This window comes from Emydura macquarii, unplaced genomic scaffold (genome assembly GCF_026122565.2).
Source record: "Emydura macquarii macquarii isolate MOO-44397 ecotype Brisbane River unplaced genomic scaffold, CSIRO-AGI_Emac_v2 contig_2897, whole genome shotgun sequence".
Taxonomy (NCBI): domain Eukaryota; kingdom Metazoa; phylum Chordata; order Testudines; family Chelidae; genus Emydura; species Emydura macquarii.
The window spans coordinates 6927799-6999887 of record NW_027133034.1 but is presented as its reverse complement, the minus strand read 5'-3'; the positions used below and the strand labels follow the sequence as shown (position 1 = coordinate 6999887).

The 72089-nt window shown below is 41.2% G+C and overlaps 2 protein-coding genes across 4 annotated transcripts in view; both read right to left on the bottom strand.

Moving 5' to 3' along the window:
• PSAT1 (phosphoserine aminotransferase 1) overlaps positions 1–15014 on the bottom strand; it is a 20153-nt gene extending 5139 nt beyond the window's left edge. The window contains exons 1-7 of the mRNA XM_067568738.1: positions 14863–15014; positions 11939–11999; positions 10102–10171; positions 8908–9113; positions 7427–7599; positions 5908–6077; positions 1431–1559 (exon numbers count right to left, since the gene is read on the bottom strand). Of these exons, the coding sequence (XP_067424839.1) occupies positions 1431–1559; positions 5908–6077; positions 7427–7599; positions 8908–9113; positions 10102–10171; positions 11939–11999; positions 14863–14922 (869 nt within the window). The 5' untranslated portion in view covers positions 14923–15014. The remainder of the gene's footprint in view (positions 1–1430; positions 1560–5907; positions 6078–7426; positions 7600–8907; positions 9114–10101; positions 10172–11938; positions 12000–14862) is intronic.
• A 14961-nt stretch (positions 15015–29975) lies between these two features.
• On the bottom strand, positions 29976–71681 carry CEP78 (centrosomal protein 78). Of its 3 annotated transcripts, XM_067568735.1 has the most exons (17): positions 71232–71374; positions 68748–68812; positions 67222–67499; positions 62611–62786; positions 62004–62076; positions 61263–61366; positions 54830–55004; positions 53521–53634; positions 53217–53281; positions 49706–49814; positions 47044–47176; positions 44103–44148; positions 42154–42300; positions 38277–38354; positions 35866–36032; positions 32948–33101; positions 29976–31071 (listed from the first exon to the last, which is right to left on the bottom strand). In XM_067568735.1, the coding sequence occupies exons 3-17, from the start codon at positions 67472–67474 to the stop codon at positions 30559–30561; spliced, it is 2307 nt and encodes a 768-aa protein (XP_067424836.1). In that variant the 5' UTR covers positions 67475–67499; positions 68748–68812; positions 71232–71374; the 3' UTR covers positions 29976–30558. The 3 variants fall into 3 exon arrangements, with proteins under 3 accessions (XP_067424836.1, XP_067424837.1, XP_067424838.1); XM_067568736.1 differs by lacking the exons at positions 68748–68812; positions 71232–71374 and adding an exon at positions 71487–71681; XM_067568737.1 differs by lacking the exon at positions 68748–68812 and having other exon boundaries at positions 71191–71375.
• Between the last annotated feature and the right edge of the window lie 408 nt (positions 71682–72089).

Here is a 72089-nt window from a genome sequence, read left to right as displayed (position 1 = left end):
CTGCATTAGCTCTGTTCAACCTAACACACTAAAAACAGAAGTGGAGCTTCAGCGATGCAACCATTGAGAGGGCTAGCCGTCCCAAATATGTACCCATCTGAGATCTCGAGACATACTCAGACCAGCCAGCCCCTTCCATGCCACAGCTACACTCTATCAAGCATGCTAGCTTGATCAGAACTAGTACAGGTATGTCTCTGTGTGCTGGAAATTATTCCCCCCTACTCGAAACATAGACATACCCTTTGTATGGCTGTGGCAGGCTGGCCTACATTTTATATTTGTCACAAAATGTTTCTCAGGGATTGATCCTGCTCTCACTGAAGTTAGTGGGGGAAAAAACTGCCTTTTACTTCAATGGAGCAGGTTCAAACCACAGTCATCATAGTGCCAAAGGGTAAGGGCTATGTTCCCTAATGAAATGGATAGGCTGAAAGTATCAGCCCTTACGAAGAGGCTATATCCTCTCCATATGAAGGCTGCAACCAATTTTCATTGAAAATCCAACTCTGACTTGCCCCATCATATCTGTAACTTGGAAAATTGGTTAAATATGAAAATTTCTAGTTTTATCCTGACTGCAAAGGAAAATATTTCTGCAGAATTTGAATATTATTCACCAACCAGTTTAAGTTACTTATTAAACAGTTACCCTGACCTAAAATATGAACTTTTGTTTAACATTTCTTTGTGTCCCTTCAGCTCATAAACAACTAGTAACCCTCCAAATCTGACATATTGTTAAATATCCTTGAAAAAAACACTTGCACTAGATATATTTGAAGAAAATAAGCAAATCATGAATTATTTTTACACTGGTTACTTTTAGGCCTGATCCTCCTCCCATTAATTTCAATGGGAGTTTCTAGACATTGATTTCAGAAAAAGTAGGATTCAGCACTATGTGAGAGTATGAGCATGCACTCACTGGTCCCTGGATGGTGATGGTGTGAGGAAGAGACTGGGGCCGGGAAAGCACATACTTCATCCGGTTAGAGTATTAGAGCCGAATTTGGCATATGTATTTTGAATCAGCCTAAGTACTTCAATGGACATCGGCTATCTACACTATAGGCTATAGCATAGCAGCTTCTGCTCATGCATCCCTTAAGTGTAGAGAGATGGGCCAGTATTTCCTAGGTACTAAATTTTATAAAGTTCTGAAGAGAGCTCTTAATATGTTTCCATAACTGAGCTGTACAGGCTAAGCTTTAAATAACTTTTCATCCCAATGCAACAGATTCAGATTCCTCCTTAGACACTGACCAGAGAAGAGAAGTTTAATGTAATGCTTGTGCTAAATAAAATCCTGGGCAGGAGAGGGGAGATAACATCTTAATGTTTTAGTTTCACTGTTTTTGAAATTATAATTGTGAACACAATGTATCAAATATTCAAAACCAAGACAACAAGAAGTCATCGTAACTTACACATAGAATCCATTGGATTTGTCAATAATGTCGTAAATCATTTGTGATTTGATGAAGCTCAATTTATCCATAGCTGCAGCCCCACCATTGTTCTTTATCCATTCCAGGACCAAGCTCATGATATAGATACTATGCAAAACAAAACAAAAAACATTATGAAGTCACATTATTGAGAAAGAAATGGAGAAAAAAGTTGGAGTCAGGTTTCATACTGACAATTTCTCAGCAATGAAGTGGAGCTAAATTATTGTTTTTAATAGCTTACATATTTAGAATCTGGACCACAATCGCAATTATGTCAACTTTAAAGTAGGTGAAATTTCTGGGCCTAACTGGAGTAACTGTCAACTTCATAAATGACAAGTTTACTGGATGTAACCTAGTCCCTAGTGGAGTTTTCTCCATAAAATAAATGCACCACCTATGAATAGATCCTGCAGTCTTTACCAGAGCACGACTCCCATAGACTTCTTTTGGGCATTTGGCCTATGTAAGGACTGCAGAACTGAGACTGTAACTGGCAGTTGTACTAGCTAAGTCTCAGGGAGATCCAGGGATGGAACAGCAGATGGTGTCATAGACTCTGTCCCACTACCGTGGCAAAGCTCTATGGATGATCTTGCATTGTGCCTGCCTGCATTATGCCAGCAATCTAGTCTTAGTTGATGAACATTAAACATAAGTCCATGACCCCACTGTCATCTAAAAAGTTGTTTTTCACATTAACAATTATTCTTGTGGTAACAATAAATATTTTATACTTATTACTAATTCCAATTCAAGTCCTAAACACGGAGCTGGAAGCCTGTTGATTTCACATGGCTACAGACCAACTATTTCAAAGCCAGTTACCCAGTGTTACGTAAAAATCTCCAAAGCCTTTTGCCTTTGTGTTTTAGATACAAAACTCTGCTTGTTCAAGTTCAGGCATTTCCCACGACTACACCACTTTACATAAAATGTTCACAAGTTTTCATGGCATATTTCCAAGAAGTTTGCTTTTATTAATCCCTCCGGACAGTTTCCAAGGGAGTGCTTAGAAAACAAATCTCTCTCATATGGAGCCAGAGGTTGTTTTAACATCCCTACCCTTAATTTCTCCTTGGATATTACATCTTTCAACACTTCAGAAACACATTGTGGAAGGAGTGAGACTATGGACTCCCTGTTATAAATTAACAGAGCACTTTATGGCTTTGAGGGCCCACTCCTGCAATCTTCATGACAGCAGAGTGTTGTTTACCCCTATGCAGAGTCTGTGCATCACTTAAACTCTATTTTGAAGATTTAAGTGGTGCATAGCCTTTGCATTGGTCCCCTGCATAGGGGTAAATTTTACAAATAGCCAATACTTACCCAAGTCTGTGGGACTACTTAGGCAAGTAAGGTTTGGAGATCTGGGCCCTAAGTGACACTTTTAAACCAGTCAGCAAAAGAAAATCCCCTACCCTTCTGCCATGCCAGTCGAAAGTATGGATTTGGAGAAGCTTTAAATATCAAATAAATCCTGGGAACTGAGAAATGAGATTTCTTCAGCAAATTTGCTATTCGTTTTAGCAGAGGAGCTTAGTGTCAGAAAGTCAGGACTCTTAGTGCCAAGAGGTTAAGACTATCAGCATCACATTCATTTAACTCAATGTTCTGCTAAGTGGCTCATGCAAATTCGGTTAATATTTCCTGCCTATTTGCCAGCTAACCCTGGAACAGAGTAGAGGGAGGTGGAAGGAAAGGAAAGAAGCTTTGCCATTTCAGAACAAAACAGGCTTTTTAAAACCAAGCCAAACAGATCTGTATCCTGCCAAAATTTAGGTCAGTATTAAACACTGGATTCTGGAGCATCCTCCAATATGGGTCACTGGCATAAAGTAAAAGCTGGCCAAGTACTGGGTGAGAAGAAGGAAGAGACTTTGGATCATAACTATTTTAAATTACTCCAATTGAGGCTATTGATAGATATGTAGTTATAACTGAAAAGGCATTTCCATTAGAAACAGTTATCATCAATAACTGAAATTTCTCTGTGTTCTTTTCAGCCTACAAATGAGTTTTTGTTTGCTTCTCAAATGTGGAATCGACACTGTTCATTTTCCAAGGCGTAGTGGGTTTTGTGCTTTTCAAATGGAAACACTTTTGCACTTGAAAAAAACATGAATGGTTTGGATTTAAAACGTGGCATGTCCAAATACATAGTATTCAATACGGAATGTGTACTTTGGCAAGCAGGAAAATAAGTGGTTACGAAATAAAGGTTTTATCAACCAGCAAAAACAGCCTACTGAGCATGCAAGGCATTTTGATACAAAGTTAAGTAACCAGGGAGTGCAAATATGCAGATATATAAACAAAGCCCTTTATATTGACACGGTCAACCCCCTCCACTGCTGACCAACCTGTCCGACTCCTAAGATGACTTCAGGAGAGACCCAGCATGAGGGTCTTTGGGCCCCAGTGCCACCAGTTTTAAATGTGCATGCACATTTAAAGGTACAGTGTACTTTGGGTTATACAACTCCAGACCCACAATGTCTGAAATGAGTCTCTAGATTTAGTGCTCCATTGATAAATATAAATACATTAATATAAAAAGTCCTACTTCATTGCAGTACTATGATTCACATTTAATATGTGCAAGATTCAGGAAATTCAAAGTTACAGTTCCCATATCACTGGAAACTTGACCCACTGCATGTATATACTAAGTTAAGGCATTAAGGGGGACTCCATAAACAAGGATTATCATGCCTATGATATATATATTTTCAATGTTCAATATGGCCCAATCATAGTTTATGCTGGAAACTTAACTCAGGAATTTCAACGTTATGTGGAAAATACCAGCCACAAATTGTATTAACGTAAGTTTTTCACTGAATGGGGGATTTTTATGATTTTAAATTAAAACAGAATCTCTGACCTTAAAAAGCACTGCTTTCCAAGCTTTCCAGCAAACCGAATTCTGGGATACAGGGGACACCTCTTTTTAAAAAAATGAGTTTTGCATTAGAATGATTGTTGGTTTTTTAAAAATCTTTATTGCGCAAACTGCACAGGAAATGCTCCCACTCCCACTGAAGTCAATCTAAGTTTTGCTATAGATGAGGCAGAGTTGGGTCTATAGTATTTAACCCCTAAATGTCTGTTGAATCTTCCACTATCAAAGCCTGTTTTCACTACTGTCAGCAGTTCAGTGTCACTAGGCAATAGCTGTGGAAGAGCAAACTGTAGTCTGTTGTGCTTCATCTATACACAAAATTGCCAGATACATTCTGATTGTATAATCTTGATTGCTGGTGATGATTATGAAGAAAAAAAACCCAAAGTTTTATTTTTGGATTCTGGGTTGATCTCCAAGTGGTAATCTGAGCAAATTGAATATGAAAGCTCTGATGGAGGATAAATACAAATCACCAAGATGCCAGTTTTCACATACTCAACTACAGCTTTTGAAGTGAGACTACTGCAGTAAATGATGCAGCGACAACAGAAAACATTTAGGAAAATGTCATTTAAAAGAATAAGTCTCAGCCATCAACATTTTCCAGCAATGAGAATACAGAGAGATTCAGGTGTGCAGGATGCACTTCGAAAGGAAGTTTCTAACTTGGATATTAGGCCCAAAGTTCCGTTTGCTGAAGGGATCCTCCACAAATAGCTAACCTTCTTCCTCCACCCATCATGCAGATAAGGAATCAGCCACCTCCGCAGCACCATTCCCTAAATGGGAGGAGGCAGTTTTGGGATGGAAGGAGGTGCAAGCTAGAGATGGGACATGCATTGTCCCCTCCACCCTACAGGGGGTTCATTGTTTTGAGGGCAGTGGCAGGAAAAGGGGGCTCTGGAGGTGCTGTGGAGACAGAAGATCTATGATGGCTCTGGTCTTCAGTATGTTGCAGGGGATCTGCATGCTCTAAGGTCTGACATGCTGGCTGCCTTGGCAGGTGGAGGGAAAGTGGAGTAAACCCTGAACTTTGAGGGAAGGATTTGTGAGAAACTCTATGCAAGTAACTTTGGGGGAGTTTCCTGTGTAGGTTTTTTTCCCTGTGTGGATGATTTGGACCTTATAGTTCTCATCTTCAGCAGTCAAACCTATCAATCTGCATAGACTGATTAATGAAAAATTAAGGACCAAATTCCCTCCTTAAATCAACTGAGGCAACACTATTGAATTCGCTGGACCTACTTCAGTTTGTGGTCAGCACTGAATTTGGCCCTAAAACTGTTACAGCATGGAATTATCTAAAAAAGTACATACTGTATTAATAACCTCTTTCAATTCCTTCCTTCAACTCTGATTGAAGTCACAGGATAGGAGTCTACAACGGTAGTTCCCTCATTCAAAATCATAATAATTTGATTTACTGAACATTATCTTCCAGTCTATTTGTGACCTGGTAGCAAATGTATGTTCAGTTTCTGAAACCTTTTCTGACAACAGCAGCAGATGCCCGCCTACTAGTTTACTGGAGGAAGAAATTACCTGTAGCATGGAGGAGTGTTATATAATGAGCCGTTTCCTGCTTGTACTTTGTAATCCAATACTATAGGGCATTCTTTGAGTGCAAATCCCAGCAAATCCTCACGCACTATTACCACAGTTACTCCAGCACAGCCAATGTTCTTCTGGGCACCAGCAAAAATGACACCAAACTTTAACAGAAAGAAAAGAAGGATTTTCTTATACGCATTACTACATAGTTATAAGAGCTGTCTCTTTATAAATGTCAAGACACATACACACACACAGTGTTATCTGAATGGCTAAGAAAACACACCCCAATTTTGGGGGGTGGGGTGGGAGGAGCGGATCAATTTTGATTTCAGGGAACACTTCCAAATTTCAGATAATCAACATTTACCTGTGTTTATCTGTACTGTCAAAATTAAATATCTTCTTTCATCTGAGGCAGTTCACCTCAAGAACATCTCACTATCAAAGGTCCGTCCAGTAGCCACGAATTATTCTCAGAGAAACCTGTCTCCATCTGTTTGTACCCTCAAGCAAATTAGTTTGAAAACAAACAGCGACATTTTCAACAAACCCAGTGGTCCAGAACTAGCACACTATAACCTCTAGCTACTCAAAGGGAAATAAAGGAAGGAGGCTCAGTGAAGTCCGCATAGGAGATAAACTGTTTGACCCTCCTTTCCCCGGCACAAATTACTATGGAAGGTCAGATGCCTAAGTTACACTACAATAGAAAAAGTACATGAATCAACAACACTTCATACTTCATGTCTTTCATGCAAGGATCTCAAAGCACTTTAAAAATACTGATAGCACCATATCCCTGTTTTCACAGACAGAGAAACTGATGCAGAGCGATTAAATAACTTGACTATGGTCATACAGCTTGCCCATGGCAGAGCCAGGGGTAGAATCCATAAGTCCTGACACCTAGTCCCCTGCTGTAACCACTTGAAGGAAAAGCTAATACTCAAGAGCCACTTCAGCATCATTTAAGACAACTATCTTAGATACTGTTAGTGTAAGGTCTTTGAGGTCATGACTGTCTCTATTTTAGTGTATTTTTTAGTATTTTACTGAGCATTCACTTGGTACTAAACAAACAACAGTAATTTGACGTGTCCAATTCTCAGTGAACAAGATAGCATACTATAGAAAACATTTTCAGAGTGCCTAAGTCCTTATACACCTAGGTGCTGGAACTAGGGGTTCTGGGGGTGCTTCCGCACCCGTCTTGAACTGGTTTTTATCATATACTGGGTTTACAGTTTGGTTCAATGGCTCTCAGCATACACCTCCCTCCCCCCACACACACTATAAAAATTGTTCCAGCACTACTGCTTATACAGGTACCTAAATAAAGGAGCCCTGGTTCACAGACCAACAACTCCCCGTGGCAGATCATTCCCACTGCTGTACAGCAGTGGGAATGGAGAATGTTCAGAACAATCCAGCCACTTATTTAGGTGTCTAATCCAAGTTGGAAGATGTTGGACTACACTTTGTAGAGTCAGCATATTTGATAGCATACCTTGGAAACATCTACTGGCCTGGACAAGAAGTTTGATGACATATCACAAACCAAGACTGCTCCTCTGACATCAGGTACAAAGTCAAACTCCACACCATGAACAGTCTCATTAGCACAGTAATAGACATAAGAGGCATCCAGGTTAAGATTCCAGCTGCTTGTGTCAGGAATTTCTGAGACAGATAAGAAGAAGAGAAACAAAGGTTACTGAAGACAGCTAGAATCAGCACTCTGATTTTACTGGTCTGTAGCTTTACTTTGATATTGAACTTTAAATTGCTGTTGAAAGTGGTTTTATTACACTAGGTAACAATGGTTTTTTACTAGCAACAAATCAAATTCACCTGTAGGCTACGTACAAAAGAAAGCCTACCTCCCTAAGAATAAAAGTATTTACCCATTTGTAAAGACTCTAGTCTATACCCCCTGAAGTAAATGGTAAAACTCCAATTAACTTTAATGGGTCTAAAGGCACCTCATAACTCTATGGGCAAATATTAGGAAATAACAATAGGATGATGTTAAAGCCACTAAAATATATCTTTTACAGCAGTTGTTTTCAACCTGTCGTCCGCAGATCCCTGAAGGTCTGCAGACTATGTCTAAGAATTCCAAAGGGGTCTGTACCTCCTTCTGAAATTTTTTAGGAGTCCGCAAATGAAAAGAGGTTGAAATATACTCTTCTACAGTGTAAAAGGCATTTACACAAGACTTGAACAGCATGTAGATCTAGCCAATTGATATGTCCATAGCTGCTAAAGTGAGGGGTAGAAGGAGTTTAGAGCACATACGTCAGTTCATCATTTTATTCAAAAAGTCTTCTTGTACAGTCACAGTGCACTTCCCTTTCCTCAAGTGTCTTTTCCCAACCAGGTTACCTCTATTCTAGGGGCCAGCTTCTTTCCCAATTTAGTAGGCTGGCCCTCAAGGCCCACCTGCTTCTGGAAACCTGCTCCCTTTCCCAATGGTTTCAGAACATGGGGCATGGCTAGGTAAGGCTAGGATTCCAGAAGGTTAGGCTTGTATCAGCCTCCTTATACCAACTTCCTAAATCTAGAATCCCCAGCACCTGCAGTGAACAATGCCCTTATGAATGGGTTACACCTTTTTTAATGCTTTAGATTATTCATCAAATCACACAAATTAAAGTTGCAAAAGACCTGTCTGATCATCCAGTCCATCTCCTTGTCAAGACAGGATTGTTCCCTGCCATCCAAGTTCTAGTCTAGTTTTACAAGTCCTGAGTGATGGGGCCTCCGTCACTTTCTCAAAAGGAGAACAGGCGAATGGCTCTCAGAGTTTGGAAGAATGTATGGAGGTTGTTGGCAATTCACAAAGGTTGCTTAACCGGTTAATATTCAATAATCATTTCTGGAATGATTCAAATGTGGGAGAATTGTTCTGCTAGAGCAATTTGAAAATCTTGTTAGATGTGACAACACACAAGATTTTCATACACAGCAGGCTAAACATCAACTTACTTGTGTAACTTCCAAGTTTAGGATGAACAATGTTCACTTTGGCATACTTTTCTGCCTCCTTAGCTGCCTTTGCTGACCAAGCTCCAGTAACCACATAATCTGCACATCTTCCTTCTTTTAGGCCAATCAGGTTAAGTGGAACAGCACTGAACTGACCAGAACCACCCCCTTGGAGGAAAAGGACTTTGTAATTTTCTGGTATATTTCTGTGTAGAAGAAGGAGATATAGTTTTCTATTTCAAACAAAGGTACATACAGCATTTAATACACTCTTTGTTGCTACACTCTTACTGCAAAATACTTGGGAAAGTTGTATCAGTTTTAGGTAGGGTCATTTCAAAGACGTTAAAGCAAAAAGTTGTTAGCTTGGTGCTGGTCTGATCTAGTCACGAGGAGCCATTTCATTGGTCAATACAAAACATTTTAAGATATTTCTGACACTAAATATCAGAAACAAGCAAGATTTTCTGTGAGACTAACAATAAACAAAGCCATTCACTAGTACTAATTCTATTGTAGCATGCAACAACAGAATTAGTGTTCATAAATGGCTTTGTTTATTGTTAGTCTCACAGAAAATCATGGTCTTTCATTTCTTTTAAGAAATCATTTCAACGTTAGAAATAATCTGTTTGGAAAAAAGAATGGACTCCTGAAGGCAAAGATCTATAGATTGGACTAATCAAAGCAGCTGTATGCTAAAAGTGTACTATTAATTAGCTTAAAAGTGGAGTTTAACTTTAAGAGCCCAAATTTTAAAACTTGCAGGTGCAATTGTATCTAATTTCCACGCACAATTTACTGAATGCAAATCAAGTATTTGCATGTAAAAATTGCCAACTATAAGTTCATCATTTGTTCACGCATTCACAGAAACTACATGTTCCAATTAACTGTGTAATTCCATGTGAATTTTATGTGCACAATTTTTTAAATCAAACCTTTATATGAAGAGATTTTATGTACTGATTAATATCAAAGATGTACATGAATTCCCATAAATTACATGAATTCCCATAAATTATACAAATTTATATATTTTTATATATATACACACACACACAAATTATACAAATGCATTTATTTCAATGTTTTATTATAATTATAGTATCTGAAAACAGGTGCTTTGACGTGAAGGGCCTCCACATTAATCACTGAGTTAGTTTAAAAAAAAAAAAAAAGCCCGAAACTTACAGCAATTCACGCAAAAGATTCTCAGCTGTGTTTATAATTTTTGAGAAATCAGATGTCCTATGGCTCATTTCTGTGAGGTGGAAAAAAAGAGAGATACTGTGAAAGAAAATCATAACACAAACTTGACTTTGCTACTTATCCAGATGTTGTATAAAGCCTTCTGTAAGCCAGCTGTCCCCGATGTAAACCACAGTACTTAATACTGTAATAATGCTTTGTACACATACAGTTCCCAATTCAGCAAAGCACTTAATCAGATTCCTAAGTCCACCCCTATTCAGCAAGCAGCCTCTCCAAAACCCACTGAATTCAAAGAGAGCCTTTCCATTGGATCAGGTGCCCAGGCATTTATGCATGTGTTTAAGTGCTTTGCTGAATCAGGGCATGGTGCCTTTCTGCTGAAAAACATGAACCACATTCAAAAGGCTGGTATGTATTATCCCCATTTTACAAAAATAAATTGAGACACAGAGACATTAAGGCCCAATTTTTCAAACATGTAAGTTTAGCCAAGTAAGTGGCCTGACTTTCAGATGTGACAAGCATCTGCAGCTCCACTTAATTTCCATTGCACATATAGGTGCTCTCCACCTCTGAAATTCAGGGCAATTTTTAAAATACCTAAATCTGGAGCTAACCATCTATGTTTGAAATCTAGCACCAGTGAGTTGCCCAATACCTTAAACCAGACAGTGGCAGAATTTGGATTAAAACCCAGGACTCTGGACTCCCAGGCCCATGCTCTAAAGACTAAATAATTTTCCCTCCCTTTTAATTCTGTTTTTGGTAACAATCCAAGTATATTTTCCCTTTTATCATTTTAACATCCTCAGTAAAGAGCAGCTCTATGCCTAAGTGTAGTTTTTAAGAGGCTTCTTTGTTCCATAATCCTGTTAGACTCATAGACTTTAAAGTCAGAAGGGACCATTATGATCATCTGCACAACACAGGCCACAGAACCTCACCCACCCACTCCGGTAAGGACCCCTAACCTATGACTGAGTTACTGAAGTCCTCAAATTATGGTTTAAAGACTTCAAGTACAGAGAATTCACCAGAGAATCCACCAGCCAGTGACCCATTGAAGAGCTAAGGACCATTAATATTAATTCTCATTATCAGACCTGCACTCTCCCGCATTTGTAGGTTTATGACTTATTACAAAATAAGCCCCGATCCTGCAGAGCAGGATACGTGTAGCTGCATGTGACTACTGAGGTCTTTAAAATAATGTGCATAGCATAAACATTTTTCTCTTTTTTTGCATGATTGGGCTCTGACAAGTTAAACAGACATGAACATGACACAGGAGACAGCAATCGGGACACCACATTTTCTTCTTAACTGGGATGTAAATGGGGCTGCATATAAATTTGGAAGGTTTCTACAATACAGGTAAATATAATATAGGTGCATTAAAAAGGCATTTCATCTCCACTATGAAAGTTAATAAACAAATATCTCTTGCAAAGATCCAGAAGCACTAGCTATGATTAGTTAGTTATGTTCTTTGCCTCTGAGTTTCGGTGTAGGATCAATAAAATATAAGCGTAAAAAACAATTAAAAATATATAAAATATCTCTGCCCATATGTCACTCCATAACCTTCTGGTGGATGATTAGTGAAGAGAGGAAAACAACATGTTAGCAGATCCTAAGGACTCAGAGAGAATCCTTCCAGAGATTAAAGGGGTAAGACATTTTAAAAGGAAACATGCCAATTTGATTGAAATGTATGGCTCAAAATTTCTTATACTTATTTCATAATCCAGCTAAACTTCAAAACTCTGTAAAACACACAGAATTAAAAAAAAAAAAAAGAAAAAAAAAGCCTTACCAAGAACACTAATACCAAGTCCTTTATAGTCCACCAATTCTTTCTGTGCATCTAGCAATACCTACAAAAAAAAAATCAATCTGTCACCATTGCGTGTGCCAGTGCTGAATAATTCATATACCAACAACTGCATATTGTGGCAGTGACTTTCCTCGGTCCATTATAAACTTACTAAAAGTTCAGATGCTACTGTAACTTCACCTTATCTACTAGCTAAGGGCTTGTCATATGACAGGGTAATCAAATCATGTGCCCACTGTGGGTATTCTTCATCTCAAATCACAGTGTGTCCAGACTATCATAGTTTTTGCATGGTTTTATCAGAACTTTCCAACTCCTTAGTGCTGACTTAACAACACCACCACAACACTTGGAGATCTACAGATAAAAGGTGCTAATATATGTTCCAAGTGCTTTATAAAAGCAAGTTGGTATTACTATCTACATTATACAGATGGGGAAACTGAGGTTCTGAGAGTTATGGCCAGAAGCAAACTTGTGAATTTTAGGTGGCTTACTTTGAGGCAAGTTAAAGGGGCCTGATTTTCAGAGCACAAATTCTCAACACTTTCTGAAAATCAGGTTTCTTTATTGTGTCTCTAGCTGGGCACCAAAAAAAAAAAAAAAATTAGGTACCTCCTCAAAAAAAAAAATCACTGGGCACTTTTGAAATTCTGAGCCTAAGTGACTTGATGCTCCAACATGTCCTCTCCTGTTGCTATTACACATCAGTGAGCTGTATGCAGGAACTAACCATTAAACCATTTTGCCTACAACTGAAGTAATTCTTAGCTCACAGCATGAAAATAACATTCTCTCTGTCTCCCCCAAAGGAAGTAACTGAGTTCTTCACTCCTGTAAAGAGCTCTTCTTGGCAAACACTGTATGCACACCATTTATGGATTTGCCAAGAAAATATACGCTCTGGAGAATTGTACAACTAAGCAAACTGCCTTCCCAATTAGAAATCTGCATGACCTGTTGACTGCACCCGTTGGTCATTACCTGGCTGCTCTGAAAAGACAGTGTCACTTTTGACATCTAAAGACTGTGAACTTTTGAATAGTGGATGGCACATGCACATTGGCTCAGAAGGAGAAAAATATCAAAAGACAAGCAAGACACAAAATCTGTTAAAACTGTTTTAATACAATTCTTGTGTGTTAGTAACAGTGTTTCAGAGGGATTTGTATTAAGGGGAGGGAGGAAAAGATTATTTTTCAAAAAGGATATATTTCTTCCTCTTGTCCTGGTAATAATCCCACTCTCTCAAGCCTTATAACAGATCTGCAAAAGTCAACAGCCCACTCCTGGTATTCCTTTGTTTCAATGGGAGTTTGGGGAGTACAAGGAAAGCAGGATTAGGCCCTACTAAAATTTAAGCGAAACAGTCCATTGCAAGACTATTGCAATTTCAAACCAGAAGGACAAAAACAAAGTAACAAGTTGTAGAGCCTGATCGTGGCCCCCTCCCTTGCAAAAACAATGTTTAATCAGGAGTAATCCCTTATATTTCACATGACTACTAATACTTAGCAGTTAAATGATTGTAGGATTAGACATTGCAGCAGGCCTAATGAAAGACTGCTTTGCTGAACTGGCTAATGCTTTACAATAGAAAAAACAAGCTTATTTGCAGTACAACCTCCAAATGTTTCCAGAAAAACCATTAGATGCCGCTCCATAAACAACTGACTTCAAGAAAGAACAGCAGCTACATAACAAAAATATATTAGAGCGAATGAAGACACAGAAGCCCTAAAATTGACAAATGCTGACAGTACATTACCAGTGTGGAAAACTGGAAGCTTTAAATTCAGCATGAGCCACTCCTCTCCACTGATGTAACTGGATAACTGACAGTTGCTGATGCAACTTTGGAAATGGTTGAGTCTATACTTGAGACATTATCATTTTTTTCTCATATAAAACTGATTCAAGATTGCTGCAGCTTGAGCTTTAATTTGCAAAATAGTGCAAATACTTATCTCCCATACTGAAGGTGGTGTATCGAACAATTAATTACAGAACTATCAGATTTTGCAGTTAGGAGAACTAAATTACTTTGACTTTATTTTTTCTTTTTTTCCAGCTAGGAGGGCAAGTTTCATTTCCACAAAGCACACTCACTGATGGATTAATAGTACAGATTTGTTTACAGTTTACTTTGTCACAGTCTGCAGATCTGCAGTGACAATAGCCAAAAGGGAACCTGCCCTTTTCTCAAAACTGCAACATGCCCCAAAAACTGACAACGAGAATTGCATAAAGTGCCATTGAATTGTTCCTGAAAGCAATGCACTGAGTCTCTTGCCTTGGAACTAAATAAATTAAAGATGACCCACACGCTTCAGGTGTAGCGGCCAAGGGGAGAGGACTAGTAGATACCCACTTGGGCTAACCGGAAAACAAGTCACCTGCAATGCAGGCATTGCTTTAAACGTAGGCACTGGAGCGAGCATCCTGAGAGGGGAGCTCCTGAGCCTGAGCTTCAGGAGAAAGATGCCTGGTTTCAAACAGGGGTCTGCCTCCCAACAGCCCCGGGAACACGCACTGATCCCGGGCAGGTCTGCGAGCCGGCAGGAGCAGCGGCACCCAGCACGCCCGCAGATGTAGCTGACTTCAGCAACACCTACCCTCCTCCCCACCGCGCCGGGGACCCCACCTGCCCCGTGCTGAGCGATCGACGGCGGTGCAGACGGACCGGGGCCTGCCAGGCGGAATCATTATCACCCCGGCTCCCGACGAGCCGGATTGACCCCCTCCCCGTGCTAAACGCCGTCTCCCTCCCCCCGGGGCAAGCCCGAGCTCTGCTCAAAGCATCGCGCTCCCTTCCCCGGGGGAACCCGCCTTCCTCCCGGTGACAATTCCCAGCGCCAACTCCCGTGGCCAGAGCACGCCGGATCCTGCCGCCCGGTACTCACCGAGCGCGGCAGCTTAGCGGGTCCTGCTCCGAAGTTCACCACGTGCCTCTTCGCCTCCATGGCCGAGAGATGCGCGGCTCCCTCCACCGCTAGCCCGAGCGAGTCCGAACACCTTCGCCCAGCGAGCGCTGCCTGCGTCCCACCAGCGGGCGAGAACCACACAGCGGCCTGGCTTCCTATTGGTCGCTGTCACATGGGTCTGTTTATACCCACTCTCTGATTGGCCGCTGGGCTGCGACTCGCGCAGTCATTGGCCGAGTGGCCACGAGCAGCCAGCGTGATCGTTCCACACACCGCCCCCCCCCCCCCCCCCACACACACACACACACACATGCCTGAATGCAGAGTGGAGCTTGCCAAGCTCAGCCACAGCGAGTTAGAGGAGGCGAGGAGAGTGGTTGGGAGGAGGCTTTGGGAGTCAGTGCTAGCCCTGGCCACGCTCCTCCGCCACTCCTAAGGCGAACGGAATGCATCCAAATGCGGGGCTATGGGAGATCAGATTCATGATTCTGACATGCAATTTCAGAATTATTCTGTATGTCTCCCATGCTGAACTGTATCCATGGGCTGCCAGCCACTTCTGGATCCAAATGTCCAATTACCGAGTTTTCCGGACATTTTAACAACAATAAAAATTTTGATTAAAACTTATCACCAATGTTTTTGTGTGAAAAATTTCAGTTTAGGTAAAAGACCATCTGTTTATTAAAAATACATTCATTCAACAATGTTGATCAACTCTACATATTAGTAAGTCCCAACCTGGAACTATCTAACCAGGGACCTGATGACAGGAATTGCCATACTGAATCAGATCTGCAGTAACCAGTCTCCCATCCCAATGCAAGTAAGGGAATCAAGCAGGGAGAATTCATGTTGTAGATGCAGATATTTGACATGGCCCATGCCTAGCATGAAGATCTAAAAATCAAAGCAAAGGGTGGTGCAAGCTCAGTCTTATATAGTCGGACCAAAGGAAGGAGATGCCACTGGGACTCTTAACTTGGGGCAGGAGGCCTCATCCTAGCTAGTGCAGTCAAAACTGTCAGCTCTTGTGAAAGTATAGGTGGATCTTCCTGTAGCCTCAACATCCAATACTCTAGCAAATTCCTTTGATTTTGTGGTTTGGCAGGGAATAGATGAAAGCCATAAAGAGGCTGACATCATAAATAGAAAAGTCACCCAAGAAAAACTAGTGGCCCGTTTTGTGTTGTAAGAGGATGTATTGTGTTGGGCAGATAAGGATTCACTGATAGGAGATGTCTGCCACCAGATGGGCCCACAGGGCTGAGTTGATGCTGACCCCTGCAAACAAATGGGTTTGTAATGCCCATACAAAGCACGCCGTGTAGGGATTCACCCACTCTGAGACATTACATTTATTTCAGTGCCCTAAAACATGATTTTTCTACTTGAGTTGTACCCAAAAATCTCTCTAATATAAACTTTCGCCAGGTTCAGTATGATCATATGATCCTGGAAGGGAAGATTTATATTGACTATTGCTGGAAAAGAATCAGCCCACCCAAGAAAACAGTGCATGCAGAGTGTATCTGACAGGACATGATAATGGGCAAACTAATGTCATTATTAAAGGACCACTGCTGTTGACTACGTAGCACCCTGGTCGCTATTGCATGAGATTGTTGGAAAAGACGTGGAAGTAGGGCCAACAAACCACTGAGTCTGATATGTAAGTAGTGGCAAAAAGTCAAAGTATTGATTTCAGGCTTTTGCCATATCAAACATGAAAACTACAGACAAACGAGTAAAACATTAACAACCAGCAAGAGTTTGAAATAGTCTATATCCAAATACAAAATGTATAATGAATTCACACACACATGCACTATATTTGTAGTTGTATACACTCTCTGCAAAAATGAAACCTTTATTAACGTAAAGGTTTCTAAACTGGATTTCTTAAACACTTTTTACTAAAAAATAATAGAAATCTCCAGTTTCCTTAATACCCAGTGTGACAGATATAGCAACTGCCTGAAATATCTTTAAGAGATCTTACTGAATTAAGCTTCAATAATGTTGGAGTCCATTGAACTATACATGCAAAGTCTGTGGGTTATTGTGGGATTGTATGTAACTCTGAGAAGTTTAAGGAGCTTCAAAGGACTATTTTAAACAGCGTACCTGACAAAAAGGAATCCACAAAGTTCAATGGGTTTCCTAGCAAATACATGGGGGGAGGGAAATGCAAATTCCCACAGCTGGATCTGACCTTTTGAAGCTATGCCCTGAGGGGAGTACCATTGTCAGATTGATTACCTATTCACGGTCTCTCAAGCTCCCAGACCCAAGCTGTATTAAAGGAAAAGCTAATCTATGTATATGGATTCTTGTTCTGAGCAAAAAGTGGTTATGAACTTGTAACCACAGAACCCCACCCCCTGTGTGGGGCTTGAAAAACTGACCACCAGATCCCTTGCTGGAGTTGGGGGGGATTTCTGATAAGCTTATTAGCATGCATTATTTTATTATTTTGAATATATTTTATCTGTAAGTCTTTCATTTTAAGAATAAAAGTGCTTGCTCAGAAAGGGCTATGTGGTAATTTATAACTGTTTGTAGCCCCTGGAGAGAAAGCAAAGTGGAGACATTGGGCACTTAGGCCATCTGGCTATTGGGGAACTTAAAGTGTAAGCCAGGAACTGTGCAACCTGGAAAAGACCCAGTCAGGAGGGAGAGTGACAGGAGTCTCCACCCAAGAGAGGTGATTACTGAAGAGCTAGGAGCCTATAGTGGATGCCCTTGCTGGACCACGAGCAGGAAATATAAGTGCAGTTTCCCTCAACTATGACACCCACGTTTGCCCTATTTCCCTACTTTACCACTCATCTTTATACTTATCATCTCCTTTTCGATTCCAACATACAACCCCCACAACACACACACTTACAGTTATACTCAGCCACACAACCTTGGCTCTGGCCTTAGCAAGATTCAAATTCTTTACTGACAATTGTACATTTAAAGAGCTTACACTGCATTATTAGTACACAAAGATCAGAGTAACACATGCCCATGTCAGAGCTGAGTATTATATACAGAATACGTGATCATGTGGAGGATCACGAGAATCTGGTTCTTGATGCCTTTGAGCAATGAACGCGTAGGTGGTGGTGTTCTAAAGTATCAGGGAGTAGGAGGGTTGGTCTAGCAGTCACAGCTGGACCTGTGTCACCAAGTCACAGATGGTCACAAGACGGAAGTCAGCACACAGGATTAGAGTAATCACTGGACCTGGAATCAATAGGCAAAAGCCAGGGTCAGAGTCAGGCCGGGGTCAGAGACCAGAGATAGTTACCAGGCTGAAATTAGATGATGCAGATATAGCGACTTAATTGCCTAGTGTAGACCAGGCCTAAGTAGGACTACATCTTAGATTTGGAAGCTGGCAGTGATGCAAAAAGCAGCCATCCACTAGCTAAATGGGGACGTGGTATAAAGAACACATGATACCAGTGCTATGGGATCTGTGAATTTCTGTGGGATCCGTGAACTAGCTATACAATACCTTTGGTACCTCACAATGAGATCTTATATTGCAGTTAAGTGAATCAAAAGCTTAGTTCCCCAGATCTAAATACCACTTTTAAATAGTAATTTTCTTCACCACTGCACAGCTTTTAATTTTAGAATCCAGAGTCTTGGTGAAGATGCACATGCCATTCACTGTGAAGCAATAGATCTTGTGCAATTAATTTTTTTGCTGCAGTTATACCAACATGAGAGCGCAAGAAAGAATCAAACCCTTAATTGAGCCATGAGATAAAGCAATAACTAAGAGACACCAGCACCTCTACGAGCCTATCACGTATGCAAACTTCCTAAGGTGATTGTTTAGTAGAATCTCCCATCATATGGAAAAAATGGCATTTCAAAGTACATAGCAAGTATTTTTATTTAATTTTAATTTTTGTAAAGAATTATAAAACTTATATGGATGACATACTATAACTGTGTAATTGTTTACCTGTGTAATAGCACATTTAGCAACAGGACTTAGGTCTTGTGAAATTTGAAAGAAGGTCTTGTGCTATTTTGCCCAATAGGAGAAAATGCTGTTGGGGTGCTTTAAAGTAAGTCTTTCTTGCTAACTGCAGGGTCACGTTTATGCATATATTTCTAAAAATCTGTTTCGTATTCTGCAAGATCATTGATCCTGCTGATGTTTCTTAATGTCTGAGGAAGAAAACAGGGTTACTTACCAGTAACTGTTGTTTTTCGAGATGTGTTGCTCATATCCATTCCAATATAGGTGAGTGCACGCCACCGTGCACGGGTTCCAGGAACTTAGGTGCCCCCCTGGAGTACCGTGCTCATGCCGCGGTATATGAGGCATCGCCGACCCTATGGCCCCTTCTTTCTGTCAACTCCGGCAGCGGGGAGCAGAGGGTAGGTATGGAATGGATATGAGCAACACATCTTGAAGAACAACAGTTACTGATAAGTAACCCTGTTTTCTACTTCGAGTGATTGCTCATATCCATTCCAGTACAGGTTATTAAAAAGCAATACCTTGGAGGTGGGTAGGAGTTACTGGTGAGTTGCCCTCATTAGCACGGCTCTGCCGAATCCCGCATCCTCTCTCACCTGCTGCACGATGGCGTAATGGGATGTAAAGGTGTGCACCGATGACCAGGTGGCAGCTTTGCAGATGTCCTGCAGGGGCACGCTCTCCAGGAAGGCCACAGATGAGGCCTGGGCTCTGGTTGAGTGCGCTGAAACAACCCTTGGAAGCGGTACATTTGCCTGCTCGTAGCAGTGCTTAATGCAGGCGGTGATCCACGTGGAGATGCGCTGGGTGGAGACAGGTGAGCCTTTCATCTGGTCCGCCACTGCAACGAAGAGCTGCGGCGACTTCCAGAATGGCTTTGTCCTGTCGATGTAGTAGGCCAGGGCCCATCTGACATCCAGGGAGGGCCATCTCCACTCCTCCTTCGACCCGTGCGGTTTGGGAAAAACACAGGGAGGAAGGTGTCTTGGTTATAGTGAAATTGGGAGACCACCTAAGGCAGGAAGGCTGGATGGGGGTCTCAACCGCACCTTATCTTTGTAAAACACCGTGTAGGAGGGCTCCGAGGTCAAAGCTCTAATCTCAGAAACCCTCCTAGCCGAGGTAATGGCCACCAGGAAGTCTACCTTCTGAAATAGGACAAGCAGAGGGCATGAAGCCATGGGCTCAAAGGGGGGCCCTGTTAGTCTGGACAGGAGTCTGGAGTCACGGACCTGCGGATAAAGCCTCTCCACCCCCTTGAGGAACCTGACTGACATGGGGTGGGAGAACAGGGATCTCCTCTATAGCGGCTGATGGAAAGTCGAAATGGCCGCCAGGTGGACTTTTAGAGAGGCCAGTGCCAACTCCTGGAGTTTTAGCTGGAGCAGGTACTCCAGGATCACCTGGATAGGCGAGAGGCTCAGCCGGATGCCCTGGGACTCGGTCCAGCAAATAAACCTTCTCCACTTGGCCCGGTACACGACCTGTGTGGAAGGTTTTCTGCTGCCCAGCAGAATTTGTTGGACCTGCACCGAGCAGGCTCTCTCCCCTCCGTCAGCCACAGAGCTTCCAGGCCGTCAGGTGCAGGGAATCCAGATCTGGGTGGAGCAGATGACCATGGTCCTGGGAGAGCAGGTCATGTCATCTCGGGAGTTCCACTGGTGGGGCGGTCGACAGGTTCAGCAGCATACTGTACCAGTGCTGTCTCGGCCAGGCTGGGGCAATGAGTATTATGTCTGCTCTGTCCCCCTTGATTTTCAAGAGGACCCTGGGCAGGAACAGAATTGGGGGGAATGCATACATGAGAGTCCCCTTCCACTCGATGAGGAACGTGTCGGAGATGGAGCCCGGCTCGCGACCCTGGAGCGAGCAAAACCTCGGGCACTTCCTGTTCCAGGATGACGCGAACAGGTCCAGTTGGGGAACACCCCACTTGCGGAAAATGGAAGTCACCACCTCTGGGTGCAGTGACCAGTCGTGGCAGGGTAGAAACGACCTGCTGAGGCGGTCCACCTCGTCATTCCTGACCCCTGGGACGTGAGAGGCAGATAAGTGAAAGTCATGCCTCACTGCAAAGTCCCACAGTCCCACATCCCTGCCTGTTGATGTAAAACATGGCTGCGGTATTGTCCGTCAGCACCTGCACCACCCTGCCCCTCAGGAATCTGAGGAACACCTTGCAAGCCAGCCTGACGACCCTGAGCTCCTTGACATTGATATGGAGGTTCTTCTCCTCCTCCTCCGACCACAGCCCCTGGGTGCCCAGGTCGGCGCTGATGTGGGCTCCCCACCCCACATCTGAGGTGTCGGAGATCAGGTGATCGATGGCGCCAGATCCCCGAAGGGGACACCCCTCAATACCGCCCTGGGAGTCCTCCACCAGTTCAGCGAGGCTAGTACCCACGGGGGAACTGTGACCACCCTGTTCAAGGGGTGTCTGCTCGGTGTGTACGCTGAGGCCAACCATGCTTGAAATGGCCTGAGTTTGAGGCGAGCCAGCCTCACCACATATGTGCAGGCCACCATGTGCCCCAACAGCTGTAGGCAGTGCCTGGCTGTTGTCGTGGGGCACCGGTGCAGCTGGGTGATAATCGCGGCCACAGCCTCGAAGCAGGGTTGCGGGAGGAAGGCTCTGGCCTGGGAAGTATCCAGGGTGGCCCCAATAAACTCTATGCGTTGCACCGGGGTTAGAGTTGACTTTTGCTCGTTTATGAGCAGCCCCAGTTTGTTGCATGTGGCACAGGTGAGGGAAACACTGTCCTGAACGTGGGACCTGGACCTGCTCCTGATTAGCCAGTCATCCAGGTACGGGAAAATCTGCACCCCTCTGCGGCTCAAGCGGGCCGCCACTACCGCCATGCATTTGGTGAATACCCTGGGGGCGGACGAGAGGCCAAAGGGCAGGGCCGTAAACTGGTAGTGGGACCCAGCTACCATAGACCGGAGGAAGCGCCTGTGGCTGGGAAGGATGGAAACCTGAAAATATGCATCCTTCAAATCGAGGGCAGAATACCAATCTCCTGGATCCAGAGCAGGGATAATGGAGGCTAGGGAGACCATGTGGAACCTGAGACGCTTGATAAACTTGTTTAGTCAGCGTAGGTCTAACATGGGCCTCAGGCCCCCTTTTGCTTTGGGGATGAGGAAGTATCTGGAATAAAATCCTCTCCCTATCTCATGAGGGGGGACCGCTTCCACCGCCCCCAGGTTGAGAAGGGTGTTCACCTCTGGTACAAGAAGTTGCTCATGAGAGGGGGTCCCTGAAGAGGGAAGGGATGGGGGGGTGTTGGAGGGAAGGCTGTAAATTGCAGGGCGTATCCTTGGAGAACTACTCCGAAGACCCACCGATCTGAAGTTATACCTTCCCACGCGGTGTAGGATGGTCTTAGCCTGTTTAAGAAGATACGGGACAAATCCGAGAGAGAGGTACGAGTGCCACCTTCAGTCACACCATTAAAACTGTTTTTTGTGGCTTGGCCCCTTGGGGGGCCCTTGTGGGGAGGTTGTGGACGAATTAGAACAATTGTATCGCCCAAACCCCCTGTTTCTTTCTCTGCCTGACCGGGCTGAAAGAGTCTAGGTGATGGCCTAGGCTGTTGCTGTTGACGCTGTGGCTGCAGCCGAGACTGACGCCTCGAGGCCTGGGGAGTGTAGAGGCCCGAGGAACGCAGCGTAGCTCATGAATCCTTAAGAGCATGCAGCTTCTCATCAGTCTTGTCTGAGAACAGGCCTGACCTGTCAAAGGGTAGGTCCTGTATGGACTGCTGCATCTCTTGAGACAACCCCAATGACTGCAGCCACGAACACCGCCTCATGGCAATTGCAGAGGCCATGGCCCTGCTAGCAGTGTCTGCAGCATCGCTGGCGGTTTGTAGCGCCGCCCCCGCCACCGTGATACCCTCTTCAAGGACCGTGGCAAAGTTCGCCACCTGGTCCTGGGGCAACCTCTCTGCGAACCGCCTCATGGAGTCCCAGAGGTTACAGTTATAGTGCCCCAGGAGGGCTTGGTGGTTCACTATGCGGAACTGCAATGCCCCAGTGGAGTACACCTTCCTCCCAAACAAAACTAGTTTTTTGTTTTCTTTGTTTTTGGGAGTGGTACCTTGGTACCCCTGCCTGTCCCTCTGGTTGGCCGCATCCACCACCAGGGTTCCCGGGGCCGGGTTGGTAAAGAGATATTCAAACTCCTCTGCCGGGACATAGTATTTCTTCTCAGCACTCTTAGATGTGGGGGTGACCGAGGCAGGGGTTTGCCACAGGGCCCTGGCAAGTTTGAGGACCCTGTCATGCACGGGCAGGGTCACCCGTGATGGTCCCTCTGACCCCAGCACACCAAAAAGGGGATCCTCCTCCTCCGAGAGCTCCCTGACCTCTAGGTTAAGGTTGGCGGCCACTCATTTCAGGAGCTCCCGGTGCGCCCTAAAGTCTGTCAGCGGCGCCCTGTGGTCCTGAGCAGCCACCTCTTCCGGGGAGGAGGATTGAGGGTGCTCACCCTCCTGATGGGGCCCTGTGGCCCCCACCGAGGAATGGCCCTTGCACTCCTTGTGTGGCGCCGGGGGCACCGACTGTGCTGTTGAAGGTGGGACTGACACTGTACCTTGCCCCACCTGAGCCCTCCATGGGCCCCAATATGGCCATTGCCAGGGCCCTTAAGGCCAACCCGGTGTGCCTCTTGGTGGCGTCGGGTGTCCTTGCCCTTCCTGGACCCTGAGCCACTGGAACGGTGCCGACGAGCCCATCTCCGGCTCTTACTGCTCTTAGCCGGGGACCGGCCCCTAGACGACCCCGAAGAGGTGGAGGAAGTTGGTGCCGTGCGAGCGATGCCGACAGGAGGACGCAGGTTCCAATGAGCTGGACGATGATGCCCGGCACCTTGGCACCGATGACTTGAGGTGCCGTTTGCCCTTTGGGGACCGGGAGCGGTGCCGTCTGTGGCTTCTTGGTGCCGAGCCCGACTCCAAAGACCGAGATCTGCGACGGACTGAAGTGGCTGGGTCTTTTGGTGCCGGGCTCCGTGTCGAAGATCAGGTCCGGTGCTGCGCTAGTGAAGAGCTCGGCGCCGGAGTGAGAGCTGTGTCCGCTGCGTGAGGCGGTCTTGGATCAGTGCCTCCTTGAGTGTGTTCCCTCCGGTGGCGGGGACCAACTTCGGTGCCACGGGGAGGATAAGCTTGACAAGTCCGACCCAGAACTGTGAGGGGAGCTTCCGCGCTCTACCCTCGGTGACTGTCTGGCAGGAGACTTCTCCCTTGGCAGGGGTCTTGATCAGCCTCCGGGGCGACCCAGTGCAGATTTACCCCAGGACACAAGCCCTCTCTCCCTTGGCTGAGGGGGGGACGGAGGCATGGGTATGGCCATCAAGGCCCGTGTCGCCTGGCAAGCCTCCGGCGTCGACGGCACTTGCAGGGGCACTCCCCCACCCCCAGGAGTCGGGGGAGGCTCCCTGCATGGAGGTGCAGGCTCTAGAGCAAGCTCAATGGGCCGTGGCTGGTGCACCTCCGAACTTGACCCCGCCCGCGCAGGCGGTACGGGGGAGTGCGAGCGCTCCGCACACTGGCGTCTTCTCTTCTTCAGCACCGGGGATGGTCAGCGTTGAGTGGACCCTGGTGCTGGTGGAGCGCTCTGCACCGAGGATACACTCAGTGCCGAGGTGGAACACGGTGGCTCGGAAGCCGGGCGGAAGGCCGCTTCCATCAGGATAGCCGTCAGCCGGATATCTCTTTCTTTCCGAGTCCGCAGCTTGAAGGCTTTACAAATGCGGCACATCTCCCTCCAATGCTGCTCTCCCAGGGACTTAAGGCAACGATCGTGAGGGCCACTAACACGGAAGGACTTGCCACGAGCGGTGCAAGGCTTAAAGCCTGGTGAGCCAGGCATGGCCTAGCCCTAAACCCCTAAGGGCTCCTGTTCAAACCTAACTACTTCTACTTAACTTAACAAATACTTAACTGACTATAAACAACAGAGCTGAACAGTGGAAAAGTATTTGCAAAGGCAAGAGACGTTCCAGCAACCGTCATGGGCAGAAAGAAGAAACTGAGGGGCCGTAGGGTCGGCGGTGCCTCACATACCTCAGCATGAGCGCGGTACTCCAGGGGGCGCGTAAGCCGACCCTACAGGGTCTGCTAAGGGGAAAAATGTTCCGGGAGCCAATGCACGGTGGCGTGCACTCACCTATATTGCAATGGATATGAGCAATCACTCGAAGTAGAAAATCAGGATATGGAGTAAAATGCTTTTATCACTTCAAGATTCGACTATTGTAATGCACTCGGATGGCTTGTCCACGCTTAAAACGCTGCAGCGGTGCAGCTACGCTGCTGAAGGGCTTCACTGAAGACACTACCTATGCCAATGGTCCCCAAACTGTGGGGAGTGCCTTCCAGGTGGGTGCAGAGGAATGTTTGAGGGGGTTGTGGCGGGGCCTGGGCCACATGGGAAGGGGAAGGAGCGCCACCCAGCCCCGCTCTATCCCCAGCCTCAGCCTTGGCTCCCAGCTCCCAGCCCTGCTCCTGGCCACAGCTCCCAGCTGCAGCCCCACCCTTGGCATTGCTCCCAGCCGATTGCAGCCCCAGCTCTAGCTGTAGCCCTGCTCCCAGCTGCAGCCCTGATCCTGGCCAGAGCTCCCAGACTCGACTGCGGCCCCGCTCCCGCTGCATTTCCACTCCCGGTTCCAAAAGGGCATGAACTGGTGGAGGTGGGGTTGCAGGCCAAAAACGTTTGTGGACCACTGACCTATGCTGATGGGAAGGCTTCTTCCATCAGTGTCGGTACTTCACCTCCCCAAAAGGCAGTAGCGAGGTTAGCAGGAGACTTTTTCCATCAACCTAGCGCAGTCGATACCGGGGGTAAAGTCAGGTTAACTGCATGGTTCAGGGGTGCGGAGTTTTCACATCTCAGAGTGACGCAGTTATAATGACCTAATTGCCTACTGTAGACCAGGCCTAAGTAAAACTAGATCTTAGATTTGGCTGCTGGCAGTGACGCAAAGAGCAGCCATCCACTAGCTAAATGGGGGTGTGGTATAAAGAGCATGATACGTGTGCTATGGGATCTGTGAACTTGTAGCTTGATTTCAAGGAGCTGTGTTTGATCTAACAAACCTTTTATGTTCTAGTACTAGCCTACCTAACACCACCTCTCCTCTTGATATACTGCTGCACTTGCAATGAGTGGAAGAGCGGATTCTAAATTCTCATGTATAGGAGAAGGGCTTGATACCAGGATCACACTAAAGACGTCAGGCGCCTGTTCCTGGTCCAAAATAGCCCACATTTGCTGACCTTTAGGACATGGTGAAGGACCCATTTGTTTCAAGTGGCCTTTGAGGAGAGTTTGGTCAGCATTTCAACTCTATCTCTATACTAGGTGGTATTGGTATTTAGACCTGTTTGGATGGAGCAAGCTGATTGATATCTGTAGTATGTTTGTTTTTGTATTTTGAATGATTGGCAGGGTGCGCAGACAGTTTATATAGGTGTTTTATTGCTCCAAATTGAAAGAAAATAATAAATATAACAGACACAGCTAACGCCAAGTCCTGTTATCTGATGCTCATTTTGTCCCCAGTACTCTCCCTGTATGCCAAAAGTTGGTGCATCTCTTAAAAGCAAGCATATAGCTTCTCTTTACCCAATTACCACATCTCTCATACCACTCTTTACCTCTTGCATGCTCTTCAATGACATGAGTTTTTCTTCTATAGATGAACAATTGCAGTCACTTTTGATTAGAGACATCAGTATGAAATTATTAGATAAGATACAGAAAATTAACTATTTGAAAATATTAAGTATTACTTTGGGTACTGAGCAATCTGATAAAACTATTATACAGCTTTGTCATCTACTGCTTGTTACCTGCTACAAAGCATGTTTAAGAACCTGCTTATCTGTCTCCCTCTAACCATAACCTTATGCGTGACCTTTTCTTAGGGAGTTGTGATAGTTTACAGAGGCCAGATATAGCCCAATTTAATCAATAAATCAAGGATCAGCCACTTTCTCCACACTATAGTCTTGTTGAAATTTCATTATTATTCATCCTTTGTTGACAGGCACTTGCCCGTCAACAAAAACACGTAAAGGTATTTGCTTGAGAGCCATTGTGATCTAGCAGATTAGATATTAACTTGTAGTACTAAACCTCATTCTATGACCCTTTTTTTTTCATAATCTTTGGTAGTTTTCCCATCAGTGAAATCAGGGTAAATGTATTGACCTTCTCCATAATTAAATGCTGTCTGTAAAAGTGCTATTTAAATGTGCAGTAATAAGCAAAGTTAGTGACAGAGGGGAACAGAATTTAGTACTTCCTTTCTCCCAGTCCTGTGCATAATTCACTAAACCATATGGTTTTTGGTGACTAACCGCATCCACTCCATCTCATCCAGAGTGAATTCTTTTTAAAATATGAACAGCTGGCTTACTCAATGCATCCACATAGTTTTGAAAAAAGTTCAATTTCCCACAAAAAAATGTCCGGTTTTTGAAAATAATTGCTTCTGTTTTATAAGCTCGTCTAGTTCTCTCTTAATTACAGCCGTTATCCTTTTTGTCAATAACTGAACAAAAATAGTAATTGAAAAATACAATTTCTGGACACTTCACTTTCTTTCGTTAGCAGGGGTCCTGGTTCCCTTGTATTCTCTCTTAAGCTAGACTTGTTACAGATAGTCCTTAATATCAAACAGAAACTGTTCATTATGTATATAAAAGTCCCCTGAAGGGTGGGAGGAAACAACCAGATGTTGAAGCTATTAAAATGAGTGGATTAGACCACAGGCCTCACATAGGGAAATTGAGAAAAATAGGGGTCCAATTCAATTAAGCACTTCAGCACGTGCTTAAAGTTAACTTTAAGCACGTGCTGAAGAGCCCTAATGAATCAGGGTTTATGTACAGAAAGGACATATGATGCTTGCATTGCATAAATATTGCTATCTTTTAGATATTTAAGGGGGAAAGAAGAGAAGGTTGGGCTCTTCTGGTCAGACACGAGATTGAGCTTTCCTCTCAGGATAAATTTGATCTGCCAATTAGGTAAAGTAGACCTGGCTCAGTCTGGTCTCTTTTGTGTGTAAAAACTTTGTAAAAAGTAATTCTCATTAAAAAATTTTCATTTTGCTAAAGTGGGGAAAAGCTCACTTTTGTTTTCCCCACTGACTAGATTGTCTTTAAGGGCTTCATTCTGTGTCAAAGTTAAAAGTGGTACTTTCTCTTTATTAAAAGAAGTCCCCCATTTTCCTCACACACGCACAAACACAATCACCAAGAGTTTTTCTGACATTTATGTTGAAGATTTTTCAAAACACACATTTCATAATTGAAGGGGGTGAGCACGGGGAAGAACATTTTCCATTTTTCAATGCAAAAAAAAAACAAAAACAAAAAAAAAACCCTTTTCATTCAAAAGATTTCAACCAGCTGTAAAGTAAACCATTTTGATTTTGGGGAAGATAGTCCACCAACAGAGCTAATCATGGCTCTGGGGTGGCAGGCTCAGCAGACCTGTTGGAGTTTGCTCCGCACTGAGACCTGGGAGGGAGACTAATTTCCCAAGTGACAATCTCCCCTTTTTGGCTGCTCCAGGGGCAGCACATGTTGTTCCTTTCTCTTGTTTAGACTGGAAACTAACAAACAATCTAGCTGTAAGGCAGGAGGGATGGAATAACTAGATGATCTCAGAGGGGTCTTTTCCAATATTTACACTTTTTCCACTTGGAACCACTTGGAACCTCTTAACAAAAGGGCAAGAATTTTTTATTCCTTACAAACTTGATTTTAAAAATATATTAACATAATGATGTTTCTATTTAAAGCATTCTTCTGGATTCATCTCCCACAAATCTATCAAGGATATTAAGGAGAAATGATTAAGGAGGAGAGTCCAGAGAGATAGAGAGGAAGATCAAGTACACTCTTTTCAGCCCATTCAGTATGTGCAGATGTTTATTTAAAGTTTAAATAAATAAAGTGTTCATTTCAATATTATGCAGTCAATTTAAGCCTAGAACAAAATCGAGAATTAATCATTTTGTTTTATATACTCAAAGGATACAGAGAAATAAGAAGTTTAAGGTTAATTGCTACCGACAGTTTAAAACTAAAAGCTTTTAAGGAAATCTTTGCTCCAACTACATTCATGTTTATATCTAACTAGATACCACCCACAAGATACATAATGGGCTTCCCCCGCTGAAAAGAAGGAACTTTCCTCACTTTCAGAGAAGTTATTTCTTATTTCTAGTAGTACCAGCTCATGATTTCTGATGTGAAAGGAAACAAAGTTTCATCCAGGCTCCCATTACCATTTGTGTGGGATAACATTTTCCGATAGAAGCAGTTCCCCATATCATAAGGTTAAACACATTTTGCTGGAAAACAGGTTCAATTTTGTTGTTTTTTGAAATTCAAGAAACTTCAGTCTCTGGGGCTGCCAGTCTTTCATTATCATTGAAATTTCATGTTTTTTCATTAAATGGACTGAAAGGATCTCCACACTGCCCAAACCAGAGTGCCTCAATATTGTTCTGGAGGGACTGCTAGGGCAAGGAGAAATTCTATCTTCCTAAGTATTTTTGTTACTCTCTGCAGCACCATAATATGATCTTTCAGGCTCTATGTCCATTCTGTCATTGGCATCACTGCTAAGATTACCAACAAGAGGAAAAATTAGATAGAATATGAATTTTTATGAGAAGGGCACCTGTCCACTAGGAATGGGACAACACAATTAATTCATTTAAAAAGGCTATTTAATGATGGTAATGACTTCATTAACTAGTCTTGAACCAGCAAGTTGGAAATGATTCCAATACTATCCCTTTCAGCCATCTATATGAAGTCAAATCAAATTGGTTTCACTATTTCAGAATAACCATCACCAACTCAGAAATAGAAATTTCAAGTGAGACATGCTAGTGATTGAATTCAAGCTGTTTTTGTTTTAAGTCAGTTATTGAATCACCACACCTAATATAGGCTGATAAAACAGAGATACACTCCCCTGTACAGAAACAACAAAAATGGTTGAAATTTTCAATTTGGCCAGTAAGAGTTATGGTTTACTTTCTATAGTAAAAAAAGATGAAAACAATCACTTAAATAAAAATACCATAATTTTAATACATGTTACTATCAAAGGAAAGATATACAAAACCACTATTGTGTCTCTAACAATGAAACAAGAACATATCTTAATAAACAATATTGAAAAACAAGGGGTTTGGATTCATTATTTTTCCAATAATAATGAGAGTCACACAAACAATGGAAAGAGAATATACCATATTGTTTTAGGCACCAATGGCTATGTATTACAACAAAACAATGGTTTCAAATATGGTCAATTGAAAATGCAAATCATAATCAGCACTCTGTCTCATTCATTTTATTTGCTCAAAACTGTATTATAAATCTATACTCATTTATACTGTGTAGCAAAATCAAATACCCCCTGAATCACACCAGAGCCTTTCTAAGCTCAGACAACACTGAAGTGTATCATTTAGTTTTGCTAAAAACTGCTTAATGAGAAAAGGTTATGGTTACGTGAAACAGAAACAGTAAAGAGTGTGGAAAGTTTTACAAAGTTTCCAAAGCATACATTTCTCTCAAGAATCCATGGACATTTTTTATCCTATACATGCGAAAAACAATCGGAACCTTCTTTTTAGACTAATTTCAAATGCTTTTCATGGAATGGATACTTTCTTGTATTTCAGAATCAAATCCCTCTGTGTCATTTCTAGAATGGTCTGCTGTTTGGGGTTTACTTTGATCCTCATGGGCTGCAACATTTGGAATTCCAGTTTCATTTGTTCTATAGATGTGTTTTTTTGAGGAACGGTTTTTGCTTTCTTCACTAGAAGTGGCACTCTTACCCTTACTTTTCAGATTTACATTGAAATCAGAGAATGAACGCTGACTAGTAGCTGATTGCTTTGAGGAATGTCCTTTTGTCTGTTCACTTAATTTGACACTCTTGTCAGAGGATGATGGCTTGCTGTTTTTGGATGTTTCCTCTTCCTTTCTTTGATTATCCATTTGAGCTTCAGTTTCTTCCCCTGAGCCTCGCTGCTGTTGAACAGTGAGCTGAAATTCTTGCATTTCTCTGGGAATTGCAAGGGTATTATTCACAAGAACCTGAGAATGGATGAGGCCAGGAAGAGAAACTTTGATGTCTCCACCACCATTCTGAAGTAAAAGATTCAAATTAAAATCCATTTCTTAATAAAGTCAGAAAGCCACTATTCAATTTACTGTACAATTACAGAGTTACCTTTGTAAAATACATACATAATGAAATTGGATAAAAGGACAATCCTTTACTTTTTCCAGAAAGTTCAGTTTAGTAAGGAGGGTGATACTGAGTGTGGCTGGGAAAACCAATGTAGAGGAAGTAGGTACATTGCATTAGTTTCACTTGTCCCATTTATTTTGGGCTTTTGTCTACACCTCAGAATTGAACCAGTTGCACCAACACAGTTAAAGCACAAATGATTGAATAAAAGCACATTAACCATGCTGAATTGTTTAAGAACCATTACAGGTTTGCCTTGTGTCCAAACTAGTGTTGTCCTAAGCTATTTAAATTGCAATGCCTTCTTAGTACATAACCCACAATCTGTTCTGTGTTTGTACAGTTCCTAGCATAATCACGTCCTGGTTTATGACTGGGGCTCCTAATTGCCATGGTGATACAAATAATAATAATCTATAGCTCCCAGTACCAGTGCATGATGGGATTTTTCAAAGCCACTGGTGTACTGTAGACAGCAGTGGGAAGACTAGATGAACCCTTCAGTTATTGTGCATTCACACTGTAGCACTAACATTCTTCAGGGTGAAAATTTTCAGATAAAAAGATAAAAAGAAAAAACAATCAGGCCTTCCTATTGGGTTAAGTTTCCAAAAGATTCAAACCAGCTTTAAAATCTGTTGGAGACAGTGTAGACAAGACTCCAGAGGCCAGAATCACAACTACATCAGTCACAAAAACAGTTCTGGCAACAATATCCTCATCTACAGTAACATTCCAAATAGTTTTAAAGTTCATACAGCTTAAATAGTATTAAAACAGATTTGATTTATTCAAGGAGTGTAAACCAGCCCTCATAATTCCACAATGTTCTGCAGTTGGTACCATGCTTGTAAACCATTTGAGTTCTTTTAACGTGGATGTGAAGTATGTTACAAGCATGCAAGAAGATTACAATGATATTGTAGCAAAGCACATTTTTCTGGCTTAGACAAGGCTTTGGACACCCACTACATTTTTAATTTAGCAGTTAAGATCCTCTGGAACACGCAATCCACAGATCTGTACATCTTTACATGGGTGTTCTTACTGAAGGGCTCTTGACTCTGGAATTCACTTTCCTTTAGTCCAACAGATTCAAAGTTTGTTAACTTTCAGAACATGCTGCAAAGTCTAATCTTATCAGTATTTATACTCGTCTGATGCTTAGGGAAGGCAATATTCTGTCCAGGACTAATGGCATGTTTAACATCTAATATAGCCCTCCCCCCCAAATCAGGGCTAGAAATGGGAACTTTATTACTCAAAGGGGAAATTACCTGCTTTTCCATGGAACACACATTTGTTTCTAACATCAGATTTTAAAGTTGTAACAGTTATATATAAAACTACTTTAGGTAGTAGTAGACATTTCTAAATTGTATTCATAGTAATTCTCTTCTCTTTCCAAAGTTTCTACAGTAGGAATCAAGCTACCTAAGGAAACCTGACTTTGAAGTATGAGAAGTACAAAAAATATACCATTTAAAAATGTTTTTCTGTAAAGAGTGACACATCCAGAACTGGTTTGGGATAACCTGCATTACTAATGGGTGATTGACATTTCAGTAATGTCATACATTTCTATTCATAAACATATTTCTCATACACACACATGCGCACACGCCCTTTCTACATAAGAATATAGGAGATTCTGTGCCTCTGAGAAATTTTCCTGGGTTCTTCAATATATGAATTTTACCTACAGTGGGGCAACAGCAAGGAAATAAAGTATATTGCCACAATTATTCTTCAGATTTTTCCCACACTTACTTTGCTATTCTGTGCATGTTCTTGTCTTTCTTCTTCAAATGATTTCTCCTTTTGTATAACAACAGATTTGCTGACAGTAGAATTCATTTGGGGACGGCCCAACAAACCAAAATCAGATTGGTCTATCCCAGCTATTGTAGCAAGTTGCCCAAGTCTGTTTAAAAAAAAAATATGTAAAATGTGATCTTTCTAGAATGAGCAGTAGCTACCTGTACCAGAAGAAAGAAGAGAGTTGTTGCAAAATAAATATTTGTTTGAAATTTCCCTTTTAATTTTAGGCTTTTCTAAAGCCTTGGGAATCCAATGATAATTAAAAACGATGGCTACTTTAAGCTACAAGGAGTTGTCTTCCTGCTTTTGTACTACAACAAAAAAGACAGGACTAGTAAAGGGAGGGAAAATTCTTCTGTCTATGGGTTACCTTTCCTGCCCATTACTACCAGAGAGGCAGATTGTGATACTCTTATTAACACTGAGTAACACCTTTCCCCATTAAATCCAGTGAAGTCAATGGGGCTATATATGCAGTCAGATAATACTCAATGTGAGTAAGAAAAATCAGTTAGGCCTACAGAGAAGAAAACCCCTATAGTTTTTGCCAAGCAGATCAATTCATAGGATTACAATATACATTCTGTGGTTCTAGAATACATAATAGTGACTTGAGAGGAAAAAATTCAAACGACCAACAAAAATCCCTTTTAACACTAAGCATACAAGGAACACAGGATAAAAATTAATTTTAAAACATTAAAAACATGAAACAGTCATTCTTAAAGAACTTTTCTTCTAAGGAAAAATTATTTCAAAGGTCCTTCAGACACAAGGAGTCTCATTCCCAAAGAGCTCTTAAGAATAATTCACTTGTCTCAGATTAATCCTACTCTTAAATGACATGAATGACACATATATCAAAAGGAACATGCAATACAAGCACACACACACAAAACAATAATGAGAGAAACTTATTCACAGCTATCCCTTCCAAAGTACATATCTGCTGATCCACCACTCCATCACTAATGGGAAGCAGCAAGCAGTAGGAAATTTCCTTCATCAATGGAGAGTACAAAAATTCCCAACTCAGACAGATCCTATGCCAAGTATCAAACAGTTTAATATATTTTATATATTTAAAATTACCAGTACGTTTACAGAAAGAGACCAAGAGAAGATTAGATTGTCCTTCAGACCAAGCCAAAAGCATCTGTCTTGTAGCACTTAGAAGAGAAATGCACTGGCAACCAAGAAAAGCTATATGGCAGATCTATTTGAGAGATATGGCATACTACACACATGGCAGCATTGTCCTAGTACTGTGTGCCTTTATCCCTGCATAGGAAATCCTTACTGGATAATTTGTAGCTTGATCATTGACTTTATCTTCTCATAGTCACCATACACATGCGGGAGAGATATCTTCTCATGGTAGACTTAGAAGCTTTGTACCCTCTATCATCAAGGGCAATCAGCTATTCAATGCACCCAGGGAAAGAAGCCAGGGGCGACACCTATGAGTCAGCAGGACATACCTATGGACGGGGGACTACAAGAGCTTTTCCACGCTCATGTGCTTATGCTTGGGACAAGCCACATGCCAAAGAATATAAAAGGCAGCAACACCATCTCCATCTTGTCTTCATTTCTGCTTCTTACCTCTGGATCCACTTCTCTACAACTGAAGCTTTGAACAAAGGACTGACAGACTCTCCAGGTACTGGATGTAATCCAGAGGAACAGTATAAGCCAGCAAACATACCAATACTGCTAAGAACCTGATATATGGAATTTAAAGTCATAGAATAAAAGAATAAAAACGCTGCATGTATAACTTTTGGATGGATAGTATCCCCAGCTTGGCAACTCATAGACTTTAAGGCCGTAAGTAACCATCATGATCATGTAGTCCAGTGTTTCTCAACCTTTTTGTTACCAGGGACTGGCTTCCTATACTGTGTCAGGGAGATCTCAGGGACCGGTGCCAGTCCATGGACCGGTTATTGAGAAACACTGATCTAGTCTGACCTCCTGCACATTGCAGGCCACAGAACCTCACCCACCCACTCCCGTAATAGACCCATAACCTCTGACTGAGTTACTGAAGTCCTTAAATCATGATTTAAAGACTTAAAGTTACAGAGAATCCACCATGTACACTAGTTTAAACCTGCAAGTGACACGTGCCCCATGCTGCAGAGAAAGGCGAAAAATCCCCAGCCAAAATGATTTCTCCAAGGAAAAGCAATTGGGGCAGAGGGGAAAAGAGGGGAGGAGGAGAAAGACTTCTTCCAGAAGCTTAAACAGAAGTGAAAGTTTTTGCAGGAACCATGTGTTTAGAATTTGGGAAATGTGGAAGAGAAGCAGTGAGCTAGAACTCAGAGACTGAGATTTGCACTTTCAGAGAAAAACAACTGGGGCTCAGACCCACAGAAAGGAAAACTTCCAGGCTCTGCTATTCCATTCCAGGGTTGTCATGGCAAAGACTTATCTGTGAGACAAGGAAGGAAGCCCATGGGGGAGAGGAACTGTAGAAGGTTCAACAAAACAAACTCAGACTGCTGCCTCTAATCAGAGTCTGAGACTGGAGTCCCATGTGCAGTGCCAGAATTCCTCTCTCAGCACCAGGATTGTTGAGAGCCATATTCCCAGAGCTGCTGGGAATTGGAGGTGAATCCAGTAAAGAATGCTTGGAAGGAAGGAGAAAAAGCTTCCTTCTCTTAAGAAAAAGAAAAAATGTGGAGGGAGTTGGAGATCCTGAAAGGAAAAAACATCGGAGAGGTAGAGGTTTATTTTCTATTTACTCCTTCTCATGAGTCTCCTAGACACCTGTAAAGGAGGCATGCGCTACCAGGAGGAGGACTGAGTAGGGGAAGAGGCAACAGAAAAAGGTAACATACTCAGATAGTACGATAACATACCCAGCATCTTTAAGAAGATCTAAAAAAGCATGAAACTTTTGGAAAGATGTCTCAATGCTGCCCAGAACACCTTCATCTTCCAGAATCATGTTGGTTACTGACTGTGCATGAAGAACCTCAGATAGAGAGAAGTTTAGATTCCTTAACCGGGCATTTTCAACTTCCAGCTACAAAAAAAGGGGTGAGGAAAAAAAACAAGTATTACTTAATGTTATCATTGAAGATGATATAAGCCTTGAAAAAGGATGTAAAGCATTTCAAACTGTGCTCTTTTAGGTGAGAAAAGTGTTTTGTTTAAACAGCCAAGACAGTATAGTCATTAGCAACAGAGACATCACTTGGCAAAGGTTCATACGCTTTTTATATTTAGTGATACATGTGTCTAAATCAGATCTCAGATTGGGCCAGTATACTGGCACCTTCCCCCAGCTGCCTTTTTGTGACCAAGAATGGTAGCTTTCATTTAAGACAAAAAAGCAAGTCTGAAGTGTAGCAATGTCCTCCTGAATTTGGAACAATAGCTTTGAAAAGGATGAACTTCCCCCATACTTCTCAGTGAGGTGTTAATTTTCAATGGGCATTTGAATTATCTGAATGTCCACACTGAGGGCTAGTCTACACTTAACACTTACAGTAGCAAAGCTGTATCAGTACAGCTGTGCCACTGGAAGAGTGCTTGTGTAGCTGTGTGATGTGGATGGGAGAGAGCTCCCTTGCCGACATCATGAAACTACCAAATGAGTGGTGGTCGCTATGTCAGCGGGAGAGCCCATTGATATTATTCCAACCCTACAGCAGGACAGCCAAGTTCAAGGAGTCCAGTGGAGCCTAGACTGTACACAACATTATATTTTGGACATCTGCATCCGCTACTGAGAGTGGTGCCTCATGGTTTGAGCTTGGAAGAATACTGCCACATTTCACCCACAAAATTTTAACCCAATCTAAACCCTACATAAGAACCCAAATCCACTCTCACAGTCTGTTTTGGAGTTTTGGCATCCTATTTACTGGTTACTCTCTAACCAGGAGAATCTTTCTAGTAACTCCACAGAGAAACAGTTAAATGATTCTAAATCACAAGCAATTAAAGATTAATCACTTAACAAAAAGTGAACAATCAAAGTGGCCTTGATGCTAGATGCTGAAAGCACATTTAAAACAGCAGTTGGCTAAAACTGGAGTTCAAGGCTCTGAAATAGCACAAGCAGTAAGGCCATGTCTACACTAGAGTGCTTACACCAGCACAGCTGTACTGATGCAACTGCGTCGCTGTGTTGCCACCCTATTAAGTAAATTAATTAGACCATTCCCAATGAGCAGCAGTAGTTATAGCAGCTCTCCCACCAACATAGTGCTGCCCATGCTGGAACTTATGTCAGTGTAACTTATGTCACTTGGGGTGTGTGTTTTTCACACTCCTTGTATCACATAAATTATACTGATGTAAATGCTAGTGTAGCCATAGCCTGAGAGAACAAGTGGCAACCACACATTACTAAATATAAGTTTCATCATTTCTATAAAGCTGGTAAATGACACATTACTTTAACCTCAGTTACTCACGCCTTTTCTTAGCTGAGACTACAGCAATGCAATATACCTGGGAATGAAGCCTACAGCATTTAGGAAACTAAATGCTGCAGTGTGTCTCTCACCAACATAAGTTACTATGAGGACACCAAACTTGTCCTCTTTTCCACATTGGCTTCCCACAGAATATCAAATCAAGTTCAAGGTCTTGGTCCTTATATTCAAGGTGCTCCATGGTCTTGGCCCAGGATTTCTAAAAGATCACCTAAAGCTCCAGAATGAAGACCAGGGTCAACAATTATGCTCCTCCGGCACAATGCCACTCTTTATAATAAGGATGAAACTCATGTGAATGGAAGACAGAACATCCTCAGAAGCCAATCCAAGTCTGTGGAATGAAATTCACCAGGAACTGAAGACCATCATAAATCTCATTACCTTCAATGCCAAGTGAAATATTCATTTATTTGACATTGCCTTCTCTAGCAAATAGCAGCATGTATATTAAAAAACAGAGCACTCTACCAAACAAAGTCCACTGCATGCACTTCTCTGCCCTATGTGGAGAGAGTGAGAGAACAAACATGTGACAGATGTTAATCATGTCACTTAATACACTACTGGAAGGTGATCAGATATACCATGCTCACTGCTCTATTAAGAGCCTGTATAGAGAAGAGCTGATAATTTTAAAGCAACTAAAACCCTAGAATTTTTTTAAAAATTATTTAATATAATTTGGCTTGACCATTACATAATATATTAATGAACACCTAATCATCATGGATAGTTACTCCAAACTAAGCATTTAGATAATATGAGGTTATGCAACCATAAAAGCAAAGGTAAATTGATATTTAATATTGAACAATCATTACCTCCATTATCCGTTCATCGGCCTTTACTCTTGCCCTTCTTTCTTCCTTTAATTTTACTAGACATTCTTCCAACTCTATCTGTCAGAAAGTAAAATATCTTTAAAGCAGATGCACCTATAATATTATATAAATACATTTATGTTCTAATTGGATGTACACTTTCAGTCCATAAAATTATAGATTTAATATAGTTGTCTGCAAGAACATACTTTGTTGGTTTATAACATGTAATTTTGTCCTTATAACTGTGTTTCTCCCACATGATTACATGCATTGATCCAAAATGTAGGTATTGTGCACAGTTTCTGAACTTTCTGGATAGTAATGTCTTTTGGGGCTACATGCATTACTGCTCAAGTTCACATAAGGGGACAGATACCCAACTGCATTCAATTCCTTCCTGTAATATCAAGAATCTATTGTAAGACTCCAAAATAGTGGGTAAGAAGAGAAGTTAATGCACACTGATTCAATCAATCAACTTCCCATGAGCCATAGCTAATCAGAGTGTCAGAGACAGGAGGCATATTGTTTTTAATACTCCCGTGGAACTTTAAAAAGAATGTCAGCTCTCTTAAGAGGTGGGAGAAATGGATCTAAGTAAGAGGTCTATTTCAAGTTATAGAACACTACTAGTTAAAATAAGGAGCTGATGCAATTACTCAGTAACAAGCTACAAACAACTCCAAGCTTGGGACTTCAGATAAGCTTCCCAAGAGTTTCTGAAAACTTTTGAAATCCTGTGAGGGAGGTGGGGGATTCAAGTAACAGGATCATTCACAGACTAAAAACATGAGAATGGGCTTTCTATAGCCTCATCTTCCTTTAGGTATTCAGAGCCAGAGGAGACGTTAGGTGAAGACAGCTGTTGAGCTGCAGAAGGCCTCACAGAAACTTTTCGTGAAGATATATCTAGCTGGATACAGACTTCTTCCTTCACAGGCTCTAACTGTACTTGTCCATGGAAGACTTTGTGCCAGCAGAGATGGCACATGGTCTTTGCTATCAGAAATCAAGAAAAAGGGAAACTTGGGGGGAAAAAAAAAAGTCAGAGATGCTTAGGAAAACAGCATTCTAATAATACCAAAATTTGATAAACTTTGCCAATGTGTAACACTACATTAAAGATACCCTAAGAAAATAAAAAAATACCCTCAGAAAAATCTCTAAAAGAGAACAGATATCAGTCATATCAGACATTACTGCATTCCTGCTAGTTGCCTACATGAGAAGAGACATCAAGATATATCTCATACGTAACCGACTTCTTAATGATCATTCTTACTTACCTCCCCATCAAAGATACATTATGTCTTATACATTTGCCCCATCATGCAAATATGCTGGCATACTGATTACTGCTGTGAACAGTCCCAAAGAAATCAACTTCAGTAAGATTTAGTGAACATGGTAAGCACTATTGCTGGTAAGCGTTTGCAGGATCAGGCTCTTAATTAGGAACTATCAAATAAATGTCTGCACCAAATATAGTGTAGAGAGGAAAAACAATTTCTGTTGAATCTCCTCCTAAGTATTATTAGAAGCCAAAATTTCAAATGAGGATGACTTAATTGCACCCATTTGTGGGTACTAAAACAGGTGCATGTGCAATGTTTGTTGTGCAGACTTAGTACCCACTTTTGAAATCTGTCCTTTAGATAGTTTACCCTCTTCTGCAGTCCTTATGCAGAAAATCCTTTTATTCAAGTTGATCAGGGGGAGTTACATTTCCAGATAAGTTCGGACTTGCACAGGTGAAGTAGTACAGAGAGGGCTACCACAAGAGCTTTGAAGAATTCCATGGATGCGATTAAGGAGGAAATAAAATCTGTCCTGAACTCCTTTGCAGTTATGGTCTCACATTAGATCGCCTACACTAGGCTGCAGTGCAACATAAATGAATATAGAAAATATCCGAATATAGAAAGGTTGGATTGCAAAATAAGAGAGGAACAATTAACTTTTAGGTAAATTACCATACAGATTAGCCTTTAAAAACTAAAAACAGGTTAACTCTTTTCAAATATTATATAAACACCTGCAGTGCTTATTTAAAGTTAGAGATTGCACTATCTGGAGAGTGAAGTCCACCATTTAAATCACTATTTACAATTTTATAATCCTTAGGGTTTTCTACCGTGCATAAGAGCCAATTCAAGCACATCTGATTCCCTCTAGTGGAGAGAAGGAGTATATCAGTTCCTATTTTTATTTAGTTTTGAGAAATACTGGAGTTTTCATTTAAAATACCAGAATCACTTTATCTTGTTTTAAAAATGAACCACATTGACTAAAATATTATTTTATTGAACGTAAGACAAAGAGACTGTAAGCTGCCATTATGTCAAGAAGTGTAAGACAAAAGGAAGCAATATATTTAAATGCCAAATTACGTCACCCTTCTTCACATTAAGTGGTATTCTGATCCTTGAACAGTTGCACTGAAATAAACCTCTCTGCATCAGGTACTACTTATTTAATGTGACTATAGATATCACAATCTGGCCCTCAGTTAACAGGAAAGGCAAGACATTGTGAAGACATTTTTCAGATAGGTTTCAAAATGTACTGAATTTGTTCACCATCCAAGAGAAGCATTGTTCTAAACATAACAAATAAATACCTACTCCCCTCACCCTCTTTTCCCTTCCCCTAGCTGGGATTTTCCAAGACAGACATGTAGTAAGTTCTCCCTTCACAAGAGAACATATATTGAAGTAAAGTCATTCTGCTGGGTCCTCCATACCCCAATCACTCTCTATGTTCCTTCTGAGCATGTATCTGCCACTTAACATATTTAGCTAATATTTATATTTTATTTCTTTTGATTATGTAAAAACAATCTATGCCCTTGGGAAAATCTTTAAGAACATAATCAATACAATCAGATACAATGAATGATAGCTCAAATGATCTGAAGCTAAAACCTCTGCAACAGTGTGGTTTAAAATAATGTTAATTTGGTAGCAAAATATATTTTGCAAATTAGCTTCTCAACTGCCAGCATTTCAGTGTCGTTATTCTGCCTTGGGGAGAGTGTTTTATAGTAATGCTACTATATTACTATAGCAGTGTTAAAATGATCTTGACAAACTGGAAAAAAAGGCTGATTAAATAGGACAAAATTCAATAAAGACAAATGCAAAGTACTAAAGTTCGGAAGGAATAATCAATTGCACAAACACAAAATGGGAAATGACTGTTTTCTGCAGTACTTCTTCCTAGGCAATCTGGGGGTTGTAATGAATCACAAACTAAATATAAGTCAACAACGTAATACCGTTGCAGAACAAACGAACGAATGAACGAACATTATTCTGGATGTAATTAGCAAGAGTGATGTAAGCAAAACACGAGAAGTAATTCTTCCACTCTACTTAGCACTGATAAGCCTCAACTGAAGTACTTTGTCCAGTTCTGGGCAACACACTTCCAGAAAGATATGGACAAATTGGATGAAATCTAGAGGACAGCAACAAAAATGATTAAGGGTCTAGAAAACATGACCCATGAGGAAACACTGAAAAAACTGGGTTTGTTCAGTCTGGAGAAGAGAAGACTGATGGAGGACATGATAACAGTCTTCAAGTACCTAAAAGATTGTTGTAAAGAGGAAGGAGATAAACTGTTCTCCTTAACCACTGAGGAAAGGAGTTGTGCTTAAAGTTAGAACCCTCTTGAACTGAGATTTAAGTACCTTGTTGAATCAAGGCAATATGCCATATGGTATAACAGAAGTACATAAATAATCATTAAATGGATAAATAGCCAGAGCTCCCTTTCACACCTAATTCTAAAAACCCATTTTTCTGCAAAAATAGAAGCTCTATGCACTCATCTTTTGAAAAATCTAAAGAACGTAATTACTTCTTCTTACCCGTAATCGTTGATATCGCTGTACATTAGTTTTATCTGAGGATTCTGTCAAATCAGGATCGTGCATAATGTCCTCTGAAGCCCCTTCTGTCTCTTCAGTTTCAGATGTAGAAGCACTTTCCAATGTCACTTTCACAGGAATGCCTGTCTGCTTACATGAAATGAGTGAATGTACGGGCATTATTAAAAAAATGCTTAACAAGGAAATGTTACATAATGTTAGTGAATGCTTCCAATTGGAAGCCATTTCATCCTCAAAGTTCTTTGTTCCAAATTAGTTATAACATGCTTATTTTGCATAGTTCTACACAACCTAGAAATAAGTCCATGTGGAAAGAGTATGATAAATCCTTTGCAAAGTAATTTCTATGCCAAAAATGGGGTAAAGTGTATGGCCTGTCAGAAACTTTTACTTTATTTGTAGCCTCTCTTTATACAAGGCTTGAAACACAATAATAGTCAACCAGTGAGAGTATTTTTTCAAGCACCATAAACTATGAAAATATTGTTTCATTATCATAACAATTATGGGCATAGAGGTAAATATTGTGCCTGGGTGGTAAATTTTTGTTATAATTATGCCAGAGAGCTTTATATATGTATGTAAGCACATCCCCACAAAACACACAGTGTAATAATTGTGAGTAACAATACATTTAGCCTCATTGCATCAGGAAGATCCAAGACAGCAGGTTTTTTAAGCTAATTTTTTTAAAACCAACTGAAGCCTGTCTATGTTAGAACACTGTACTGATTTAGTTAAAACAGTGTAATCCTCTCATGTGGACACTTATTTCAGTACTTGAGTGGCACAGTGTGGGTCACACTCCGCTCAAGCCTCTTTGCCCTGCTGTTTTGGGCATTGGCGAGCACCCTCTGTCTGTCTTCCTCTGCTTCTTCCGAGGTACAGGGAAACGGGAACGGTGCCGTGCCTGTGAGAAATCCATCAGTGCCAGTGACTCACGATGCTGCCAAGTGTCTCTGGCTACACAGAGTCCTTTTTCAGTGCTGTCTCTCTCACGGACACCGGTGCACTCCACACCAATTTACTGGGTGTCAGTTCCACCAGGTCCGATGTTGGTCGGAGAGCTGCCTCCATGAGGATGAATTTCAGTTTGGCTTCTCTCTTTTTTTGTCCTGGGGTGAAAATCCCTATAGATCTTGAACGATCCCTTTGATGGGTCTCCCCTAGGCACTTAAGGCAGGTGGTACGGTGACTGATTCTGGGCATGGGCTTTTTACAAGCCCCACATATTTTAAAGCCAGTGGATCAAGGAATGCCCCATCCCCAGGAAGGGGAAATCCTGACCCTGATAAGCAGGGTCCTATCTATCAATACTAATAAAAACTATACTATAAAAACCTGCAATTAATTTAGACTATTAACTATTTATAGGCACTATCTAGAGAAGAAAACCACTAGGGAAAAGCGCTTGCAAAGCAAGAGTGAATGAATGTTCCAGCAACCACTACAGGTGTTAAAAAGGAACTGAGGCGGTGGGGAGTCGGCAGCATCCTATATAGGGCACCATGAAGGCATGACTCCAGGGGGCTCCACAGATGACCCTACGGATACCTTCCAGCGACTGTACACGTGGTGCACGCACACCTACCTGGCATCAACATGAGCAAGCACTCGAAGAAGAATAGTACTGTAACCACTTATTCAGCAATAAAAATAACTGATAGAAGGAAGAAAATGAAATCTCATATTGCTTAAAAATAATTCTTCCCAAAGGTTAAAAAGTGTTACCATGACAGTTTCCATGCTCACAGGAAGTATTTAAGCCATTAAAAAAAACACTCTCCACTTCTGTTTTGCCACTTTGTGGTTTTATACTGGAAGCTCACTGGGTACAAAGGATTCTTATTTGTTCAGCATATTATCTATGGTACTGCATCATGTGCCTACCTAGTGATATGTAATTGATAGATAAATCATGATCATACCTGGATCTTCAGTGGTAACTCACTGGCACCATCTGCTGGAAAACCCCTAAAATGATATGGTTAAATCAGGTTGGGTTTTTCGAGAAAAAAAATATAATTTGTCAGCATTGCAATTTCAAGGTATAAATTTGATTTAAGGGTCCTGATCCTGCAAACACACATTTCAAAGATATTCAAAAGAAATAAAAGTTAAAACACTGTATAAAAATACTTGACAGGATCCCTTGAACAAACTGTCATTAAAATACCATTCTGTACAACAAAGTAACTCTACTTTCTAATCAAGATTTAGGCCAAGCTTTCAAAATTGGGTGTCTAAAGTTCGGCTACTAAGTCCACAGTTAGATACATAAATAAGCAGCCTGAGTTAGGCACCATGAAGTTTGTAAAAGATGTTGGGTTCTTGGCACTTTTGAAAACCAGGTCTTATTTTGATGATTAAAACTATGGATTTAGGAATGTAACTTTAGACACCCAGTTTTGTATATCTTGGCCTCTAATTTTATAAATTTTTAATTACATGTACAGTTTTTCTGCATGTTTCCTTGGCCAAACCTGCTCATGAAAGAAATATGTAAATATGGTGTTGTGGAGTTCCAAATTTGTGGCTCAGTGTTTGCGAGATCAAATTATTGCTTAAAAAGAGAAAAACTAAGTCAGACCTGCAAATGCACCTAGGCTCATAAGCTACATCTTTTCCTTCTTGTGCATCACCACCAGCAAAGAGGCTATGCAAACCAGATTTTTTCTTCAGTTACACCTGTGCATTCCTAGTGCCTTCAAATTATGCTATCAGTATTTTTAAGTATTTATAAAGCCCTCCTATTGCCCCTGGTATCTGAGCACCTTCAAAATAAAATAGAAATAGCAACAATTACTTTTTCATCTTTCACAGAAAAAGTAAGTCAAATAAATGAGTTTTGTATTTAGTTCTGAAAGAGATAAGGTCCATGGTCCATCTTATTCCTCACAGAAAGGAACGCCTCAGACTAGATCCAGCTCCTGTGAAAGTTTTGTTCCCTGCACTCAGAGGCCTCCACCTAATAAACAGCTCTAAACCAGTTTAATAATATGTTTGTACCAGTTGGAGTTTTTCCAAGGTTTGTGGCTTCACCCTTAGATACAAGATGCAATAGAAGTCATGAAAGCATAGATCACTGTGGCCAGGTATGTGCCCTCTGAAACACCTGTGTAAGTCTGTCAATAGGTTAGCACAGGTGTAACCAAAGCCCTTTGTAGTATGTTGCACAATAGGCTTAAACTAGGCAGCAAGGCATCCCTCACCTGATTTATGTAGCAAAGCCACATTGAATTATGCAGCATTATTCATAAGCATCCAATTAACTTTTCAAGTTAAGATTAAATTAACACACCAAAATGAATGATAGGGTAGTGGAAGTTCACATTTATTTTGCTATTATCGGATGACAAAACTGACTCCAGAGGTGGAATGGGGGAGGAGGACTAGACAGTTCCTCTAGGGCAGGGGTGGGGAACCTTTTTTCTGTCAAGGGCCTGATGGTGGCCCTGGCGGCTGGGGGTGGAATTCGGCAGCGGCGCGGTTTCACGGCGGCGGCGGCGTTTCGTGGGGGGTGTGGAGCAGTGCCCGCCGCCGAAGTCCCCCCGCCGCCGAAAAGGGGCAAACGGCGGCAGGGTTTCGGTGGCGGGTACTGCCCCCCCCCATGGAACCCCGCCGCCGCCGTGAAACCGCGCCGCTGCCGAATTCCCCGCCACCGCTAAGGCCAGACCAAATGATTTTGCGGGCCTTATACGGCTCGCCGCGGGCTGGACATTCCCCACCCATGCTCTAGGGCTTAGGAGCTATGCATGGCCATTACCTCCACCTGCAAGCCTCTTCTAACCTGACAAGAACTTTGGCCCCTTTCACTGTTTGAGTTCCCAATGCCATCGTTCCTCCAGCCACACACACACAGTCTCCCATTCTGAGGAGTTGCTCAGTTCCACTAAAACAGAGCAGCTTACAAACTTCTGCATACCTTACCCTGCCTGAATGATGAGGCTCAACAAAGATCCTCCACCACCAAGATCCAGTGATCAGTTTCTTGCATCTTTACTGCTGTCTCAATTGTGGAAGAATTACCCACTCTGTCTTTTTAAAAAGGTAGCAGAATCTGAGCAGACATGGGAAATTCAATTAACTCCACATTAGGTGAAAAACATAGAAAATAAAAAGAGAGACAGGTAAATAAGACAGGCAGGCAAAGTATTAGCAGAAGCTCAAGTGCAGAAAGCAGCTGTCGCTTTGTGAATCTATGTGGCAAAACAGACTGATGGGGAAACATGACAAAAAGATAAATTATACGTTTATTTGTATGGTTGCATAAACTGATTAGAATTTAGTAAACAATTATCTTGATGATGTACAAGAAGGAATAGTACCCTGTTCAGCTTTCCTCAGTTGTGTTAGCACTGCAGAGCTAAAAGGACTAAAAAGCATTAAAAAGTGTTGTCACTAACGCAAGCAGATATGGCTCAACAAAAGAAATGGATCAGTTGAATTAGAAAGTATCAATTTTTTCCAATAGCATTATTCATCTGCTTGGTTTACAGAACCAGTTATGACATCTGAAATATTCCATGTTGTTTTTATTTTTAAAAAGCACTGTATAAAAACAAAATCTATGTGCAGCTAAATTTTAGAATTCTTTTGAAACATCCATGGAGCAGTAATAAAAGCTTAGTTTAATTACTGCTGAAGAAGCTAACCGATGACCACTGGCAGAGCCATGTTAAAAATACAAGACACAGAAAGGATTATGAATGCAATGTAAAATCTGTTTTGTGTATTCTAACCTGTTTTAAAATGAATACAGATTAGAATTTACATTATGACCTTTGAAAAACATATCTGCTTATTCTACTGTAATCCAAGATATAACTGGCATGTTGTCTTTTCTTCCTCGTGCTCTCAATACCTCACCTGCACCTTTTTGCACGTTCTGCAGTACGCCAAGGTAGGAAACCATATGCACCTGCTGGTAATGGTTTTGGTGAATAGCTATCTTTATCAGATGGACTCTTTCCAGGTTGTATGGACTTTTTAGATGCTAACCCTGTATTGTACAGCAGGGATAGGGGAAAAGAGAGAATTCATTACAGCTACAACATGGACAGACAGACAGACAGCTAGAGTTAAGGTTGCTTAGGCATTTCCATTTTAAGGATCCTCTTTCAATTGCTCATAACTTTCCTCAGACATTCACCTTTCCAGCTGAAATTTTTCTGAGTGTGTTTCTACTCAAGAATTAATTTTTTGCTTTTGAATGCTTGAGTGAAAATAGCTCAGGTACTCTTGAGTACAAAGAAAGTGAGACTATATCCTTAAACCCATTAGCCCGGAGACTGATTTAGCTTACAGTATAGACTGCACCAAATTCCTGAGGGTACAGCTAAGAGTCCACCCCACCGTTGGTCTTGCATCAGTTAGAACCCAGTCAAACTCAAGAAGTGCTCATGAAATTTATATCATTTACCTCAGTGAAATGTCTGAAAATAGAAATAAGTACTTTAACTTTGAGTTACATTTCTCTGGAGGACATCCCATAGTCCTGCTAATCTGGGGGAGTGTAAAAAGACATAATTGATGTTGATAGGACTTCAAATTCCTGGTCACAGTTGAGCAAATTACTAGGATTAAGGAGAAGATTTTTTTTTTTAAATTAGCAGCAGCAGCAATTTTCTCCCCTATCCTCACAACCATCTCAATTTGAAGCCCTTTGAAATCTATTGGGCACACTTTGACTTGTGCTTACCTCTGTGTCTCCAAATCACTGAAGCAAAGATTAAAAAAAGATAAACAGCCAAAGAAATGCAATTAACTATGATTTTAGTAATCTTTTGAAAAATATTTATACTATCATGCGTCACAGTCATTAACCATACTTGAGATACACATATTCAAAATAAGAACATTATGAATAATTTATTCAGATTAGCAGGTTTACTTGTGATAAAGAAGTGACAGCATTGCTATTGATAAATAGGGCCAAAGTCATCATAGCTTATGCTAGCAATGGAGAGTCTGCTATGGAAAGCCTGAAACATGAGAAAATAGACAACTCTCTACTGCCAAGACTCCAAAAGCCAAAGCATTTCAAAGAATAAGTAAACTATGATAAGGCTAACCTGGGAGGGAGGGAAGGGTCTATGATGATGAAGCACACTTCATTCAGAAATCCCTGTGCTTCATTTGTTTTTGTACTGATTGTGTGTTATTTGTTGTGAAAAGGGATCAGCAGAAGTAGGAATCTGTGATTCAGGTAGTAATGAGTGAATCTGGAGAACTTTCGTATTTTGTGAAACACGTAGAACATTGGGCAAATTTTAGCTATTCTAAAACACATTTTCAGGTTTTTTAAAGTGTTTATTCTGCTTTGTTTTAGACTGATTCTGGCATTCCATTGTTGAATCCTAATCTTCAAAATTTCATCTGATTTTCCATAAATCTGCTTGTCTGACCATGTGGGAACACTGATTATGCTGCTCCCAAATTACCAGATCTTTAGCTTTTGTGTCTTTGATCACTTCTCAGTTCATTCTTCATGAGCTGAAGTACACAGCCTGTTGAAAATATTGCTACCCTCTCAAATAGGGAATGGAGCATCAAAAGCACTAATCTAGTGCTCATGGAACTGAGAGAACTCACAAAGAATGTTACTAATTCTACCAAGCACCAGCAAGAAGGGGAAGGAAAGAATAAGGCCTGGTCTAGACACAGTTTTTGTACCAGTAGAAATATTTTGGTTAGGATGTCAAATTTTACTGAAATAATTATACCAGTAGAACCCCTCATACAGTCAAAATCATACTTAACAGTGCTTTCTGTAAAGGAAGAGGAATAAGTTATACTGATAAAAGAGTCTTTAAACAGATAACTGCATTCACACTAGAGGGCTTGTACTACTTTTGACTTTACCAGTAAAGTTAAAGCAGTACAAACTTTTATGTTTAGACAAGCCCTTAACGTGCCACGGTCTCTCATGCCTCCAACAGGAAGGACGCAGTGAAGTTTGGCAAGAGGGGCTGGAACAATTCATTTCTATTAAATTCAGTTTTGCCAAACTAAAAAAGGGGCAACTCTACAGCTGAGGTTTTCCTATCTATATTCTAATAGGGAAAGTACTATTAGCTATGTCTAATGTCATCAACATAAAGGTATCCCAGTTAACAATTACTAGTGTGATGATCAGCATAAGATTAGAACAGGAGATAAGAAGATAGTATTTTAATCTGGGAGATGGGGCTAGTTGTTTGTTTAAGAATGCAATTTTAAATGGTTACTTCATAACCAAAAGCACTACATCCATTTTCCTCCCACCAGCTGTCCTTCTTCCACCAAAATATTCTATTTATTTTTCTCTCACTATTGAGACCAATAACATGTACAGTAAAATCATCATATAGAGTAGAAGTGTCTGTATAAAGTCGATGAAAATTGTCATTACTATTTGTATTTGCCATCCCCTTGGGACCAATTTCACTGCCTTCTTTCTAGACAGATAGGGGCATGTAGAACAGCGAGAACTGACAAGTTTTGAAAAAAATCAGAAGTTATTTCTAAGAGAAAGGGAAGGCAGTATTACCAATACGAATAGTAGCTTTTCCTTTCCGACCACTTCCTAGGACAATAGTTCTTTTTTTTGATTTAGGTTTGAGACCATCCTTTGAAGAGGGAGATGTCAGCCACTTGTACTAGAACATTAAATAAAAAACAAAAACCCAAAACATATACTTCATTTTAGTAGCTGATATTTCAGGAGGTACTAGTTTTAGAGTTTCATAGCTAATACACTAACAATTACTTTTCTATATAGAGTATTTTATTTAATAAACTTCACTTATGTAGTCTTGCTAATTTGAGTTTGCAATAATCAGGAATGAGATAAAATCTTCAAGATTTTTAGAAATTGTGATCACTTATTATTTAACAAAATCATTTCCAACTTGACTGGATATAAACATCTCACTATCAGTAGGCAAATGTTCCCAGAACACCTTTAAGGCACCCCCGATCCAACTTTTTCTTCCTCTGTTCAAAACAGTTCTCCTTTTATAGTAACAAAAACGGCACATGCCCTGTAAAAAAGAAAAACTGGCACTTGCTTTCCGTGCTCCCCTACAGAGTTGATACGTAGGAATGTCTGGCTCAAGCCAAAGCTCTCCACAGTAATAGAGACTTTCTAGTAAGGTCTTATATTACAACTAAAAATACAGCTTTTAAAAAAATATATCAAGTAATTTCTTTTTCAGTGCCTGCAGTGATAGGGCATGTCAATAGGGCACACTTATGAGAAGAATTCACACAAAAAATCAAAGTGTACTGAGATCAAAGAAAAAGCTTTGCTTTGAATGTACTGTTTTCCCTCAAGATGACACCGCGTTGCTCTAGGTGATTCTTAAAAGGGACCGAATCTGACCAGTATTTTTCTAGGTTTATGTTCCAACTATCTATTCCAGTATTTTGTTTGTTTTTTTAAAGCATCTCTCTCAACACTGTAGAGATAATGGAACATGGGAGCCAAGGCCTCCAAAAAGCTTGGCATCAGTACCACAGCATGTGTCACATCAAAAAGTCCTCTCTCCCCCTCTTCCCCCCATGCATGAAAGTATTAAGAACATTCTGGTAGGATTCTATGCTCCTCTCTAGAGTGTGGTGATGATCAGAAAAGAGTGTTAATGTAAAAACAGCATTGTCTTTCTCAGCTGTTCTGCCTTCCTTGTATTCAGAGTTAGATTTACTTACTTTAAGGACAAAAATAAGTTTTTACTACTTTTTACTGCTGAGCCAACAGCTATGGGAAAGTCAGCTGGATTCTAATCTGGCTCATGAGTCAACAGAAATAAAGATTCTGCAAGTGAAGTTTAATAAATTAATGATGAAGTATAATCTGGAGTGAACACAGCTGGACTTTCAGAGTCCAGGTTGAATTTGCAGGTCTGATAGTTAGAAAGAGAGGTTACTTGCTATTACTGTTGTTCTTCGAGAGTCACCTCTGCATTGTCACACTTGTATTCCCATATGTGGGATATATCATCCCTGGTACTGAGCTGCGGAACAGCTTTGAAAAGCTGTGTTCTTTGGGAGGTGCATGAGAGACATTGCATGAGGCTGATATCATCGCCCTACTTCATATGAGGGAGTGTAATCCCAATTGTCACGGTTCCTTCTCCCTAACTAGAGACCTGATATTATATCAGAAGAGAAGGTAGGCAGAGAGAGCAAATAAACAGAGGTAACTCTTGAAGAATAACAATCACTAGTCAGTAATCGCCTTTCTTCTTTGAGGTCTTGTGAGTCTTCCCACTTGTGGGAGATTTGCAAATAGTGAGATCCACCAGCAGGATAGTGAGCTAAGAGTTTAGTTAAATATGGATTGTAGCACAGGTCTCCTAAACTAAGCATTGGAGCACAATGATAAATCCGAGGAGTGGAGTTTAGTGAATACTTTCACCAGACACTAAGTTGCTGCTGTGCTTATCTTCATCAAGAGAACTTGCTTAAGGCAATTATGCTGCAGTAACTCTCACTGAGTGTATTTTATAGCAGGACATACTGGTTTCCTAGATGTAACAATGCTCCATACCTCTCCTAATCCAGTGAAAGTATCTAATAAACAGGTCCCTGACAACTTCCCAAATGCTACAAATAACTTATTGGACTTTCTAAAATGCTTGATATTTTCCAAGAACACAACACCCTATTTACATCTAGGGTCTGGAGATAAAATTCCTATAGGTGGAATTGGATCTGGAGAAGAACACAGGGAGAGAAATACATTGAGCTAGGTATCAGTCTGAGAACACCTTAGGCATGAAGCTGAGACAGGGTCTCATAATGGCTTTGACCTTGAGTACCACAGTACAAGATGGAGAGGCCATCAAAGAACAATGAAATTGCTATAACAAAGACCATTTTGATCAATAAATATTTAAGAGATGTTTGTGCCAGAGGCTTGTAAGGAAAGGTCATCAGCTCCTTCAGGACAAAAAATTTTGCTACATTACTTGGAGTCCATTCCAAAAGTGATGGCTCTGCTGGTGAGCAAAGTGCCATCCCCATAAGGAGATGCTTGAACCTGGCCACTCTATCTTTCTTAGAGCAATGCTTGAATCCCTTACGGATAGGACACTTGTCGCTAATGCGGGACTCCCAAACATTTTAGGCAGGTTGGGTGGGGGTCGCTGATTGATGTCATCTTACTACATGATGGTCAGGCCTTAAAACCCGGAGAGCGAGGCATAGCTCTGGTACCTCATCCAGTATTGACTGAAATTTAAATTTGGTGAAAAGACATCTGAAAAATGAAACTTAACACTAAACACTTATCTAATTATTAACTTCTAAGAAAAACCAGGCTATATACAAGGAATGAGAGAAGAACTTGCTATAGCAAGACTGAAAGCACTCCAACAACTGTCACCGACTGTAAGAAGGAACCGAGGGTTGGGGATGACTCCACCGTCTTATACCCGCACATAGCAGCATGCAACAGCGGAGGGTGCCCGATTGGCCCCAAAGGGACCTGAGGGAAAGATCTCCTACAACTGTGCACAGGGCGCGCACATACCTACAGAGGAATGGACATGTGCAGTCACTCGAAAAATTTAATTTACTCACTTAAGAAAACAACATATGATGTTATTTCCTAACCTAGGAAATTAGAAAGAAAAAGAAAGAAATGCTTTATTGAGACATTAAGGTTGACCAATTAAGGATCACTAAAATCGGAACTTACAGAAGATAGAGAACTTCCAACTGCATTTTTAACTTCATTAGGTTGTGCATATGCACTGTTTGCTATTCCTCTTTTTCTTATTAAATATTTAATTACTGTTTTATCATTTATGTTGTAAAATATATAAAATATACTGGATGTTCAAGGAGGCATAGCTAATGTTGCTGCTGGTACTTTAGCTTTTGCATTTTCTAAATTCTTGTGATTTTTAACTGCAACCTGAACATAAACTTACTTTAATATTAAATAAAAAGAGTTATACCAATCTGGACAGAATCACGTGGTGTCATATCATCATGGTTTGTTTTAAATCCAAATACAGACAAACAAAAGTCACTACAGAATGCCTAAAACATACCTCTGAACTGGCACTGTTTCCATTCATGAGAACTCTTTCAATAAGTTTTTTCATCAAAGTGTGATCTAGTGTGAAACAAAATTAATTTCATTTAATTAATTTCAATATTACATTATTTTTGATAAAATAGTCACACAGAGATAGATAAAACAAGTCAACATCTCCCTTTATTTAAAATGTACTTGGCAAATGTTGAGTAAAATCTGGTTTAATTCTTCTGAAAATGCTACATTTTAAAAAAAAGGTATACATGACAAATCTTTGTTTTTTTAATCAGAATGGAGAGACAGATATAAGTACATACCAATTAGTGGGTTTTTCCTTATGTCCAATATCACTAGAGTTGTGTTAGTTTGAAAAGCATCTAACAATGATTTTGCTCCATCATTGGAAATTCCACACTGCTGCAAGTCAAGCGCTAAAATGTTTTAAAAGGTTAAATATTACTCAGTGCATAATTTACAACCAATAATTCACATAATTAATCTATCCATAATGAAAAAATTCATATGAATATACTTAAGAGTCCTGTGAGTAACCAAAATAAAATAAATACATAAAATAGTACCGTTAGCTCTACTCAAGGAACGGCTAAGGTAGTATTTTAAATGCATGATGAAGATTAACATTTAAGTCATTATCAGATATCAGAGTTACAAGATGTAGCTGCTGGACAAACATATGAAAGAAAATAAATATTTATCTGTGAACAGAAAAAAAGACTGCTCTTGAAATTTTTTTTTTAAATACTGAAATATCAGCAGAATGTAAAGCCTTATGTTTAAATCCATAGTACTCTTGACTAGAATGTCTCTTTTGTTGTCTGTTTTGCACTAAATGTTAGCAGTTGTACAATATTTTAAACATTTAAAACTAAATTAAAAATCCCTATGGCATCATCTCATACTCTGCAATCTTTATGACTGATTTTGAAAATTGCTAACTTGAACAGCAGTGAAGCAAGGTCTAATATGCTAGGCAATATTAGATGTAATGCTGCTGAATACCAAACAGGTGCTGGAAGAAAATAAATAAATAAATTCAATAACTGAGGTTTTAAATACTGGCTTCAGTATTTCACAGAAAAAAACCCACATCAATATGCAGATAACTGTATTATCCAGTACTTTGCCATTTCTTGCAATATTCTTTCATTCAGCCATAGCATTTTCACAGATGTGGTTCACACTCAAACATACTGAAAGGTAAAATAAATTCTTCAACCCATAAATTACTCCAGATTACAGAGCTATAAGAAAGCGAAAATATCTGGAATTCTATGGCCACGAAGGGTTTATGCACACTAGATGAAGATCTAGTAAGACTGCCACCAAAATCTGTCCAGGAGTTTCAAAGAATTACTAGTACCAAAATTTGAATTAAATACCAAGTAGTGTCTAACTAATCAGCATGAAAAGGTTATTTCTTCTTCTATAAAATCTCTCCACATATTGGCTACTAGTTTTATATTTTGTGAATGTTTTTCCTAGCTTGTTAAATACTTAAACTTAATTTATTACCTATATATACACATCTATTACAGATGCAACTCAGCTACTATTAAAAATACTTCTAATGTGCCTTTGAAGCTCACAATAATTGTTTTAACATACCCTTCAGCCACAAGTCTTCTCCAAGACATTCCGCAAAAGCTCTAGCCCCTCGATCTCCAACAAGTGTATTGCAGTTGAGAGTGATACGCCTCAAACCTGCCATGCAATCAAGATCAGGTCTTCTATAGCGTAGACTTTCAGCCCAAGCTTCACCATGTCTTTTCATTGCCTGATGCTTTGAAAACAGGACAAGTTAATATTAGTGGTGAGGTGAAGGCATCAACATTGATGCAAAGAAGATTAATGAAAATAATGATTCAATTGCTATTATTTGCAGTGTTGCTACATAAAATGAAATAAAACCCAGCTACAATGCTATTGAATTTAAGAAATAAACACAATCAAGCTCTTACACACTAACAGACACTGACTATAAAGTTTTGTTTGTTATTATTTTCCACAAAGACTAATACTTTAGTTTAACACACCTTATAGTTCTACCATATTATCTTCTATTATTAAAAAAATATTTAAATAGTTTTAATCATTATGAGCTTGTTGTGCATAAAATATTCATATAAATTTGCTGTGCATAAAATATTCATTATAAGTCTTAAATTGTACACTTGATTTAATCATTAATCCAAGAAATGAAGGGCTGGAAGGGACCTCAAGAGGTCATCTATCCCACCCTCCTCCACATTGAGGAAGGATTAACTATACCTAGACCATCCCTGAGAGATGTTTGTCTAACCTGTTCTTAAAAGCCACCAACAACAGGGATTGAACAGCCTCCCAAGGCAACTCGTTCCTGAGTTTAACATTCTTTATAGATAGAAAATTATTCCTAATATCCAACCTAAATCTCCCTTGCAGAAAATTAGACAGATTATTTCTCATCGAACCCTCAGTGGACATGGAGAACAACTGATCACCGTCCTCTTTATAATAACCTTTTACGTGTTTTAATACTATTATCAGGTCTCTTCTCAGTCTTATCTTCTCAAGACTAAACATAGCCAATTCTTTCAACCTTTCTTCATAGGTCACGTTTTCTAAACATCTTAGTTTTGTTGCTCTCCTCTGGACTTTCATTTGGTCCACACCTTCCTTAAAGCGTAGTGCCCCAAACTGGATGTAATATTCCATGTGCGGTTTCACCAGTGCCAAGTGTCATTCTTGTGTATGACATTCCTGTTTAAACATCCCTGAATAACACCTGCCTTTTTTGAAACAGTATCATACCTTTGACTACTATTCAATTTGTGAAAAGTTCCAGAGGTGTAGCCATGTTAGTCTGTATACAGCAAAAACAACAAGAGTCCTGTAGCACTTTAAAGACTAACAAATTTAATTTCTGCTATAACCCTAGACCTTTTTCTGCAGTACAGCTGCCTACCCAGTTATTCCCCATTTTATATTTGTGCATTTGACTTTTCCTTCCAAAGTGTTGTACCTTATATCTGTCTGATTTTCATCTTGCTGATTTTAGACCAATTCATTAAGATCATTTTGAATTCTAATTCTGCCCTCCAAAGTGCATGCAACCTCCCCGGTGTGGTATCATCCATACATTTTATGAGAATGATAGAACAGGGAAGAAAGGATGACAAGAGGCAGACACACAAGAGATGGAAGGAATAGTATGAAAAGATGAGAGGGATCTAAGGACTTAGAGGGCACCACAAACAAGGTTACCCAATGGGGAATTAAATTGATTATGCCAATATTTCCAAAAATGCAAACCATATACCTATACGTTTACCTTGGTCATTACTATTGCAAAACATTATTTGCTCCATTGCAGTCAGGCTCATCAAGTCAGAGTATCAATCTTCAGTAACTGGGCACTCTTGTAACGTCCACCATAGTAGAATTAGATGTTTGGCTATGACCAGAGCTCTACCCAATCAAAATTTTTCAAAGAATTTCAGTTTCCGAGACAGAATGGGTAAGTGAGGAAAGGGCATGAAAGAATGATTTTCAGTTATGTGGTTTATGCTCAAAATCTCTTTCTTAATCCTATTGGGCTAAAGAACGGGTCTATGGCAGATACATTTTTCAAGTTATCCCAAATTGAAGACAATGTAACAAAGGATGACATTTAAACTTAGAAGCAACTACACACCAGGCTTTTCTAGTAGCAAAACTGTGACTGATTTCTCCCTAAAGAAAGGGTAAAAATCTAAGTTTAGAAATTACTCTGGTGGTAGTGGAACAACAATTCTCTCCTCCATGCACAGCGGAGGCTGGAGGAAAGGAGAATTAATATGAGAATTGAAAGATGGGTAAGGAACTGGTTAAAGGGGAGACTAAAGTGAGTCATGCTGAAAGATGAACTGTCAGGAAGGAGGGTAGCTACTAGTGGAGTTTCTCAGGGACCAGTCATGGGACCAATCTTATTTAACATTTTCATTAATGACTTTGGCACAAAAAAGTGTGAGTGCGCTAAAAAAATGCAGATAAGATACAGTTGGGAGGTATTGCTGGTATAGAGGAGAACTGAAATATCACACAAGAAGATTTGGACAACCTTGAAAACAGGAGTGGTAGAAATGGGATGAAATTTAATAGTATGAAGTGCAAAGTCATGTACTTAGGGACTAACTACAAGAATTCTTGGTATGAGCTGGGGACTTCTTAGTTGGAAGTGACAGAAGAGTAGAAAGATCTGGGTGTATTGGTCGACCATAAGATGACAACAAGCTGCCAATGGGATGTGGCCATGAAAGGGGTAAATGCAATCCTATGTATCAAGCAAGACATTTCCAGTAGAGTTAGGGAAGTGTATTACACTATACCAGGCACGGGTGAGAGCTCATTTGGAATACTATGTGCAATTCTGGTCTCCCATGTTTAAGAAAGATGAATTCAAAGTGGAATACGTACAGAGAAGGGCTACTAGGATAATCAGAGGACTAGAGAAGGGGCGTGGCTTGTTTATGCTGGTACAAGAACAAATGGATACAAATTGGCCATCAGACGAAGGTTAGACAAAGGTTTCTAACCATCGGGGAATGAAGTTCCAAGTGGAATTGTGGGGGCAAAAAACCTAATTAGCTTTAAGACTGAGCTTAAGTTTATGGAGGGGATGGTATGATAAGATTGCCTACAATGGCATATGGCCCAACCACAACTGCTATTAGCAAGTATCTCCAACAGCCAGAGATGGAACACTAGATGAGAAGGGCTCTGAATTATTAGAGAAAACTCTTTTCCAGGTGTCTGGCTTGTGGGTCTCACCCACGTGCTCAGGGAGTAACTGATCACCATATTTGGAATAGGGAAGGAATTTTTCACCATGTCAGATAGGCAGAGACCCTGGGAGCTTTTCCATTTTCTTCTGCAGCCTGGGGCATAGGCCACTTGCTGGTTTGAACTAGTGTAAATGGTGGATTCTCTGTAACTCGAAGTCTTTGCATCAAATTTGAGGACTTCACTAACTCAGTCAGAGATTCTGGACCTATTACAGGAGTGGGTGGGTGAGATTCTGTGGCCAGAGATGTGCAGGAGGTCAGACTAGATGATCATGATGGTCCCTTCTGGCTTTAATGTCTGACAGCCTGGATATCGGGAGAAGAGGGGCACACCCTTGTGTTGCCTTGCTCATGACTGAGGATACGTAGTAAAGCCTAAGGTTGGGTAGACCAAAGCCTCCTGATTTAAAAGGCAGCTGTATTTTTTCAAAGAATAATCTGGATTTATAGCCCATATCTCACAAGAAGGTCTTAAAAGTGTTATTAATTCTGAAAAGAAACAGAGCAAGAAACTAAGAAATAGAAGTCACTCAGAGAACGTTAATTTTTAATATGCTGACTTGATACACAGAGGGCCTGACACCTATGTAAATCTAAACATATCTATGTTTAAATATATATATATAAAAGGATTGAAATTAATTTTGACTATTTTTCTTGTGTCTCTGGGAAAGAGGACTCCCAAATACCTGATTTCCATCTGCTGCCAATGAAAATTATTACCAGAGAGGGCGATGTTATACACACCCCTGAGAGATATTGAGAGCTTCCAACTCATGCCAATTAATTTTCTACCCTGAATTTTTCCCAAACAAGACAGTGGTTTGTAATGTTGGGATGGTCTGAAGGAGTTGGAAATGAATAAAAGTATATAATCAGTATGTAGGCATATTTTCATCTCTTGGGAACTGTAGGCACTCTAATTTGTATTTGGTGCTAATGCCAAATCAAAAAAAAGGGGGAGGGACAGGGAACATCCCTGTCTTGTACCAAGGAGGGGAGATGTTGTGACTGGTTACAACAAAGGAATTAGGATTGGAGTACTAAAGTTTAATCCTGGAAATGAAAAAGGGACCAAATCCAAATTTTTGTGGAACGAGGAACAAATTATACCTCTATTCTACTTTACTGAAGGCTTTTTCTATGTGTGACAGAATAGTTTTGAAGGGTTTTAATAGTAGGACAGCGCAGAGAAGCTGACAAATGTTGCCTGACCCATGTCCCTTTTGTAAAAATCTAATGTGAGCTGGTTACATTCCTTATTACTTTTTCTAGTAATCCAGGTAGAATTTTAGACAACGTTGTAATATCAGGGTTAATTAAGGGTATTGGGCGACAGCTAGCATGTTCTTCGGCATCTCTGTCAAGCTTAAACCTTGATTGAGACTAGGGTTTCATTCACTGAAGGTAGGGTGTCTTTACCAAAACCTCAGTGTATACTTCAGACAGACAGTCTGTGAGCCAGGCTGTCTTTGAGTTGGGCATAAAATTCAGCGGGAAAGCTGTCTAGACCCAGACCCTTACCCAATTTCATGTTGTCTGGTGCAGCAATAATCTCAGAGGTATGTAATGAAGAAATCGAGCCATTTTTTTTCTTCCATTAGCTGGAGGAGCTGCACCTTTGGGTATACTCCTCAAGTAATTGATCATTGCTGGGATGTGGGGGGGATAGAAAGAGGGGTCTTCCACTAAATTAAACAATGGTAGAATTTGGAGAATTGTTCATTAATTCTAGTTTCTGTCTCCCCAATCCTGGAGGATAGGACTTGCAAACTGACCTTGTATGCTGCAGCCATAGCTTTAGTTTCAGAGATCTTCTCGGATATTTTTCTAAGCACTATCTGTTCTTCAGATACCTGCTTTAGCATTTTATAGACTTTACCCAGGCCTATCAGGGCCTTCTTCAGTGAGGCCATGCTGCTATGCACAGAGCTGTCAGAGAGCCTCAGTTGCTCCACAGTTTGAGGGGAGTCCAGGGAGGAGGTTCAAAACCAGATCCATTAGTACCATGATGTTAAAGAGCAGGATAAACCACCCTCACAGACAAAAAAACTGTTGTCTTTGCACAGCAAATGTTTATGGATTGTAGAGGGGCCAACCAGGAATTCTAGGCAGACATTTTCCTCTGTTGCCTCCCAGAAGTGACTGGCAATTTTTAAATCAAGAGTAGATGTTTTTCTAATAGATATGCTCTAGTTCAAAACAGGAATTGTTTCAGGGAAATAACACAGGCAGGATGGCAGATTAGATGATCACAGAGGACACTTCTGGTCCAATAATCTATGAATGTGTCTAAGCAATGAATAAATTAAAAGTAAGGCTTCAATCAAAAAACATTAAAACAAAAAACAAGCATTAAATATTGTAATGAAGTTAGACACTTTCATACTTAAGGATACTTGAATTCACAATATTTTTAATTATGCAGCTCTAATCTAAGCATATCTGTTTTTCTTTCGTGCTTAAACAGATTTCAGATGACCTAATACAGCCCATAAGGCCTACGTCCTGATCCAAGTCCATTAAACTCAGTGGAAAGACTTCCACTTTCTTCCATGAGCATTGGATCAGGCCCTGAATATTTGGGATAGAAGAGGAGATTGCATTGCAATAGTTTTACTTGAGCTACCGATGTGCATACACTTAGCTTGTTTCTTTATTAACAAAAATAAAAAAAAGCAGTTAAAGTGTAGTGCAAACATTCAAATTTAAATGACTATTTGTGCTTCCATAGGCCCTAGTTCAGAATGGTATAGAAGCATATATGTAACTTTAAGCATGTAAATAGTCCCACTGACCTCAAAAGACTACTCACCTGTTTGAAGTTATGCAGATGCTTAAGTACCTTGTTTAATTGGGGCCCAAGTTATCCTAATCAAACCTGGATATGTATAATTATGATTACATTAAAACTGCAATAATGTAGCTCAGCACATTAAACATTAATATGGCAAGAACCCTATATTATTTTCAGATATATAATCAAAAATACCCATATATGCATCTCCTACTAGCAGCAGTTCTCTTGCTGCAGAGACATCATCTTAAGGGGAGTACTGGGAATTCAATGTGATACTAGCAGTAAATTACACTAGGGCTTTTCCCACAGTATCAGAATATTATTAACATTAAAATATGCAAATAAATTGTGTTTATATACTAGACACAGCTATAAATCACAACGTATACGTTACATACATCCATTTAAATATTTGCCTTTACAAAAGGCAGATTACCTTTAAGACACTGGCCAAGTGTTCTGCTCCCCGCCAGGTCAAATTACATCCCGTAAAATTTACAGATTTGATGATGGCCGAGTTCCTCACACTTTGACAGATTGCTGAAGTTAAAGAGATAAAAAAATTAAGGTCAGCTCCTTGAAATGAATAATATTTACCATGTTTCTTACTATGGTGTTATAAAGGCATAGTTAGCATTAAGAAAGAACCTAGATCCCTGGATGAAGAACTACTGTGGAAGTGCAAAGTATATTATTTATTTAAAAAAATATTTAACTGTTTCATAACTTTTTCTATACAAACATCAAATGTCTTTAAAATAGGTATATTTCAGAAGTGCTTTATATTTCATGTCAAAGCAGCTTACATATTGCACTTGATATCACTGTTAGCGATTTCACAACTTGTAAACATTTACAAAAGGAACTTTTCAACATAAGAGTTTGTTTGCTTGCAGAATATCAGTAGGCTAGCACTTTATTTCAGAGTGAAGAATGCTCAAAACCAAAGACCAAAAAAAATAAGATAGATAAAATAGGTAGTCCCAGCAATGACAAGTCTTGCATTTTGCACACAAAGTTTCACAACATTCAAAATGAACATGACTGTTTACTATTATAATCAATATAGATTAAAATAGGGATGGAACTGTGGGATTTTTAAAAAGTTATTTTAAAAAGCAGTCACACACAAGACACTGATCACGTTAGGCTATATTTTTTAAATTTCAAAACTTACTTTCCAGTCCCCCATCTCCAATTGGACAATATGCTAAAGACAAACTCTCCAAAGATGATGTCTTGGCCAACCCCTTCAACATAAAAATAATTGAAATCATTTTTTAAAATGCTTGAACAATAATATTTTAATACTATATATCTGAAGAAAAGGTCATGGTCCGCATTCCCACTATGGATCCTTTATGCACGTAAAAGGGCAAGAATGGTGCAAAGGGGCCCTAAAAGCCTTATCTGTGTTTGAGGGAGAATTCCCCCCGTGCAGAAACTGTGGAAAATAGCTGTAAATCTGCCTTCTGAGAACTCCCTATTAAGCCCCAGTGAAGGGGAAATGCCAGGGGTGTGCTGGAAGGATATGTCAGAAGTAGCACTGCAACATGCCAGACAACCTGGGGAGACTGCAGTAACTTTGAGAGGTCCCCAGGTCTGTCTAAGTTATACTAGGGGCCTCTCCAACCCTGAAAATAGTCCAGGGCACAAAGAAGCTTAAAGATGCCATAGCCCCACCTACATCAGTGGTGAGCCTTTAAGAAGTGCAAAATAGAATCTCACCCAACATCTTTATTGCTAAATGTATAGATTGGTTTTTCATGGATTTGAGGTCTTACCTTTGTTAAAAATATTAGATCTCGCTCTCTTAGAAGCAGTTCCTCAAGTTCCAGATTTTTTAGAGCACTTGACATAATAAGACAACCTCTGATGGCTTTACATAATTGACTAGTCAAGTCTTTTGAGCGAATTGCTGGAATTCGTCTTCTAATGTAGATTTTATGTCTTTCAGCCCCTAATAAAAAACAAAAATGAATTAGTGGTAAAATCCAGGTCCCACTGAATCAGTGGGGCCTTCACCATTGATGTCAGTGGGGCCTAAATTTCACCCTATTTCTTTGTTTTATGGTTGTGGTATCTGGAGAATTATTCCTTTTCCCCCCATATACACGCCAATTGCCATATTGGATCAGAACTGTGGTTCATTTAATCGAGTATCTTATCTCCCACAAAGGCAGAACCCAGAGGAGCCCAAGGGCAAAAAAAAAAAAGTCCCCTAACAGACATAAATAAACTGGCCAAAGGGAAAGTTTTTCCTATCCCCAAGGAGCTATGCCTGAAACTCAGTTTTTACACCCTTTGGATTTTTTTATCACCACCACCTAGTGGACCACTAAAAGAAAAGGAGAGTGGTAATTTATGGATATACAGAGCTCCACTAAGGCCTTGTCTACAGTAGAAAATTTGTCTACACAAGTTACAGCAATGATGAAGAAGTGCTGTAATTACAATGCCTGTGCCTGCCCACACGTCCACTCATGATGTTGCGGAAGTGCATTCAAACGTGGTGCTCTAACATCAACAGTGAGAGCAGTGCACTATGAGCAGTTATCCCACTGTGCAACTCATCACCTTGTGCCACTAGGAGTTGTGGAAAGGCAGAGAAGATCTCAGTCCATCATGGCTGCAGGCTCAATGTTCCATGATGCAGTGATTTCCGTCCCATCATTCCATGAATTTCCGACTGCAGTTTGCAGTATTTTTCAATGGCCCCAGTTTCCTAAGCAGCCGCCATCTCTAACTGAAAGGATGGATCCTGCACTGCTCTCCACTGTTATCAGTGTTCTGAACACACTGCAGCTGGTCATGCAGCATATCCCGCACTCCCAGTTGGAACTGGAATCCGAGGAGTCTGACCTGCTGCGTGCCATGCAAATCAACAATGCTGGATTACTGTTTCCATTCATGGACCATCTACACATGGTGTATCGTCGCGTTTGGGCAAGTGAAACAACCACTGAGTGGTAGAATCGCATTGTTATGCAGGTCTCGGATGATGAGCAATGGCTGTATAACTTTTGAATGTGCAAAGCCATCTTCATGGAGTTCTGTGCGGAGTTCGCCCCTGCCCTGCGGTGCAAGGACACAAGAATAAGAGCTGCCCTCATGGCAGAGAAGAACGTGGCAATCGCCATGTGGAAGCTGGCAACTCCAGACTGCTACCAGTCAGTCGCTAATCAGTTTGAGTTGGGAAGTTCACCACTGGAGCTGTGTTATTGCAAGCGTGCAGGGCTATTGATCGCATTCTGCTACAAAGGACTGCGAGTCTTGGAAAATTTGCGTGAAATAGTGGATGGCTTCAAAGTGATGGGATTCCCTAACTGTGTTGGGGCAATATATGGCATGCATATCCCAATTTTGACCCTGGACCATCTTGCGAGGGAGTACATCAAAAGAAACGGGTACTTCTCTCTGATACTGCAGGTGCTTGTGTATCACCATGGACATTTCACTGACATAAATGTGGGATGGTCAAGGAAGGTGCATGACACATGCCTCTTCAGGAACACTGGCCTGTACAGTAAGCTGCAAGCAGGGACTTCCTTTCCAGACCAAGATTCCAATGGGCAATGTTGAAATGCTCATAGTGATCATGGGAGACCCAGCCTATCCCTTACTGCCATGGCTCATGAAGCCTTACAGGGGCAACCTGGATAGCAGCAAGGAGCACTTTAACAACAGGTTAAGCAAGTGCCAAAAGACCGCTGAATGTGCATCTGGCAGATTAAAAGTTCGCTGGCGATGTCTTTATGGCTGGTTAGGCCTAACTGAGGAAAATATTCCCCTGGTTATAGCCATGTGCTGTGCGCTCCATAATATTTGTGAAACTAAGGGTGAAACATTTTCCCCTGGAGTGGAGAAGTGGATTGCCTTGTGGCTGAATATCAACAATTAGATGTCAAGGCTATTAGAGGGGCACAATGGGAGACCATTCGAATCAGGGAGGCCTTGAGGAACTATTTTGACAACGAGCACCTATAAGATGTCTTTGTAAATAGCACTGTGCCATGCTATGACTGCTATCCAACTTGCACCATGTATCAATGTGAGTTGCAACCACCATGTGCAAAAGACAAATAAAGATTGCTTATTCTTCACAGAGTATGTCTTTGTTAAACAACATATGTTCACAACACACACATAAAAAGCCGGGCTGGACGGGAGAAAGTAGTGAGGGGCAGTGTGAGCTATGAAAGTTAGGTGTAAGTCTAGTTACCATTCTAGAAGCTGTCTGAAGAGGTGGAATGAATGGGGTACCAAGACAAACCAGGAGTTTGGTAGGAATGTGTGGGTGGAATCTGGAGAGGGCATGGAAAGCAGTTCTGTATTAGCTGAAGGGGCCAGGGGGGTGGACCCTAGCACACAAGTTCAGTTTGCAGCTTTATTAGTTACTTTAGCAGCACCATTTGCTCCTCCACGGCTTTTATCATGCACCTGTGACCTGCTATCACTTGCTCCTGGTTTTCCCTCCTCTCCTGCCTATCAATTTTTTATTTTCAGATACAATGTGTCTCCATGCCCTTTCTTTTTTTTTTTTTTTTCCCCTACTTCAGAGGACTAGAGGAGTTCTTGAAACATCTCCCCTTTGCTCCTCTGTGGTTATCATCAACTGCAGGCGCTCAGCAGGTGTAGAGGGGTTTTCCCCTCAAGTGCACATCTATAGAAAATACACCTTTCTTACTGTCCCCTGACAAGCGCACAGCTCGACAATCAACCAGGGCATGGTGAGCTGTGCTCAGGGGGAGGGGGCATTCAAGTTGGGGAAAGGTTCTGTGTGTTTGTTTGGGGAACTGATGCAGGTAGGTAAGGACAAAATTTCAAAATTGTGCCATCATTTTCCACTGGTGCGGGCCTTGAAGCAGGTATCTCACTCGTGAAAGTAAGCAGGGATGCTAGGGTGCATCTCCTCCATGTGAACAGCTTCAAATCAGGTCCCAATACTGCTCACCTGTGTGCCGTTTTGGTTCCTGAACAAGTGATTGCCAGTTGGCATGGGAAAGTTTCCTACAACAAGGGAAGAAACAAAGCAGCTCTTCTGAGGAATCTCCAGCAGAGGATTGGCAAGTACCTCTAGAAAAATTTCCTAGATATCTCTCTGGAGGATTTCCATGAAATCTCAGTGTGCATTAACACACTTCAGCTAGGCAGTGCAGCGGCAAACAGGGGAATGGGAAGCATATGCAAACATAGCTACTCTTGTGTATTTCTATCCCTTCAACCAGCTGTATAATGGAACAAAGCAAAGGACAGCTGTACCTCATGTAATCCAGCAGCATCAGCTCAAAAACTGCATGCCAGAGCTGGAGGGCTGGGACTGGCTTGAAGCCTCCAGGGTTCAGAAGAGGTCCTGGCTCCCCATGTCAATGATCTGGTCCCCTGCTCTACATTGTCCTCCAAATCGACCTCATCCACAACTTCTTTGTCAGGGTTAAGTCATGTGCCCTTTGCCTCTAGGCCTGCAGCGGTATCCATGGGTATCTTGGTGGTGGATGTGATGTCGCCAATAAGGATGGCTTCCAGCTCCTTATAGAAGCAGCAGTCTTTGGCTCGACACTAGAATAATGGCTTGACTCCTTAGCTTAAGACTTCCTGCCGCAGCTCCTTGATTTTCACATGGCACTGCAGCTTGTCCCGTTCATAGTCATTCTCTGCCATTAAATGAGAAATTTGACTGTCCGTAACAAAGTTCCTTCGGCTGGAGCAAAGCTGGGACCGCACAACCTCTTCTTCCCAAATGTTGAACAGATCCAGAAGCTCTGGTGTATTCTAAACGGGAGAACATTTGGTGTGTGGCACTGCTACGGTGACTGGGAAGATGAGATGTGCGCTCTTCACATCAACCAAGCAGGAAGTAGAATTTCAAAAATTCCTGGGACTTTAAAGGAGACACGGGGGCAGATGGTTGCAGGGCAGTGGAGTTCACACTGATGGCCAGAGCGGTCAGGCTGGGCATTGTGTGACACTTCTTGGAGGCTGTTTACCACAACATAATCAAGCGCGGAGCCTACACTAATGCTTTGTCGCTAGAAGTTTGGTGCAAAAAGCGCTACGCCTCTCATCAAGGTGGTTTTACTTTGTCACAGGATCAGGGGAGTTGGGTTGGCAGGTGTGGGAGTGATTGCAGTGTGTACACCACCACTGTTTTGGCGCAAAAATCTGATTTTGGTCAACAAAAGTCTCTAGCATAGACCAGGCCTAAGAGTCTCCAACTCATATTATTCACACTAAGCAATCCTATGTTGTGATAACTCAACATTCAACACAAGATTTGTCTAATGTGCTTTAAAATGACGGTAAACCGTTTATATTAAAAACCCACCTCCCAGTTTCTCAGTATTGAATTCCCATCTAGATAGACATAATTAACATCTCAAGTGGTCATTACAAACCTGATTCTCCAAGACCCCGTTGATGAAAGCTTTTTATTGCAATAGAAGTCAAAGTCTTATTATGTCTTATAGCATTCAGAAGTGGTACCCAGTCAGCAGCCTTGATGCGATCCGCATTTAGCTCAAGAATGCCCTGATTCAGATTAGCTTTCACAGCTTTTAGTGGAACAGAACCTTGAACAGCACAGAGAAATTCATAGTGAGAGTAAAAATCCAGGGTGCTCTGTCTCCTTATTTTGACTGAGTCAATCATTTCTATTCATGTGCTGAGTTTCTTTCTAAACGGAAGAAGAAAGAAAAAAATAAAAAGACAGATTCCACTGAACAGCAGATTTAATGTTACATGCTTTCAATACTAACATACAAGCACACAATATTAATAAAACAGAATAAGGCTTACATTCAGACAATTCACTAAATTCAGCACATACCGGGAGACAATATCATTATGTTTAAAGTACTGTAACCAACTGAATGGAATGGAAGGAAAGAAAAGAAAAAACCCTATATTGATACCTTCACAGATATAATCAATGTGCTAACTGCTTTAAAGCTAATCTTTCAAGGATCCATGTTCCCACATGCTGGGTGCTTCTTGTGGAATGCGCAATGCCTTACACTGGTGCTGACTTAGGTCCTGATCCAGCAGTGAGATGCATACAGGGAGACCCTTGCTCCTAAGACTGCTCATATGCTCCAAATTAAGCATGTGCTTAAGTGCTTTGCTGGAATGGAATATAATCTACTACTATAGGATAGTCCAACTATAGAAAATAATCAAAGCCAGAACTTGACTGTTGCAACCACTGAGAAGCACTGACTACAGGCAGAATAAGATAAAAGAAGTTTTCTTATTATAAAATAACTGGAGTAATCATCACCATTACCCTGTCCTCCCCGTCTGCTATTAGTATACACCAGCGTCTCTCATATTATACTTAGATCGTAAGCTCTTCTCATTCTTTGTTACGTGTTGGTACAACAACATCTAGCATTTTCCACACTCCTGAGCAACGTAATTATACCTACCTAATCCCCGGGGTAGACAGCACTATGTCAACAGTAGGGCTTCTGTTGACATAGCTACTGCCTCTTGGGGAGGTGGAGAACCTACACCAATGGAAGAAGCTCTCCCGCCAGTGTAGGTAGTGTCTTCATTAAGCACTACAGCAGCACAGCTGCTCCAGTGCAGCTGCATCGCTGAAGTGCTGTAAGTGCAGACAAGCCCATAGTATGCTGTACTGATGGTACCTACAGAAATAATTTGAAAAGTGTTTGGAAATATAGAAGTTGACTAGGCACCTTTAGTGTTGCATTGACATACTTTGCATAGATTACATCTCTATCAAGGCCTGAAACTTCTATTTTTCCTAAAAGTTCTTCCTGAACTAGAAATTGTGACCAAACACTTCATGAGATTAGGCAAATACTGATGTAAGTATGTAACAAGCAGTTGGTGGTTATACACAGACATACAACAGTCAGTTACAGGAATTTGGTTCACCAATGTTAAGTAAAATAATTACTATTTGGATGATGACTGTGCATTTCGCTCCTCCGCTCCAATTTATTAGCTCTAAAGAGGTGACAACTACATCAAAAAGAAACAAAGAGTGTAGTATTGTTATATGAACAAAAAATGAACATGTTACATATTGCTCTTCTATCTCTCAAGTAGAATGTGCTCAGTATTTATCAAGTCAAATGCTTAAAAAATTTGGCGACATTCTCAGTTGTGGTAAATTAGCATAGCTGCACTGACTTCAGTGGAGCTATATGAATTTTCACAAGCTGAGAATCTTATCCCTGAAGTTTAAATAGAAGATGAACACTAACCTAGCCTTAAACAAACAAACACAAGTGCAAATAAACCCCTAAACTTCCATAACCAATAATACACAACTGTAAAATCCAACACCACACCACTCCCGCTTTCAACCAGGGTTGGACATACAAAATATTAATTCAGGATTTGGATGAAATAGGCCTGACGGTCATTCAGTGTTTACTAGACATAAAACTGTTACTGATTTTATCCACAAGTTTAGCTCTATAAGCAGTTCTGCTTTTATCCCTCCTCTAAGCCAAAAAGGAAACTTGGGTTAAAAAAATCCTTGGCAATTAAAGATGCTTCTAAGAATCCAATAAATATGTACTTTCAAATATAACTAAATTGGCCAATTCATGTTTAATAAAATACCATGTACCATCTTATACTACTTGTCAAGATTATTTGTATAAATAAGCATTTTACACGATTCACAAGTATGCTACATTTGGACTATTCAGAGTGTCACTTCCTCCATTTTTAGATGCAATAATCTGATTTTTTTTAAACTATTAAGTATATAAAAGTTACACTAAGTCAATGCCTCTCTCACATAACCACTCTCTCATATTACTTGCAACGAAAGGGTCAGGAGTAAGCAGAGTCTTCCATCTATTTACTTATAGGGAGTAAGATTCAGAAAGACTTCAAAAACAAAGCATAAACTTGTGAAAATGTAGTGCCATGTTCTGTACATCTGTTTTACTGACAACTGAGGCTCAATCTAATTAAAAAGTACCTTCAGTGGAAACTACAACTTTCTGTTTCTTTTGGAAAAACTTACTAGGAAGGATTTGAACTGCCTTTTATGACAACTATAAGTGATACCAACTAGAGGGAACATGGTCTAACTCTGCTTCCCTTTCCTCACAAGTTGGGTGTTCACTTTGTAGACTATATAACATAAGCAAAGTATAAATGTATGATAAATATATCAGGAATTTATTGCCTTGCAGGTTGAAGAAATGACTGAAAATTAAGGTAAAGTAGACAGTGAGCTATGAGGTATTAAACCTTGCAGGACAAGCCGTTTTCTATTATATGCCTCCAGTATGTTTTATTAAAGATAATCCTAACATCCATATCTTTATCATTAGGGCCCTACCAATTTCGTGGCCATGAAAAACACATCAGGGACCATGAAATTGGCCCTTCTCTGTCAAATCTGACCTCCCCTATACCGCTGGGAGTGCCCCAGCAGGGGGCCCCTAGCTGCTAGTCCCAGCCAGAATGGGGCGCTCCCAAGCAGCAAAGGAGAGTTCAGACTCACCTCCCTGCTGCCTGAAGGCAGAACAGAACATAAGAATGGCCATACTGGGTCAGACCAATGGTCCATCTAGCCCAGTATCCTGTGTTCCGACAGTGGCCAATGCCAGGAGCTTCAGAGGAAATGAATAGAATAGGTAATCAAAATGTGATCCATCCTATTGGCCATGCCCAGCCTCATCAATCCTGCCACTCCTCTACAAGAGATTTGTGACCCTCCTCCCCATAACCCCATTTTGGGTCGGGACCCTTCTCCCCTCCCCCCCTTACAACACTGTGAAATTTCAGATGAAAACATCTGAAATCATGAAATTAACCAATTTTCAAATCCAGCGGTTGTGAAATTGACTAGAATGGACATGAATTTGCTAGGGCCCTACTTATAGATTTTTCTGCCACTAGCTCCGTGCCTCCCCTCCCTCCCACCAACACATTATCATAGGGCTTGATTTTCACAAGGGCTGAACTGAACCTCACAACTCCATCTCTAGTCAATAGATGCTGTGGGTGCCAAGCCAGTGTGAAAAATGCTCAAGAGTTATAGACATAAAACGCACTCAAACACTAGCATCCCTTTGTGTCTTTTTCCTTGCCATTAACAAGATCCTTACAATACTGGAGAGTATGTTGTATTGTAAGCAAATAATTTATGTAAAAAGATCTAATCAGAGGAAACTATTCATATTCTACCTGCTCAATGGCCTGTACCACGTAAACCATGTACTAATGCGGTATAACTTGAATCTTTCTCGTTAGTCGCCAAGCTGGGAGACAAAGAGACCCAACCCCAAACGCGTGTAGAATGGGATCAGGAAGTTTTTCTCTCGTTCTGATCTCACAATACAACCTTCTCCCGTGACCAACGGCGAACGTACCGTACGCGCCTCCCGCACTTTCCAAATCAGTCGCAACGTACCCTACTCACGCCGGGCAGAGAGACCCATACAGTCCACACATGGCGCGGCGCGGCGCTGCCCCACGTCACGTGGGTAGGAGCGCGCCGGCCCGGCTGGCTGGCTCAGCACGGCGCACCGCTTTCACTCACTCCCCCGGCGCGCGCTCATCCCTACTTCCCCTTTCCCACCCCGTAGGCACGTGCCCCCCGCTCAAAACCGCTCTCCCTATAGACTCTTCCGTAGCGCGCTCTGTGCCCCTCCCCCAACGTGCCTACCAGTGGGCCGCGTTGCCAAGTCCACTTATTATAACCGCAGTCGGGCTGCTTCCATAAGCCCGTCGCGATGTTTGGTGCTTATTTGTGCTTGCCGCGGCCGTTGCTCTCGGTTCCTCCCCCCGGGGGGAAGGGGGAGAGAAGGAAAACAACTGGAACCGGAAGTGCTCGTTGCTTAGTTACAGCGTCATCGTTTACATCACGTGCCACACATTGCTCCCGGACCGCAGCCTCACAAAAACGAAATTAGCCGCCAGCTAACGAACTAGGGGTTTTTAATTCGGGGGGGGGGGGGGGCGAATCTGACTGGCAGTTAGACCAGGGGGCGGGGCTGGCGCTGATTGAACAGGTGTGAGCTTGACAGGCTCCGTTTGAAATCGTTCGCGCGGACGGTAGCAGAGGGAGCGTGGGACCGACGTCATCCCCCGTCTCTCACCTCCCGCCGCTAGTGCACGGACTGCGCTGTTGTGCCACTGTCCAGCGTGTTTCCCCGCTCAGCTCGCACCCAATCAGGGTTCGAGAGACCCCGGGCCGTGCAGGAGCACAGCCTGCCGCAGTCAGGCGTGGCGGGCGGAGCTGGAGGAAGGAAGCCGTTAAGGGACCAGG

Bases quoted from the DNA above. Each gene is read 5' to 3' on its own strand.
- CEP78 (XM_067568736.1), bottom strand. From the start codon at position 67,474: ATGATTGACTCAGTCAAAATAAGGAGACAGAGCACCCTGGATTTTTAC. The intron at 61,367-62,003 runs GTAAGTTTTGAA...CTTTAACTTCAG, and splicing joins TGGAGATGGGGGACTGGAAA to CAATCTGTCAAAGTGTGAGG. The intron at 49,815-53,216 runs GTATGTTTTAGG...TTAATGTTCTAG, and splicing joins GAAACAGTGCCAGTTCAGAG to TACAAGTGGCTGACATCTCC.